The 72089-nt window shown below is 40.9% G+C and overlaps 2 protein-coding genes across 2 annotated transcripts; both read right to left on the reverse strand.

The window, feature by feature from the left end:
• Positions 1 to 6079: 6079 nt before the first annotated feature.
• On the reverse strand, positions 6080 to 32904 carry SPMIP4 (sperm microtubule inner protein 4). Its single transcript, XM_059819121.1, is given in 15 exon segments — positions 6080 to 6279; positions 6312 to 6401; positions 6404 to 6441; positions 7046 to 7283; positions 7431 to 7542; positions 9600 to 9691; positions 9906 to 10004; positions 11178 to 11270; positions 13978 to 14162; positions 15268 to 15297; positions 23709 to 23783; positions 27582 to 27705; positions 27708 to 27734; positions 30848 to 30856; positions 32763 to 32904. Coding segments are annotated over 15 exon segments (1545 nt in total). The 5' UTR covers positions 32896 to 32904.
• A 13923-nt stretch (positions 32905 to 46827) lies between these two features.
• NPVF (neuropeptide VF precursor) lies at positions 46828 to 49704 on the reverse strand. The gene is made up of 3 exons (XM_059818835.1): positions 49564 to 49704; positions 47396 to 47768; positions 46828 to 46883 (listed from the first exon to the last, which is right to left on the reverse strand). The coding sequence occupies exons 1-3, from the start codon at positions 49702 to 49704 to the stop codon at positions 46828 to 46830; spliced, it is 570 nt and encodes a 189-aa protein (XP_059674818.1).
• Between the last annotated feature and the right edge of the window lie 22385 nt (positions 49705 to 72089).

Genomic DNA, 72089 nt, shown 5'->3' on the forward strand with positions numbered 1-72089 from the left:
GAAGAGTGATTCTGGGCTGGGCTTGAAAAATTCTTGATGCTAGGGTCCTTCAAAAGTATTCTGGAGTGGCAAACATATGCTTTGAGGGTTACTTTTCAACACTGTTACAGTGCAAGTCCTGTCATTTGGTATATACTGGTGGCTTTATGTTTATTATGTCTTTTACAGGGCATTTGGATGGAAGACAGGAACCTGTTCACCCAAACAGGTGAGGAACAAAGATGGAAAACATTATAGACTGAAGAGTGAATAAAAATGCTCGATGACTGGTGTGCCTCCAGTCTTTGCTGCTTGCTGTGTTTTGTACAGTCTAAGACAGAGCGGGCAAATGTGCTACTGCTTGGAACAGCTGGAAAGGCAGAGTCTCTGAGATGCTGTAATTGCTAAGGGTCACTACATATTATGCTGCTTCTTATGACAAAGCTAAATTTGTGCATAGCATCTACTTTTATGTAACACTTGTTTGATAAAAGTCTTAGTTTTATTTTAAGCTCTGTTTATAGTAATTTCTTGTGGCAATGTATTTATGCTTTGTGCAGTTGTCTCAGACAACATTGTGATTATTATTTTTTTAAAAATGACAAGTGTTATATTGACTTGAATATCTGGATTGCATTCAATGCATATTTTCCATTATTGAAACGATAAAAGCTATTCTCAAATTAAAAAGAACTGCTGCTGTATTGTCACATGCCTATGTTATAAAGATAAAATGTTTGGGAGTGGGACATAGAAATATTTTCTGCACCCCAGGGTGCAGCATGGCAGTTGAAGGATTTGGTCTTAGCAGATGAAGGCGGGGCTTAGAGTTCTTTCCCTATCTGCTGTTCATGTGGTTTTGGAGAGTGAGTTTTGTAGGGCTGTGGATACAACTACTTGGCACTAGTGGAGATAAAGGGTATTCTACTATGAGAGGCTTCAGGTGAACAGAGAGGCTGAGAATTGCCCAGCCAGGATGTTGTTGTAGACTCCAGTTAGGCACAGGGTGAGGCAATGCTGCTCACCATTGCAGTAAGCTATCAAAAAAATGACAGGTAACACAGGCAGAGAGATCCAGCCAATCCAGCCAGTGTGCGAAGCAGAGCGGACAGCTGGAAGATTGCCAAAATATTTCATAGCTGAATCAATCACACAACCATTATAATGCCATGACTTACTGAATGATAAATTTACTGATGAGCTTAACAGGTGTGGGAATACCAAAGTACTTTGTCCGTTCTTTGATGCTGTGGATTTATGTCACAGGCATGGAGATTTATTTGGTAGCCATTTATTTTATGATGAAGTGTTCCCAAGACTGGTGTAGGTGGAACTCCCTGTCATTCCCGGCATCTGGCCTGTGGGGAGCTGGGTGGATTAAGAAGATCCAGGGTTCAGAGTCACTCTTCATCAATTTAAAATGGACACAGACCTCCAGCAGAGAACATTGACTCAATGCCTGTCTTTTCTATGTTGAGATACTGGACTGCCCTGCTCAAACATTTGTTCTAGGAGCTGCTTGTAGACTGATAGAGAGATGTCTAGTTATCTGTAGACTCACAGAAGAGTATAATGAGGCCTTGGACCTCAGTATAAGATAGAAGTCTGGGATACAACTTCTCTGTAATCAGTTCATGGTTTGAGGCAAGAAACACAACAGGGGCATCTTGTTTGGATGAGTTTAGAGGAGTAGTGAGTACATAACATAAATGCATAAAGCCAGGTAATTTGCAATGAAGCATGGAATAGCAAGAAAGGACTTCCAAATGCAATTCCAAATGTTCCCATAGTGAAAGTAGACTAAAAAGATAGATGATTCAAGACAGTAATTTAAAAAAGAACATTTTTGGACTCAAGGCCAAAGTTAGTTAAGTTAACTCACAAGGACATTAATGTTTGAAAGATTCAGGACCTAGCAATTCATCAGAAGTTCAAAGTTTCTTAAAAACATAATTTTGTTGCTTTTGGAAAAGAACTTTAAAATTAACTTCAGGGGTTCAAGAATTGAAAGACAAATAAAAAGGTATCCTTTTATTAAGTCCATTATGTTTTTAACTTTAAAGCTAGTCTCATGCTGTTGTGGAGTCTGCCACAGTTTACTGGAAAGCTTATAAAATAATAGAGGTATAATAAATGTCCATTGTCCGAGAGTGTGATTCCATCTCACAAAAAACATGCTACAAGAACAGTAACTTCTACTGGCTTTGATTTCTATTTTTAGGTGGCAAGTAATTGGTCAAAGCTACCACATTTTCAATTTTTTAAAAAATTATTTTTCTTTCTAATGAATCAAACATATGGAAGAATTTCAGCCATATCCTGTTTGGAGGGGATGACAATTGCCTACATTGATAATACATTTGCTTTGTGTATCTGTGGGAGCCAAAGATTACTGTCCTCTCATTTACATGATCAGTTGGGACATTGTCTTCTGAATAATCCAAGCTGTAGAGGAATAAGTACTTCTGCAGCACCTTAAATGAAGATATTGTTAAATTAGTCTCTAAAGCATCAACTTAGCCCTGAGAAAAGCTCCAAATTAAGACTCCTTTTGTAAGGAGATTTTTATGGTTGGGTCTCCTTTTATAATGATGATATGCTAATCTAATGTAATCTACTAAAACCTACACAGTTCTTGTGTTTAAGCTACAGGCGAGACAGGAGGACCTTTCATGAAATAAGAGCACTAGCATGGCCCCATGAGTCAGATGACAGTCTTAAAAAATAAAAGCTTTGCTTACCTTAGGATTTTCAAATGAGAAACCATTTATAACATAAGCAGAAATAAGGCCATAAACTGGCAAATTTAGCTCTATTTTCCCATAGAAATAAAAGTAGTGTGCTATGGCAGACTTAATGCTTTTAAGTGTATACCCAGTTCTCTGCAGAGCTACGAGGGCTCTGTGTATAGCAGCAGGAGGAGCTGTTGAATGTGAAGCCTGACCAAGTCATGAGACACGTGTTCATGATTCATAGATCTACAGGCCGTCTTCTTCATCGAGAGGAAATCACTGCTGCTGGTCATAGCACCCATGGGATGTTTTTGTCAGTGGAGAGGTGGGATTCCTCCCTTCAGAGATCTTATGCTAGTTTTGGTGCCTGTTGTGTCAGTTTTCAAGACTTATATAACAAGTAATCACCTGGCTGGTAGTTTTAGAATCAGATTTTAATATGCCAGCTTCATTGTCTGCTTGTTTTTACAAATGACTTTAGGAACGTGTCAAGTGTTATATCAGAGCAGATTAGTGGTTTAGCACCATTTCTGACAATGATCAAAGCTGGATGCTTTGCGGACACTAAAAAATGCCCAGGATGAGCTTATTATCCTAAAGCATGAAGTCTCAGAGCACTGAGAATACTTAATCCAAACTACTAGCACTGCAGATGTTTTTCTTATGCTCCTAGGATATGTCTCTCAGCCTTTTTTTAAAATTATATCAAGCTCTTTGCCTTCATCATATTCGAGGCAGAACACTGAACAAGTAGATTGGAGTGTACTTTGCAAGTTTCTTCTTTTGTCTGATGAATTTGACCAAACAAAAAGTCCCAGAGCTTTTTCATTCAGGGGCTTACAGATACATGGTACAAATGACTGATGAAACTTTTCTGTTATTTACTCATTGCTAAGTTGTAGCTTATGGTTTGGCTTTTTTTTTTTTTTGTTGAGTTTTTTGTTTGTTTGTTTGTCTGGAGCTTTTGGTTTGGTTTGGTTTGGATGGGTTTTTTTCCCAGAAAGAATGAGTTTAGTTTTCACATATCTTTCTTGGGGCATAACTAGTCCCCTGTTTTTAATAATTGTTGCTCTTTTCCAGACTTTTTTGCTTTTTGTTACTTAGGAAATGTGCTGAACAAAACTAAATGCAAGATACACAAGGATTATGAACTAACATAATATTCTGTCTTCTCTGCAGCTTAACATTAATCTCTCCTGAACGGTGCTAGAGGCAGAGCAAACAGTAGGAGTCTGCACTTACATTGGAATCATTCCTCCAGGAGGTAACAACTATTTAAAAACCCATTTGTGGTTGAGTTGTCTTCAACAGTTCTTTGCAGTATGTTTCTTCATACTTTTAAATTTCATCTGTTATTATGCTGCTCAGTTACTTTTGTACTAAATCCTCTAGATACTCTCCTGTACTCATGTCCTAACAAATGCATTAATCATCTCTGTTTTAAGAGCCAAAAGTCTGATTGTTTCCAAGATGTGTAAAGGTGGGATAGAAAGTGAGTATTCTCTCTTAATGGAAAGTAAGCTCTCTGACTCCTATCATGTAATTTTCGTTATATCCTCTTGGTAGCCACTGACCCCTTTGTACTCTGAATACTTTCACAGAAAGTAGTGCACTGCTGGGACACTGTGTCCTGACTGGCCTCCTGAAGATCTCATGCATGAATAAAGTAATTAGGGGGTTACGTTTCTGCCATGATTCTTTGCTAGTATCTATTCCTGTAAAGGAAAGTCCAGAGGATAATGACTAGCTGGAAGCATGGTTCTGTTTGAGCCATATGTTCAGTGTATGATCTTGGCAGTCTCCTGAACTCTGGCAATTTGCTTGAAAGGAGAGGGGAATATATCTGATCTCTTAATGGGACAGCTTAGAAGACTGCAATGAAAAAACTCTCAATGAAAAATACAAGGGCATTTTGCTCCCTCTTCAGGTCCTCTCTGGGAAACAACTGAATAATCCCTCATTTAATTAAGCAGTTAAAAAACCCAGTGAATGCCCATGTGCTGTTTCTGCTTCTTTAATTCCTACTTGGCTGCATCTCCTTAAGATATTCATTGAACCAATATTAGCTATGTTCCTGAATTTTGGGTAGCAGCAATATTAATCTGTCAGCACACAGAAAATAGCAATGTAAGCTTATTCTTTGCATTCTGTTTGCAAAGTCAGTTGCTAATCCATGAGATAGCTTTCCACTAAAGTTCCCTTTGCTGCTTTCTTATTTTCAAAAGGCTTTACAAAAATGATTTAAGATGTTTAAATATATTGCATTTGGGGACCTTTTTTGTTTGGTTGGTTTTTGTTCACACTTTTCAGGAACCCTAAACAGCTCAGTAAGCACAACACGGCAGCAGAGCTGTTCTGTCTCTGTCTCTTGCTCTTAGCTATTTTTATAACCACGAAGTTAATGCCCGCTATTAATCCTTAGCTACTATATTGACCACTTGCAGCCATCTAGGGCTAACTCCTAATAACAAAGCACATGTTTTGTGTAGCTTACCTTCTTCATTCTAAAACTCCTTCAAAGCCCTGCAGAGATTGCTAAATCCCATTCTCCCTCTACCAGTCTTCACTGCAGTTTAAGTACGGTCTCTGTGGCCTTTCCAGTTCTCTTAAACATTTCTGTCTTAGACAATGAGTAAAAAAGTAAAGGGAAGAGTCTCAAATAGGAGCCACAATAATTCTGACATAGGAATGTAGGCTTGGAGAGGCCATGGTCAACCTTAGAGCATGGAGGCTTTGGGAATGTGCTGTGCCAGACAAAGAGACTCCACAGCTCATGAGCATCATGTTTGTCCCTGTGTGTGCATGGTAGTGCTGACATTATTGGCATTTGACTCCCTGCAGAGTAGCAGGGAGTCCTTTTGACCTGGAAACTGGACAAAGGGCCTTATTGGGTCAGTAACTATGGTCCCCAGCTGTTGCTGGCAACTGTGTCATAAACTCCTTTCATAGACTGGTCAGGTCCATTCTGAAGCAGCCTGTTTTCTGATTCCCCTCCTCATCTATTGAAGAGCTATTCCTGAACCTCCCTGCTGTGACCGTTAAAAATAATCTTGTGATTCCCAGCCTAAGTTTATTCCCAGTCAGACGTAACGCTCATTTGTGAATCCATTTGGCCTGTAATGAACCAGCTCTTTCCGTAACCAGTGTTTATCCCACTAATGTGTTTCTCAAGAAAAGTCATGTTTTCACAGCCTCTAGATCAAGACAAGCTCTTCTAGTCTTCTCAAATAGGCTGCACATATCCTGGGCTACCCTAGCTGCTCTTCTCTTTACTGTTGAATTTATTGTGGTTCTGTAGGAAAGGACAGACAGTTTGTATTGAGATACTTTTTATTCGTTACTCTATTTTTAAAGGACCAAGGAATGTGTCAGTCAAAGAAACAGAAAGCATTGAAACCATAGAATTTGTGTCTCTTTCCCTCAGTAATGTTATCTCTGAGGTCTTTTGTTTCTCCTCTTATGGAATCATGAAAACATTTTTGTGCTGCTGTCTTAGAGAAGGAATGCTGCAGCTCCAGCAGTGCTGTCTGGTGCCGAGGAACCTCACAGCTAGGGATCAAGCAGTGCTGTCTGGTGCCAAGGAACCTCACAGCTAGGGATCAGGCAGTGCTGTCTCTCTTGGCCTGTCCTCTGGTCTCCATGCAGGCTGACATGCTTCTTAATGCCAAAGCTCGTGCAACAAAATTCTGCTTCCCTGTTTACATCCAGTGGTAAGCTTCGCTTACTTAGACTAACTGGGGTTTTCCCGTATCACGGAATCAAAGAATTATAGGGGTTGGAAGGGACCTCTGGAGATCATCTAGTCCAACCCCCCGCCACAGCAGGTTCACCTAGAGCAGATTGCACAGGAATGTGTCCAGACGAGTTTTGAATCTCTCCAGAGAAGGAGACTCCACAACCTCTCTGGGCAGCTTGTTCCAGTGCTCTACCACCCTCAAAGTAAAGAAGTTCCTCCTCATGTTTAGATGGAACTTCCTATGACCACGTTTGTGCCCATTACCTCTTGTCCTGTCACTGGCCCCATCCTCCTGACACCCACCCCGTAAGTATTTATAAGCATTCATAAGATCCCCCCTCAGCCTTCTCTTCTCCAGACTAAACAGACCCCAGTCCCTCAGCCTTTCCTCATAAGAAAGATGTTCCAGTCCCCTAATCGTCTTTGTAGCCCTTTGCTGTACCCTCTCCAGCAGTTCCCTGTCCTTCTTGAACAGGGGAGCCCAGAACTGGACACAGTACTCCAGATGCGGCCCCACCAGGGCAGAGTAGAGGGGGAGGATAACCTCCCTCGACCTGCTTGCCACACTCTTCTTGATGCACTCCAGCATGCCATTGGCCTTCTTGGCCACAAGGGCACATATTGATCCAAATGTCTGGGCTTGAATTCTTCGTAGGAAAGGGAACATGCAGATTTTGGAAGGGATTCAAGTTCAGGCCTTCCTGAAAATTGCCCCATGTACAATGCTTCTGTTTGCAATCTGTCAGTGATTTTCTGAAGTTTGTTTATTGGCGGCCTTGTATCCAGATAATGAACTTTCTGGTAGCATGTCTGAGACAGAATGGCCTGCTCTTGGCTCACATCCCATTTCTGGTCTGTGCTTTCTGTCACTTTATGCTGCTGACCCCGACTGGCCACTGTTTTTGTTATACTCAGCGTTGTGCCTGAGTAGCTGGCTCCAACAGTAGCAACCCTGCATACAGGCGGGGGCATCTGAGGCCTGGAGGAGTACTGTTCTTGCAGAATTGATTCATGGGGATGTTGACCTTGAAATAAAAATGCAGTGCACTCTTCAAGAGGTCTCCCTTGTGAGAGACTAGCCAGAAATGTTTCCTTCTATATGGAGGAAGTAACAGGATTTACACTGTCATCTAAGTCTCTTATTTTAGCAGGGACTGCTTATTTTAGCAGACCATTCCCTGAGACTAGTGAAGTGGCTCAGTTAGGGGTCTCCCAGGCAAAGGGAAGCATCCCAGACATTCGTTAATGCCCTGCCACATAGGGAGCTTCGAGTCAGTCTTTATGCTTTGGAAAAGAAAATATTCTGTTCCACCCCAATGCATAAGATATAAATGGGTATAGATGTCTTGTGCTCTCCTTTCTTCTGTAAGCATCTGTCTTTCCATTTGTGGTCTTGTAAGCAATATGATAGTATAAACTGTGACTTGCATTAGTGTGTTTTTAACTTCTTTTAGGTACTGTTGCAAGTGGGACTGAGGATGCTCACTGGCATGTGGCTTTTTAGCTTTCTCAACCACAGTTTGACCTACTGCTTGAATACTGTTACCCTGTATTAATCATTTGTACTGTTCAGGCTTCAGAGACTGGTGCAGAGTCAAAGCTGCATTGTATAGGAAATGTTCAAACATAAAGTACATTTGAGTCTTATAGCCAAAGAATGGACAGTTACTGTGCTGAACAGTCTGAGTGTTTGATATTTAACATATGTATGCTTTAAGTGAAATAATGTTGTTCAGATAAATCAGCATGGCCCCGGGTAGGCCTCTGCCGATCACACGTTGGAAGCCAGAGGGCAATAAAACTGCTCAGTTTTGAATTAATGTAAGCTGCTAGTTTGGATTTTCATTTCCAGAGACAAGCTGTTGAAAGTGCTCTTTAAAGTGTTCATCATCAGAAAGTGAAACATTTGTTTCTTCATCACACTGGAGAAAAAGCTAGATAACTTTTCCATTTCAGATACAAGGATTCAATTATCAGAAACTTGTAAGTGCCGTTTCGAAAGGGATTTCCTTACTTGGTTTTTTTTTTTAATCCAATAGAAAAAAAGCAGGACAATTTTGGGACTTCTTATCCAGGAACATTTTTGGACTATAAGAAAATGACAGCATCTTACTTAGTTGCCCTGCTTCTTGTATGTCTGTGCAGTTTGAACCTGGAAGTGCTGTAAAGCCAGCAGTGCTGTAGAAGGGTGAGCAGGAATCCATTCCTTCTGTTTTACCTGCAGAATTGCTTAGTCAGTTAGAATGAATTAGACCTGTGTATGTACTCTGCATGACAATGTGCAGGTTTCGCTGAATGGTTTAAGCCATTAAAGGTAATGATGCATTAGCAAAAAGCAGCCGAACTTGATTTGCTATGCTTGTATACCACGTTATGCTTCGTTTGCATGAGTAGCATTTAATACAAATAGTATCTTTTTGCTTTTATACAGGCCAAACAGAATATAAAAATTATTGAAGACAGTAAACATGGAGTTTTACAATACAGTTTTATACATTCTTTAGAGTAAATCTTTGCATTAAAATAGAACTTGATAATGTTACTGATGCACACTGAAGGAAGAAACACAAATCACTCATGTAAGTGGAGGAGGACAAATCATAGAAACTCTGCCAAACTTAAACTGGTATAGTTAGTAAGGAGGCAATAGTCTGCAGTGGTAATAGGTTACTTATCAAATACACAATGTGCAATAAAGACAGTAAGTTGATGAGTTCAGTGGGGTTGTCCTGATTAACACCAGCTGAACATCTAGCCACTATGTTTCAATCTCTGCAGCGCTGCACCATTTACATGAGAGCTGCCAACTCGTTTTATGGAGACTGTTACTCATACTTCTCAAGGCAAAAGGTTGCTTGAATTGCTGTCATGTGTTGGTGGCAACTTTAAGATAAAAAATAAGCAGATAATCACAATAACTTTCCCCCTGCAAACCCTTAACAAGTCTTTAATCCATTACAGAAATTCTGTCGACCAGCTGTGTCAGGACTGAGTTAGTACACTGAACTTTTGCCTCTATTTTAGAGCGAGCCTTGCCCTGTGCTTAAGTATTATCAAAGGGAAGGCTTAATTCTGCCAGCTGAATCTGGTAATACTCTTGCCAGTATTACTCGTGGTGGAAGCATAAGATTCTTAGTAAATGCAGTACTTACTAGTTCCATGTCTTCACCTAGTTCTCCAGTTCACCTGCCAACTGCTTTCATGTGATAGTTATCCAGGGTAAGGGGATTCATAGGACCTCTTCCTTAATGGAGACATATTTTATTATCACACATTTTTATTGGTTAGGAAAATCAGAATTAATGCACAGTCCCCCTGAAAAATCTCAGATAATTTACAGGTTTTTTGGCCTTTGTTACTAAATGACAAAAAATGAATTTCTTAGAGAAATTTAGGGGCTAACAATTTTGGTGTTTCATTGCTATCCCAAGTAAATTAACTTAACAAAAAATGCTTACCTGTGAAGTCCCAACTGTACGTTGTGATCACCAGAGCCCTTTCAGTGTTTCGTACCATATTGGTTGTTCTTGGAGAGAGGTTATGTTTTAGGTCTTTAGAAGTGGAGGTTGGGGCCACTATCTTTGGTGGATTTGGATAGTATATTTGGTCCTTTCTTCAGCGAACTTAGGAAGCTGAAGGATAAGAAGAAATAGGTAAGGTATAAACCAAATATGTGTGCTGGATGGAAAAGACTATTTTAAAGGTTTGAAATAACACATGTCGCATTGCCCTCCCCTCCCCCAATTATCTGTTTAGTAAATGCTAATAAAGTAAAAATGTGGTGGAAAAATGTCTTCAGTACAGTGTTAGTATTCAAGTGGAGGATTCAGCAGGTACATAATTCAGCTGAACTCAATTCGAGTAACTTGGAATCAAGTTCTCCATGGTAGCCATACCTAGGCAGAATATTATGTGCTATATGAGCTTTCTTTTGTGATCACAGTTATAGACTGCCTTAAAATGGACTGTCACTTATTGTTTCCCTTGCCACACCCATAAGACTGTGTGTCTACAAAGGCTGTATCTTTCTTTGTTCACTACTTTTTTTTTTTTTCCTACACTATTCATGACTTTTATCTGTCATCAAACTTCAGGCTACATCCCTTTGGGAAGAGAACTAGTGTTTAGCCAAGCTGAAGAATAGTAGAAACTTGATCATTCATGAACAAATTCACTCTTCTGTTTTATGGACCAGGCCAGTCTCCATCATTACACTGAGGAAGGCAAGGTTGGAGTCAAAGACCATCCACAAAGAGGATGTCTGTTTTCTTGAAGACATGGAAATAGAGATACCAGCCTGTCAGTATGTTGGCAGGACTTGTGGAGAGGTAAGGACGAGCAAAGTTCTACTGCTGCCCAAACCCGTTTCTTTGAAGGGCTGCAGAGCGTAATCTGGGCATCTGAATGAAGCTCCCTCTGCCCCAAATGTATGGTCAGCAGCTATTATTGCTTCTTCTTGTTCTTCTTTTATCTCCAGAGCTATTTGGCTAGGTCCTATGAGAGCTAGTTAGTACTTGAAGGACTTCAATCACAGGGCAGCCTGCTAGTTTATATATTTATATATTTATATATTGCTTTTTGCTCTTGTATGTGTGATGCCTAATTCATGGTCTGCAAGTGTTTGGAACAGTACAGGAGCTCTCTGTAAAAATGTCTCCCATGGAAGAGATGCAGAGAAGTTTAATTAAAAAAAAAAAAGGTGGCACTTTGCTCTTTTCTGTATGAACTATGTACTTGGAAGTATGTGTGCTGTCCCGGACAGTGCACAGCCTTTTTCTGGGAGTCAGAGGGAGTACTGACAACTTCATGACTACATGGGTTACCTATAGGGGAAATATTTAATATGTTCTAATGGAACACCATTGATCAGAATGACAGATGGATCTGCATTTTAAGCTGTAGACATACGTTCACTATAAAGGCAGGTATGCTGGTGGAAGAGGTTCTTTCTGTGAGCTGCTGCTAATGTCTCTTCTACCTTGGTAGACTGACCTCATGGATCTGCAGACAAAACTCATCTTCACTCTTTTGGTATGAAATCAGCAGGGTTAGATCGGGTCACCCATTTAATCAGCATAAGTTAACCCAGCTGTCTTTTTGGAAGCACTCAGTGTGATTATCTACACCACCAGATCTGTCTCAGGCAGAGAGGTGGTGACAAGAAGCTGAGGGCTGGATCTTATACCAGATAAAGCTGACTCTGCAGAGAGCCGTCTATCTATGGCCAATTGCAGGAGCTCTGGATTGATTCACACACCAGCAGGGAGGATTCTTACTGCATTTTCTGTGCATGATTTTTAAGAACAGCAACAACAAACAATAAAGCTTGATGAATTGTGAAGCTGGCTTTGTACTCCTAATGTCACCATCAGAGGAATAACTGAGTGCTACTAGATGTCTCATAAAAATGCATGCTTGGAAGAGCTTAATTTCCAACCTTGGTTCTATCACTGCTTTTTCTCTCCAGTCTTTCTGCCTCAGTTTCCCTATTTACCTCACAATGATGTTGTCAGCATTAACGACATAATAGCTACTCTGAGTTTTGTAAAGGTGAGATGTAGAAAAGGCACAAAGCTTTTAAATACAACCTTCCAGTGGTAAAAGTCACCTGAGTGTGGTCTGGGTTATCTGTACTTAACCAGAGATTTCTCCTTCAGTCGCTGAGAACTGGAGTGTCCTGATCTCAGAGGAAGTCAAACCATATGGAGGGAACAGCAAATGAAGTTAAGGTATTTTCTAAGTGGCAGTGGTAGCTGCCCCCTTAGCTAGTAATTCTGAACCTGCTAAGCTTTGCTGGAAATAGGTCTTGGCCTCCGATGATCCTCCTATTGTGCAAAAATAGGCTCTGTAAGCCCACCTCCACACATGATTAATGTTTCTTAAATTGACCAATGATCAATGAAAACTGACTAAAAATGACTACTTCTAGCATTACATATTCTGTTGAAAGATTTTGGGTTTGGATGGATGAATATGCCACTAAAAATGGCTCATGTACCCAGTTATATATGTAACTGTAAACACTGTGCCGATGACTGCGAATGGCAGCTAATTAGTACTAATTGACCTCCTACTTAACATTATCAGCTTTTACTCTGCTGAAAAGCTTCTTCTCCATGCCAGTGCATGCTTTTTCTGCTTCACACAGTTATTGCCAAACCCTTCCTGGCAAGCACTGCCATGGCACACAGAGGTGCTGGCTTTCTCCTATCCCAAATTCCCCATAACCCTGTGTGGTCAGCAGCTGCCAAGGACTCCTCATTAGTTCATGCAGGTCATCTTTAAAGTCTTCGAAAATGAAGTACCTGTCAAAATCCCAATGTAGTAGAATGCCTCCAGGGAAAAGCAGAGTAAGAACATAGATTTCATGCCCTTTTCCTCCAATATATTATGTAAAACACTCCCAGGGTAAAATGGTGCCGGCGTTAAAAACAAACACATCAGGATGGCTTACATGGTGTTCTGTAAATAATGAATGTGTAGGGCTTCATCTCAGTCTTTGTAAGGGATAAGAAGAGTTAAGTTCTACCATCTGTGTAGTGATAAAATACTTTAAATCATTCAGCTCTCATTTCTGGAGTACCTCTGTTGTCCTCAGCAAGGTATGGCAGTGTCGTGGTTTAAGCCCAGCCGGACTAATCACCACACAGCTGCTCACTCACTCCCCTTCCTCAGCTGGACAGGAGAGAGAAAGTATGAGGAAAAGGCTCGTAGGTCGAGATAAGGACATAGGGAGATCACTCACCAGTTACCTTCATGGGCAAAACAGACTTGAGTTGGGGAAATTAATTTAATTTATTACCAATCAAAATCAGAGTAGGGTAATGAGAAGTAAAACCAAGTCTTAAAAAAACCAACACCTTCCCCCCACCCCTCCCTTCTTCCCGGGCTCAACTTCACTCCCGATTTTTTCGACCTCTTCCTCCCGAGCGGCGCAGGGGGACGGGGAATGGGAGTTGCGGTCAGTTCATCACATGTTGTTTCTGCTGCTTCTTCCTCCTCACACTCTTCCCCGGCTCCAGCGTGGGGTCCCTCCCATGGGAGACAGTTCTCCACAAACTTCTCCAATGTGCGTCCTTCCCACAGGCTGCAGTTCTTCACGAACTGCTCCAGCATGGGTCCTTTCCACGGGGTGCAGTCCTTCAGGAACAGACTGCTCCAGCGTGGGTCCCCCGCGGGGTCGCAAGTCCTGCCAGCAAACCTGCTTCAGCGTGGGCTCCTCTCTCCACGGGTATACAGGTCCTGCCAGGAGCCTGCTCCAGCATGGGCTTCCCACAGGATCACAGCCTCCTTCAGGCATCCACCTGCTCCAGCGTGGGGTCCTCCACGGGCTGCAGGTGGATATCTGCTCCACTGTGGACCTCCATGGGCTGCAGGGGAACAACCTGCTTCACCATGGTCTTCACCACGGGCTGCAGGGGAATCTCTGCTCCGGCGCCTGGTAGCTTCAGTAGAGAAGAGTCATGACTTCAGTAGTGTTTCTAAGTAAGTTTCAAGAATAAATGGTAAACCAACACAGTGCGGTCTTACGTCTGGTCTTCCTCAGCACAACCACATCAAAAGCCTTTGTGGGGATATTGGGATGGAAAGGCTGATGACTGCTTGCCTCAATCTCTGTGACTCTATCCTCAGGTGAACTGAAGTTTGGGAACACGGCGTACCTAGAGATGTGTGTTTGATAGGGATGAGAGATGGGAAATGGCAGGCAAAGTGGTCTTGGATTGTTTTGAGTTGACAGGAAGAAGGACGGAAAGAAAGAAAATTTCCTTATTTTGCATTTCACAGAGTTCTAGCATTAAATATAACACTTTGCAAGAAATGGGAGAGATGTGAGAATCAGAAAGGCAATATCTTAGTTCTTTAATCCCCTCTTGCTTCCACCCTGCAAAGAATTCGCAATGATGATTCCCTTGCAGCTTTTGTACATAATCAGACATAGCAATTCGCATTCACTTTTATGTGACTTAAGGGAAGGAAAATGTGGACTTCTGATCCTTGCATAGCTCCAATTAATAGTAACTGAGTTTGTTCTTGTGAAATCAAAATTTGCCTCTAAGAAGACATTTATTTCTGTGAGGAAGGAGGATAAAGCTAAACTGGAGAGTTTTATGGGATACTGAGAAGCAGGATTTCATGGAGTACCCACATTACTGTGGCTGTTCTTTTCAGTTTTCAGTTTTTCATGATAGAATAATTAAAAAACTTACTAAAATCAGGTGAATCCTGAAATCTTCTGAGGAAAATTAAAAGCAGTGGTTTATTCCAGTGAGAGAGACTAGCTAGTCTTCTAAACTTTACCACAACTGCATACAGCAGCTTACTGAGAGCACATGCCTTTCCCCAAATGCTGTATAAAGCAAAGTCACAACCTTATACAGGAGCCAGATTAATTTCATTCCTGAGGCTGTGCATCATGACATAACAAGATGTCTTACCAAGAAGGGCTTTTCTGAGGCTTCTCTCTCATAAATCTACTTTATACATACTTTAGCTCCCTTAGCTGTGCTTGGTAGATGCTCCCAAACACTTTAATTCACATTAGGTAAAGAGGCCATGAACAACACAGCCGAGAAAACCCAATTAGTCCATAGGCAAGTCAGCAAGACCAGAATTTGTTAGGAGAGTGGGTGTGCTAGGCAAACACTGCTAACTTGCTAAACCTATCATTACGTGCTTCATTCGACAGAGTTTTTTTGCCTAGTAGCGCTGCTGCTTATCGCAGAGGAACCTGCACTGTGCAATTATGGCTGTAAGAGGAACAACTTGCCTTTTTATTTCACTAAGGAAAGATAAGATACAATATAGGTGAAATGTACTTACATAGCCAAACTGTCTGGTGGTTTACAAAGCCTATATCATGGAAGAAAAATAAGTTACCTGAAGTGACCCATGTTCATTTGCACCTCCCACATTTTATCTGAATCAGTGCAATCAATGTACATTAGGGACAAATCAATGTGTAAGCAGTGCAGACAATATTCTTACTGATACCACTCATTCCATGAGGAATGTTTCGTGTTGCCAGGTGCCAAAGACTGAAAAAGCACCAGGAACAAGTGATGTGCAGAATGTCCCTTTAAAAGAAGCGAGGGAAAAATCTGTCCGCTTACACTTTTGTGTAATAAGCTCTATATTAATTAACAATGGTATGTGCTATTAGTAAAAATAAATGCTTTTATCAGTAATGCAAAACAGAAAACATGTCCTGTTTCTACTTCCACTTATTCATTCCATGCTGATAAATTATTTATATTTTACCATGGAGACTTTTTTAATGCTTCTGTGGTAGGTTGGCCTTGGCTGGATGCCAGGTGCCTCCAAGCTGCTCTGTCACTCCCCTCCTCAGCAGGACACGGGGGGAGAAAATAAGAAAAAAAACCTCGTGGGTCAAGATAAAGGCAGTTTAATACAGCAAAAGCAAAGGCCGTGCATGGAAGCAAGGGAAAACAAAAGAACAGGGAGCTTCTGCTGGGACTCAGGGAAAAAAGGAGAGTTTATCACCTTTGGAAGAAGGGACAGGCAACTAAAGAAGAGTAGAAGGATCTTGTTAGGTCATGCAGAGAGGGAATTAGAAAGGCAAAAGCCCAGCTAGAGCTCAATCTGGCCACGGTCGTAAGAGATAACAAAAAATGTTTTTACAAATACATTAACCACAAAAAGAGAGCCAAGGAGAATCTCCATCCTTTACTGGATGCAGGAGGGGGGGAATATTGTCACCAAGGATGGGGAAAAGGCTGAGGTACTTAATGCCTTCTTTGCCTCAGTCTTTAATAGCCAGACCAGGTATCCTCAGGGTATCCAGCTCCCTGAGCTGGGAGACAAGCATGGAGAACAAAATAAAACTCCCCAGGATCCAGGAGGAAGCAGTTAACGACCTGCTACACCACCTGGACACTCGCAAGTCTATGGGGCCTGATGGCATCCACCCAAAGATACTGAGGGAGCTGGCGGAGGAGCTTGCCAAGCCACTCTCCACCATTTATCAACAGTCCTGGTTAACAGGGGAGGTCCCAGATGACTGGAGGCTTGCCAATGTGACGCCCATCTACAAGAAAGACTGGAAGGAGGATCCGGGGAAGTACAGGCCTGTCAGCCTGACCTCGGTGCTGGGGAAGATTATGGAGAGGTTCGTCTTGAGGGCGTTCACAGGGCACGTGCAGGACAACCAAGGGATCAGGCCCAGCCACCACGGGTTCATGAAAGGCAGGTCCTGCTTGACCAACCTGATCTCCTTCTATGACCAGGTGACTCGCCTAGTGGATGAGGGAAAAGCTGTGGATGTTGTCTACCTGGACTTTAGTAAAGCCTTCAACACTGTCTCCCACAGTATTCTCCTGGAGAAGCTGGCGACTCGTGGCTTAGATAGGTGTACTCTTCGCTGGGTAAAAAACTGGATGGATGGCCGAGCCCAGAGAGTTGTGGTGAATGGAGCGAAATCCAGTTGGCAGCCGGTCACAAGCAGTGTCCCCCAAGACTCAGTTTTGGGGCAGGTCTGTTTAATATCTTTATTGATTTAGATGAGGGGATTGAGTGCTCCCACAGCATTCTCCTGCAGAAACTGCTTATGGCTTGGACGGGTACGCTGTTCGCTGGGTAAAAAACTGGCTGGAAGGCCAGGCCCAAAGGGTTGTGGTGAATGGAGTTAAATCCAGTTGGCAGCTGGTCACAAGTGGAGTCCCCCAGGGCTCAGTATTGGGGCTGGTCTTGTTTAGCATCTTTATCAATGATCTGGACGAGGGGATTGAGTGCACCCTCATTAAGTTTGCAGACGACGCCAAGTTGGGTGGGTATGTTGATCTGCTTGAGGATAGGAAGGCTCTGCAGAGGGATCTGGACAGGCTGGATCGATGGGCCCAGGCCAATTGTATGTGGTTCAACAAGGCCAAGTGCCGGGTCCTGCACTTGGGTCACACCAACCCCATGCAATGCTACAGGCTTGGGGACGAGTGGCTGGAAAGCTGCCTGGCAGAAAAGGGCCTGGGGGTGTTGATTGACAGCCGGCTGAATATGAGCCAGCAGTGTGCGCAGGTGGCCAAGAAGGCCAACGGCATCCTGGCCTGTATCAGAAACAGTGTGGCCAGCAGGAGCAGGGAGGTGATCGTGCCCCTGTGATGCCACACCTCGAATCCTGTGTTCAATTTTGGGCCCCTCACTGCAAGAAAAACATTGAGTTGCCGGAGCGTGTCCAGAGAAGGGCAACGAAGCTGGTGAGGGGTCTGGAGCCCAAGTCGTATGAGGAGCGGCTGAGGGAACTGGGGTTGTTCAAGTCTGGAGATGAGGAGGCTGAGGGGAGTCCTTATCACTCTCTACAATTACCTGACAGGGGGTTGCAGAGAGGTGGATGTTGGTCTCTTCTCCCAAGTGACTAGCGAGAGGACAAGAGGAAATGGCCTCAAGTTGCGCCAGGGGGGTTTAGGCTGGATATTAGGAAAAAGTTCTTTACTGAGAGAGTGGTGAAGCACTGGAACAGGCTGCCCAGGGAGGTGGTGGAGTCACCATCACTGGAGGTGTTCAAGGAACGTGTGGACGTGGCATTGTGGGACATGTTTTAGTGGGCATGGTGGTGTTGGGTTGGTGGTTGGAATTGCTGATCTTACAGGTCTTTTCCAACCTTAATGATTCTGTGATTTTGTGATTTATTCTCTACTTCCCATCAGCAGGCGATGTCCAGCTCCTTCCCGGGAAGCAGGGCTTCGGTACACGTAACGGTTGCTCCGGAAGAGAAATGTAATAATGAATGCCCACCCCCCCACACCCCCCTCTACCCCCCCCTTTTCTTCTTCTTCTCTTAGCTTTTATTGCTGAGCAGACATCATATGGTATGGAATATCCCTTTGGTCAGTTTGGGTCAGCTGTCCTGGCTATGTCCCCTTCCAAGATCTTGCCTAGCCCCAGTCTACTGGTAAGGGGGGAATGTTGGAGAGGCAGCCTTGATGCTGTGGAGCACTGCTCAGCAGTAGCCAAAACACTGGAGTCTTATCAACACCCTTCTAGCTACCAATACAAAGCACAGCACTATGAGGGCTGCTACAAGGAAAATAAGCTCCATCTCAGCCAGACCCAATACAGCTTCAAATCTATTTTAAAAAAGCAATCAAAAGAAAGCCCTAACTTCAAAGGACAAGAATTTCATCACTGAGGCTAGCTAAGAGTCTCTTGGCAGTTGTACCAAGTCAGAAAAATGTCTAAGATTAAAAAATTAATTTATTTGCTTAATGGTTCTCTGTGGTATAATGAAAAAAATAAAAATAAAAAAGCATGAAAGACAATATTACTGGACTAATCTAAGTGGTTCACCTGGAGCTCCAAAATCTCATGCATTTCATGAGGAAAGCTTAATTACCAGGTCTTACTTGAAAGCGTTTTAACCGGATATGGGTAGGAGAGATTGATTGCTGGTAGTCTTTTTTTAAGCTTTATTATTTGTACAGCGACCACACCAAGTTTCTTGATTCTACAAGCCATATACCAGAATTTCATATTGCCCCCTCGTTTTTCTCAGTGAGGAGAGGGATGTTGCAGATTAGCTTCCAAACAGGAAATGGTGTTAACTTCTCAGGGCTCCTCCTCTTGCTCAGTTTGAGGACAGGGCCACGTGGGATGTTAATGGGCCCCATGGGAACTCCATCATTTCAGCCTTAGCAGTTCCTGTGGGAACTCTCCTCCTCACATGGCTGGTGATTACTCAGTAGCCGGGTAAATGACATAGCTGTGGCATGGGAGCTGCACCCAAGCTTTGTTCAAGTCACCTGTGACTCAAGAACTGCAACTTGGCCACTCCAGCATTGAATTAGTCTCCGTAAAAATAGGTGTTGTACAGGTACAAAGAGGAAATATGCCCCCTTGCTCAAAGAATTTAAATAGTCCTGTGCTTATTTCTTTCCATACTGGCATGGGTGTTTTGAAGATAAACTTGAAGTGCCAGATCACTTTTGTTCACATGTTCTGATACAACATGCAGAAGTCATACATTTAATTGTGAAATCTGTGCTGTGATGCCATGGGACTCAGAGCAATCAACATGAGGTGCAATATCTCAGAAGTTACCGTGACAGCATAACTCATGCTTCAACTAAGCTGAACAAAAGATCTGCTTTTAATGTGTGATGCTACAAAGATAACAGGATTTAATCAACGTGTTGGGTTCTGACAACTATTTGTATATTGTTACATTTATAATGACCTGGGACTCTGATTCAAACTTTGTGTCTGTCTTGCAAAGGGAAAGCTTTTACAGAATATCCATACTTACAGAACAGCAGTCTTTGAAAGTGTATTCCACAGATACTTCTAATTGATTTTCCATTTCTACAGTTAGAATTGGTGCTGTATGTCTACTGGTGCTGTATATTGCAATTGTAACACAGTGTGAATTGAAAATAAACACTAAGAAGTATTTTCAATTTCCATTTCCATTCACATTGTGTTACAATGTGAATTGTTACATTCTTCATTGCATTCATTGGACATATTCCTGATACAAATATGCAAAAATAAAGACAGTCAGTCTGCTTTGTGTGCTGGCATGGCAGAACTGCTGAAGTACCTTTGTAGAACACTTTTCATTATAACATCTAAAGTTAAGGCAAAAATAAAATAAGGATGAACATGCATTTTCATGACTCTACCATGATATAGAGAAGCTTTGTGAGCTCAGGTTGTAACAGCCAGCAAAGCTTTGCATTTTCAGAGGTGGACAGTTGCTTAGAGTGTTCCTTGTATTTTTAAAACTTAAACTGGGTAGTCAAGCCTGAAGCCACCCAGAATGGCAGTATAGAAAGGCAGAGCTCTGGCTGGAAAGGAAGAAAGGAATAGCAGCTTTTCCAAATTTGGCACTGAGATGCTTTCACTGGAGTTCTAGTAGACTTTTGCTAGAGTCTGCCAGTATCATACAAGAAACAGTTGCTAAGTATTATGTTATCTGCCCCTTTATGTTCAGTCCCCAGAGTATATGGAGTCTATCAATCTCTTGAAAAGAAGTCAGACTCAAGCTGGAGGGATTTATGCTTCCAGTTTGGAAAGCCCCAGAACAAATTCGGGGAGTGGTCCACATGGACACCATCCCATTTCCTTAGCAATGAGTGCACTGTGGGCACTCATCAAACACTTTTTGGTAAAATAGGCATAAACCAAGTTTCACGTGAGAGAGACTATCCTTATGGAAACACTGGCTTTGCCTGCAGTTGTTCTGTGGCTCCTCTCCCAATGTAATGCCAAGCACCACACTACCACTATTTTTCTACTCTCCAACACATGGTAGGAGCCTCTGAAGAGCTGTTTCTTCTCTCAGGTGTGGTGTTGGCCTGAGAGTGATGCAGTGTGGGGAGCCTCATGACCTTCAGCTTCTTTTCTAGATCAGGCCAGAGAACTTTTTGCTGCTCTTTCTTGTGAATTTCCCACGTACTCAGTAAATTATTAAGAGAATGGGATGTATCACTCTTGCCAGTTTTAACCGGAAGGAAATTATGACTGGAGAATAAAACATTTCACATGTGTAAATTGGCTTTCTCTGCAGCCCTTTATTCTTTCAAAGGGAGGCAATCACTTACCTCGCCTAACCTTAAAACCTGCTTGGTCAGGGAGCTGCAGGTCAGGGAGCCACCTGAGGGACAGCCAGAGGAATGGAAGTGCTGTGAGGCATGATAAACAATGAAAGCAGATTAAAACCCACGTGGAAAAAAGCCTGTTTTCATTCATTCTGTGCTGTCACTGAACCCACCGGAAACCTCATTGGTGTGACTTGTCTTTGGAAGGACAACCGCAAACATTGCAAGCACTGCAGCCTGATGTAGAGAGTGTGTGTGTAGAACTAGGATCCTTGGCAATGGCTGAAGGGTGTTTTTCAAGGCCTTTCAGGATTTTACAGTCTTGTTTGGTGTGAACTTGAGGACTCATTACACCTTTAGATGGGAGGAGGCAACTACTTTCTCCAGTACATTTGACTGGGAGGGCATATGTGTGTGACCCACTGCTAAAGCACTTACAAAAGCACATCTGCACAAAAACAGTGATTCATTCTAGTGAAAAACTGCACAAGGATATGTAGTGGGCATACTTAAGGCAAAGGCATAGTTGTCCCTTGAAAGTGTAGGAGTTATTGCAAATACCTGGTAATTCATTTCCCACAAAAGACAGTAATGGCTCAAAGGAGCCCTCACAGGCTATAAGGTAAATAAACTGAGTGTTACTATCCCCCAAGTAGGCCTGCAGAGCACCACTTGGAGGGTATTTTTCAGGAAAGGTTCATGTGGCTGTCACCACTCAATAGTCCCTGACAGCAGGAAGAGTATTTGCTCTGAAAGACCTTGGACTATGAAAGTGGAAGATTTTTGGTTTTGTGTGTGTTTCACTTTTTGTTTTAAAGGATATATTCTTTCCTCCAATTTAAAAGTCTTTCAAAGACTGAGAAAATACAACCTTATAGGAAAAGAAAACACTCAAACTAGGACAAAGAATAGACCATAAAATATTTTCAGAGACCCAGCATGTTTCAGGTTAAGATGTGAGTGCAGAATAATGGAGAATGTGTATCAATGTGCTGTTGATCAAATATTCAGAGTCCAAAGTCTTGTACTTTTCAGTATGTATGGGGGCAGAGTTTGATCTGCTCCTGTGTAAAACCTCCTTCCTCCTTATACAGCTGGCACAAGGGCATAGAGTCACAGCAGTCCCTGGTTGCTTCCTCTTAAGGAAGCAAATGCCCAGAAGGGTGCCATGATCTCTACCTCAGCCTGTGTACACGAATGATCCATTCTGGTGAGCAACTGGCATGAGGAGCACTCTTGTTATGAAGTCAATGGGTCCCAGAGCATCCTTAACCAAGAAGCATTTGAGGTTGGCCAGCCTAGGAATTACTGAAAACACGGAAGGCCTTTTACCCCATGCGAAGCACAGTTTTTAATTTTACTCCACAATTTGCCTGTGTTTCTGCTGTTTCAGGGATACCAATATAAATGTCATGTAACAGGGCACTTATTTGACTAGCAAGTCACCGTGGACCAAATTGTTCCCCAGCATCATTCCACTACAGTCAATGGAGCTTTCTTGGGGATGGATTAGGTAATGAAGCAGAACCACCTAGCTTGACTATGCAAGATGAGAGTGCCCACTTTGCATGGATGTTGGTTTTAAAACAACTTTAAAAGTGCTCCATTATCTTACAAAAGTGCATGGGCCAGTTCTTGTCACTTAGTACTTAGGAAACTTATAGGAAGAAACTTGCAGGGAAACTTGCTATTTCCTTGTAGCTTGTAATCAAATCCTGCAGAAGCAGCACAGCCAATGCTTCTAACGTATGTTGCTGGTCAAAGGCCATAGGTTGTCCCAGTAAAAAGGAGTTTTGGCTTGTACACTCTCGTAGGCTTGTGCTGCATGCTGTAATGAGGTAATAAAGAGAGAACCCTGCAAAAAGCCGTGGATTACAAAGAGCAGGGTTGCAGGTTTCCTTGTGTAGCTCTCCTGCTTTTCTAGTGTCTGAGTTTACACAAAATGAGGAGCAGGAAACTCACATGCAGAAAGGCTAAAGGGAGAGTGATGGGGTCAAACAATGTGCCTCACGGCCCTATAAAGATAACTGAGAAATCATCGCAGAATTATTCTCAGGTTTCTAATATGCTGTAGTTATCAATGCTAATATGAGAGGTGTAACTTGTTCATTTTCTGCTTTTTGAATCTAAAATCTAGGTAGTTTGATCAAATTTAAGTGTTTTGCTGTTGCCATCAAGTGGCAAAATGTTGGATTGCAGAACTCCAGCAGCATCCAAATTCACTCAATCTGATATTGCTTGAACAGAAGCAGTGAGAAAAATAACCCTTGCCAAACATCCTCCAAAAATACTCCAAAAATACATCTATCTATCTATCTATATATATACATCAGAAAAATGGACTGAAATACACATAGTGTCATGGTCACTTCAGTTACTTCAGTTTAATCTGGATTCTAACTAGTAGAACGGCTATTATTTTTGAGTATTACAAGTTGATAAGTATGGACAACCCGTAAAGCAAACTCAGAGACTCTTGTTGAAGAGATACGAGACTGAAGAGAGACAACGCCATATTCTGAATTTCATTCCCAACTGTGTTTGCTCTCCTTTGTTACTAGCTAATCCTCTTTTACAGTACATGGCCCTTCAGATTTGATACCATATCTGCACTTCGTATCATATGTGTGTAATATCACCGGAGTGGAATGAGTATTTAGTTTGCTGTTATATTCACTAAATTCACAATCTGGTTAACACACAGTTTAATCTTACAGCTCATCATTCATATGTACATCACTTTTTTTCAGCTGGGTGACATCGTAGTACTGCTCAGTGGGAAGGCCTCTGTGCAAAGAGAAAGCATAATGTAGAAAGCTACTGCTCTATTTGCTTATAAAAATCCAAATCAATTGATATGTTTTTGTCTTGATTTCTCAGACAACCCTTAATATCAAAACTCATAGATGCTACCAGTGTGGAAATCTATCCTCAGTTTCAAGATCTAAGTCATGCAGGGCTGGATTTTGGAGGTTCTGAGCACCCATGCCTGAATCCAAAGTTCCTGAGAATGCTGAGTATTTCCCTCTGGGAAGGCTTGGCCCTTACAGCTCCTCACCACGCACTCCTAACACTCACTAGGAGCTGTTAGGAAAGCCTTGAATGGGCGTAGGCTCCAACTTTTGTTCCTATAAGGAGTTAAGTTATTCCTATGTTATAGGGATCACTTTCACCTCCTTCTGATGCCAAAGGGGTCCCAGAATCCAGCCAAACTGCATGGTCCTTTTCACTGAAAAGAGTCTGAACAGACGACAGCACCATACCTTTCTTTGAGTTTAGACAATGGAAAACAAAGCAGTTAGTGTGGGACATCAGGTAAAAAAACCAAACAAACCACAACAGAATAGAGAGCAAATGGTAGTGCCAAAATGAAGGAAATGTGGTTGGAAAAATCAGCCATAACCAGTAGGATTTTCCTGGTATTAGAAATAGCCTTATATTTCTGACCTGGCCTTGCTAAAGCCGAGCTTGACCCAAAGGGTCTAATCAAGTGTCTGTTGCTAAAAGGAATGGGTGGCCTTAATTTCATGGCTGAAAAAGAGATGTTGGCTGCAAGAAAGGGAGAGAAATTATGCTGAATCATAAGAGGTTTGTTTGACTTTTATGGCTGGCTCAGTGGGCTCCCAAGGCTTGGGGTTATAGCACAGTCCAACGGGAATATGCTCATAATACTCTGGGTCTAATCACGAGTTCAGAATGGTTATTGTCTTCTCTTTCCTCTTTAAGCACTTTCCCACATTAGCATTGTGCACTGGTAATTTTAGAACCACAGAGTCTGTGACTCTGGTGCTTGCCCTGTGTACTATACTTTCACAGCCCAAAATCCTGCACTTATATAGAAAATACCAATATCAACATAATCTAATAATGTCTTATTTACTAGAAGGTTATATTTAAATCAACCCTAACTGTGGGATTTTATTTAAGTATTTTTGTATGGTTTTTGTGAAAAAGCAGTATTTGCTCCATAAAAATCAAATTATGCTTACTGTGGATATTTCCTGAAGTTTTATTTACAAGCTGTATTATAAACATATTTAGGCTTCTCATACTTCCCCCGCTGAAATTTGTGCCAGTGCTATCAGAGGCACAGCCATGAAAATACTTCATTTGCATCTGCACACTTCAGCTTTCTCCTCTATAATTGTTTGCACTAGAGTAAGTTTCTAATTAATTTCTAGCCTGTATCTCTGGTAGGTTTCATTGAGATCAGTGAAGGTGGTGCCGTTGGAGGATACTGTAGCTCTGCTACCTAACTGGAAGCTAATCTGTGTAATACTGAAAGTTAGTGTGGAGGAAAGGCTACTTTATTTTGCACTATCAGGATTGTGAGCATCTGGCTATGCTTTGAACAACTCTTCTGCAGTATCAGTTTACTGTGAGAGTTGCCCAAGACAACAAATGGATGTCATGAACACAGGTTTATAAAGTAGCTCGCAAACCTCTTCTCCATTTCTGACTGCTAAGTTGGTTTTCTGAGATGTGGCATGTAGTCGCTGTGACTCATCTACCTTCTCATTAGGTACTATGCCTGAGTTGGTCAAAACATTTGCTTGCTTGCAGTGTGAAGGTAGGAATGTAAAGACAGCTACACAGACTATATGCCACCTAGGCATTTTCCACCTTGTGGAAAAGGGAAGGCTTCTTTCTGGACCTCTTTTTCTCTTCAGAGTGGGATTCACTTGGATGGATCAGGGGCTCTACACCAGTGTACCTGAACAACAAATAATCCAAGGGATTGCATATTGAGAAAAGAAAAACACAAGAGCAATGAAAATTCTTGTTTCAAGCTCATTATACATTCTTGCACCGATCCTAACACTGTGGGATCACAGCACCTTGTCGTGCTTCTGGGATGGAAGTCCCATCAGCATCATTTAACAAGAGCAAGTGCTGGATTCTCCACCTGCAACGGGGTAATCCTGGTTATACGTACAAATTGGGGGATGAGAGGCTGGAGAGCAGCCCCGTGGAAAGACATCTGGGGGTTTGGGTTGATGGCAAGTTGAATATGAGTCAACAGTGTGCCCTGGCAGCCAAAAGGGCCAACCATGTCCTGGGGTGCATCAAGCACAGCATAGCTAGACGGTCGAGGGAGGTGATTGCTCCACTCTACGCTGCACTGGTGTAGCCCCACCTCGAGTACTGTGTGCAGTTTTGGGCGCCTCAATGTAAGAAGGATATCAAACTATTAGAGTGTGTCCAGAGGAGGGCGGACGAGATGGTGAAAGGTCTCGAGGGCAAGACTTAAGAGGAAAGGCTGAGGTCACTTGGCTTGTTCAGCTTGGAGAAGAGAGGGCTGAGGGGTGACCTACAGTCTACAACTTCCTCAAGGGGGGCAGTGGAGGGGGAGGTGCGGATCTCCTCTCTCTGGTGACCAGCGATAGGACACATGGAAATGGAATGAAGCTGTGTCAGGGAAAGTTCAGACTGGGCATTAGGAAAGGTTCTTCACTGAGAGGGTGGTCAGTCACTGGAACAGGCTCCCCGGGGAAGTGGTCACGGCACCAAGCCTGTCAGAGTTCAAGGAGCATCTGGACAACGCTGTTAGTGATATAGTTTAGTTTTAGGTAGTCCTGTGAGGAGCAGGGAGTTGGACCTGATGATCCTTATGGGTCCCTTCCAACTCAAGATATTCTATGATTCTGTGATCATTTTACAGAGAGGCTAGTTCATGATAACGCAGGGGAGAGCAAGGGCAGGAATGCATGTTTCCAGTCTTTGAGTCCTGTTTTAACCTTTGGATAGCCGTGCAGATGCCTAGTCTGCATTCTCCATTCCAGTTCTCCAGGGAAGCCTGCAGGGCTGAGTGCTATCCTTGCACTTCTCCAAGTCAGCCCTAAGCAGCAGTATGTTCTGCCTTCAAATCTTTCCTGTAAGTCAGTAACAGTGATTTGAAACGTATTTGAGTGTCTCAATAACAGAGATTTGGCATCATCATTTGCCTATCTATCTATCAGCTAGTAAGTCTATTTTTTATTTTTTTTTTTTTAACTAATGCTATCATGATGGACAAGAAGTTTTGGAACTGGTTTTAGTGGAAGTGGCACCAACCCCAATATATTCTAAAGAAGAAATCGGTTGTGGTAAGAGTCTAGGAGGCCTGACTCAGAAAGCATATCTCAGAGTTCTTCCCCTCAGCTGTTGTCTAGACAGATCTCTTCTCTTACAATAGCTTTCCGGAAAAGCTGAGCACTGACTTTTCATGTTTATGCCTACGGGATTTGTGGATGCTGTAAATTAGGCCAGTAGTGACATTTTTAAGGTCAGGAAGGGTGTTTGGGACAACAGCCAACAGTGAATAATTATCAAATGATGGGCAAAAAATAAATATGGAAATTTGGAACTTTTAAGTGTTTCAGCAAAACACTGTGTGAAGATTTGTGGGTACCAGTATATTCCCACATGGATATTTAGGGCATCGTGAAAAGAGTAGAAGCTTAAATTTCCCATTTTTGGAATGCAGATATTTGCACATCTCAGTCTACATTGCTGTCTAACCTGTTAGATGTCTGTTGCTATTCCTGTTAAAAACGCTTCACTTACTTAAACATTTTGACTGTGAGAAGTATATGTCTATCCTATCTTGGCCAAGGGTCTACACCACTACCATAAGGTTGATGTCCTTTAACAAATGTACATGGAGACTTGTCCTTTGCCCTGTGGTCTTCTGGCAGTACAGGTAGTGCAATTCCTCCATGCTACGTTTCTGCTTGCAGCAGTGAAGGGATTCCCTGAACTCTTATATCTGAAAGAAAAAAAAAACCCACAAAATGTCCTTTAATGGCAGCAACAGTGATGGTTACTTGAAGTCTTTTGAACAATGACAACTTGGCTTTATTTTCTTGGCTCTGAGTTACTCAGCCTTATTCTGGGTAATGCTATTATGGTGAACTGGCACTAGGAGAAGTAAGCACAACGGTGATTGACAATTGTTTAATGAAGGTTGAATCAAGTCTATTATGTTTTGATCAGTGAGAGGAAGAAAGAAGGTGATAGATACATGCAGGATGTAAATCTTAGAGTGTAACTCTGTCTTAGCTGCCAGCACGTAGATCCCCACACTGTCCCTTCAGTACTACATAAGTGGCATATGGACAGCGAATACATGCAATGGCACAGATGGAAGCTTTAGCATCTAATTCCCACTGATTTCAGAATTTGTTATTTCTGCCTTTGAAAACCTCCCCTCTCCATCTCTAGACAGGGGTGAGAAATGTTACTGTTTAGTAGCTGTAATTCACATTGAATGCAAACTGCGTCAGGCACTTCACATGGACGTGCTCATTGCTGAGGATATTCAGTACATTTCCATACATCTGTGTCATTTGAAATCAAGCAGTTCGATGTGTTTAGATGCATGATCACCTTGCATAGTTCTGGTTTACAGTGTTGCAAAGATGGACACCAAACTCACAGATAATTTAAAGCTTCCTTTTCTTTTGGGTGACAGCAGTTTTCCAGTCAGGAGAACACATGCCAACCATCTTATTATTAAGGAGATAAGTCCTGCGAGGAGCAAGGAGTTGGACTTAATGATCCTTATGGGTCTCTTCTGACTTGAGATATTCTGTGTTTCTATGATTCTGTAAGAGCCGAAGTGAGTTATTTAAATTTGACTTGGTTGTCCAGGATTTTCTGAAAACCTTCTCAAGGAAGTAATGAACTGCTGTGGTATGTGATGGCCACGGTCACCCTCAGGATGTTTTACTGGTGTGCTGTCTTCATTCATACGAAACTAGAGAGGGTGATGTTTAGGTGAATGAGTTAGGAACCAGCAGCCGCGTCTGCATTTGTTGTCAGCCCTTCCATCAATGAGTGGCCCTGATGCTTGCTTTGGCTAGACCTCATCTGTACTACCATCTATTTCTGATATTGGGTGTTTCTTTACTGATGAGTGAAGCAGCTGGACATGGCTGCAGACCAGTAGGAGTGCCTTTGTTGACTGTGGTGTAGCCACTGCACTCCTATCACAGCACGGGCTGTGGTGAATCATGCAGATATTCCAACGTGCTCCCAATTACCTTGAGTTTCTCTGCCCTGTGCTCCAGAGCATGGTGTTGCTCTGGATTTCTGGATGTGTGATTCCCGATGGAGCGAGGTGTATCAGCTAAAGAAATCCTTGTTTAAACAGAGATGTTTGTTAGTGATCTTTCCTAGTGTTGATCATTGCTTCGGAGATGGAGGGAGAGGGTGTTTTTTATGAAACTATACTGGGAAAAAGTGCCACTCTGCAGGTACTAGCTAGATTCAGGCTTATGGTGTTTTTCAGGTGTAAGGTTCCCCTAATTCTGACTTCGTCTTACATTCATTCAAAGGTAGAATAACATCCCTGAGCCCACATCTCCTAAAATGTGAGGGGAAGTAGGCTCATTATTATGTGGCTATGAGCATTTCAATGAACATTACAATCCTGACCTTTGTTATGAGGATAGGCTTTTATGGAAGAAAAAAGAATGGCTACAAAAACTTCTTCTCAGAGAACATTTAGACTCAAACTGTGGCAGAGTCCTAGATATCTGAACAGATCTTAGGGAAATCTATGGAAGAGATCATGATCTACAAGACACAGACAGTGCCGCTGTGTTGTGTTTTTTCTCTCTGGTTTCTTGGTAACGCAGTGCCCTCCTATCATGTAGTTCCTTCCATGTGGTTCAGCACCACTCTGCTGCTGCCTGATGCTGTTCTCTCATCCATTTTGCCAGGGTGCAAAGGGCAATGTGTTTGTATTGTACGATGAACCAAAATAAAGATCTGATATGCCACAGATTATCAGAAAGCTTTTCTGTTTTTAAGTTTCTGAAGGAACTCAAGCATCCATTTCTTAAGTTCTGTCTAAAGCCCCGTTTGCGCTTTCTGAAAGTAGGCAGGCAGATGCCAAGTCACCTGCATGGCTGTGCTGTTTGTATTCATTAAGCTGACTCTCACTGGAAACATTAATAAATCATTCCTGTTAACTGCTATCTATAGGTTACTAAGTTGCAGAACAACCACTTTATCTTAGACAGAAAAGAGAAGCATTCCACACAAAGGTCTGATCATCCATTCAGCCCAAACAGGACTTTGTTAAGCTCAAAATGTTTCCAAGTCTCCTTCTCACAAAGAAACATTTATAGCTGATATTGATCCAGTGATACTGAAGATCTCAAGGACACACTAAAGAATGTCTCTGCCCAGAGAATATCAAATGAGAGCAAGGGTGAACAAAGTTTTGAAGAGTGTATCCTCAACATTCCTTAAGAGTCTCAGCAATATTCCTTAAGAGTCTCAGTGATTTGATAGAAACTATTACCATTTCTAACTTCCAGAATTGTAGATTTATTCTGAATTCTGACAGCCAACTTCCAGCTTTCTGGCTCTTCTGTTCTGACCAAAACAAAGAAAAAAGATAACATTCTGGGATCAGAACGTTAGTTTGCTAGTGCCTCCTTTATTTCAAAAAGTTACATTTTTCCCTTCAAATTTGTTTTGTTGTGGGGAGCTCAAACCAGAGTGTATGAATACAGTGTCTTAGATTCTGAGTTTGTGAAGGGCTCCAGTAACTGATCTGATCAGTGCATGAAGCCAACACATCTGAGGGGGTGTGTTGCCAACAGCTTCCAGAAAGTCTGTGGAAAGAGAGTTCTTTTAGAGGTATAGGATTAGGACCTGCCTCTGTATGAGTTCACATAGGGTGCATTCACACTGGCATTTTAATTTGGATCAGGAATGCACTTTTGACATGAATCTCCCAATGGTCTCTATTTTGCAGTGCCTTGGTCTTGGAGTACATGAACTGGGTTCCTTCTGGATGAAATTAACTGGAAGATGTGCTCCAGGAACACACCAGGAGGGCACCACAGCCGCAAATGGACCCTCAGGCCCTGGAATCACACTAGAGGTAATACAAAGTAAAGAGCACCTGAATTGCATTTTTCTGGACCTCAGATCCTCAGCAGCAACTGTTTCACTCTACACATCTTCTCCTGTAGTCCACAATACTTGCTAACGTAGACATAGTCACTGAGCAACATACTGTTTTGGAATTCAGTGAATTTTTTGGGGGGTGGGAATTGCTGAACTTTTTGTTAATCAACTCTTGCCCAGCAAACATATAAATAACTATATGCATCATCTTAGTATATCAATGCTGAATCTGACTATCTGATCATAGGGTAAAATCCTTAGGGTACCTTCTTTGTATATATATAACCTAGCATTATATAAATACACATATGTGCCTCTGGTTATTCACAGGCACTGTTTATCAATGCAAATATTGGTAACAAATATTCTAGTCCAAGATGATAACATAATAAAATTCATGGATGAAGAATTTTTAAAAGCTGAGAACAACTGTGTTCTATTTATTTATTTTCTTGTAATTATGCAACTAGAAAAAAATGCACCATTTAAAAAACATGTATGATATTGTAAAACATGCAGCCACCTTCTTTTCAGGTATAAATTGGTAAGTTCATGTGAGTGTGTGTTTACATTAGCAGTGTGTGAGTATGTCTTTACGTTTACGTAGCTTACTGCCTGTATTATAATACAGATTTTCCTGTTCACAGAGAAGAGAAATGCTACGACCTGGACATGCTTATTTCTTGTTTGTGTTTCAGAGTTGGGTCTAACATAGATGTCATCTGAAAGATGCTTTGCTAGTGTGTTCAGATCCTGACATCGCAGCCTGTTCTGAGCTTAGTTTTTCCTTTTGCTGGGTATCCTGTGTAGCCAACATGAATCTTTCCTGTACATTCACTAAAATTGAGATCAGGCCTATAATTCAGTAAACTTTCAAGTCTGTCAATAGTTAAAACAGTTCAGATGGAAATTCACCCAAATTCCTTGCTTCAGGGAAGATACATAAGTGGGAGGCATCAAGACGCAGTTTGACAAGTGTGATAATCCAATAATATCAACACACTCTGACTGGAATTCAGATGTTGGATATGAGACATTACAAATAATGTAAGAAGTTAGCAGTAGTAGTAAACCAGAAGGCTGTCAGTAGGATGGAAACTAAGAATTGATTTTGCTAACAAAAGAGATAAAATCTCACATGAAAGAACACCAGAGGACTTGAGACTAACTCTGGAATCTATTACGTATGTAAAAAATAGAAATTTAGATTAAAAAAAATTATCGTAAGTGCTGAGCAGCATGGAGATTCAGCTTTCCAGAACTTTAAAAACTGCAGGGATTCTGCCATATCCTGCCTCCCCAGCTGGCAGTATAATTGGGCCTGTAAAATACAGTAAAAATGCATTGATTCCTGAAACTTCCTGATTACACATTGATGACTACAAAAGCAAAATGCAGACTTCCTGTAATTTTAAATTTTAATTTTAAAGTTTATCTCAGTAATTCTAGGTCAACCTGTAATCTAGGGGGGAAAAAAAAAAAAGATTCAAACCAGGAGTAAATCAAAGAATAACATGATAAATGTTGGTGATCGTTTTGTGAAATATGCTCATTTTTTCCAAATTAGAAATACAATATACATGTTGTTTTTATTCTTTATGATAGTTATTTCAGGAGATTTTGAGCCCTAAAGCCACACTATAACGTATTTTAGCAGTCCTTCTTTCAGGTGTAATCAACATATTTCCCAGGGAACTGGCAGACTATTGCACAAAGTAGAAAACATTTTGTTTCATTAAAACAAAAAGAAAAAATTGTGTCTTGCCAGAAAAACATAACCATTAGAAAATACTTTTGGTAATAGCAGATGGATATCGAATACTCTTAATGGAATTATTTACCTTTACGAGTTCTGTTCTTAACTGTCATGTGAGACAGTTGGACAAGAAGGAATTTGAAGTGGAGTTAGTACCTCATTGGACTCAGAGGTTCTTGATAGGATTTCAGTTCCCTCAATTTCTCTATGGTAGTGGGGCAGGTCATGCAGCAGCATCATGTTTTGTATTTGAGCTTCTAGGGGAAGATACAGGGATAAAATACCAAATATCAAAAGGTTTTGTTAGCGCATCTGGATGCTAAGGAGGAAACATAGGTGAGTTCTGCCTAATTCTGGCAAGCGTCAACAGGAAACAATGGTTGCTTTTACTACTGCTACTGGTTATTTGTACCAGGTTACAAAATAAAACAAAAAAAAGAGGCTGATTAAAGAGGTGTGATACTGTTGCTTTGTATTACTGATGAACAGGAGCTAGAAATAAACTTTCAAGTAATGGGAGGAGAAAGTTTGGACTTGCACTCAGGAAGTCTCACTTGTGAAAGTCTCACTTGGTGAATTTGGATACACTGTAAAGTTCCAGTCCCACTCTGAAAAGGATGATATTAAACCTATGATACTTTTCATAGAAGATTATTTTTTCCTTAATTGCCATGATTTTTGTCTTTCTACCTCTGTGCTGAGGGGAAATGCTTTAGTCCTCCTTTCGCTTCAGTGAAGTTGTATTTCAACACTGATTGATTAGCTCTTTGTGAGGAGAGGTGCTATATTAGGTCAGTATAAAATCCTCTGCTCTCTAGAACACCATGCAGGCATTTATATCTGAACAAGTTGCCTCTGTTCTGAGCTGCTCTGCTGTGCAAGAGAAAAGCACCAAGACTTGTACTTTCTGCCCAGTGAAGCTCTGGTTCTTAGCATCGAGAGTCTTCTCTCAGAAAACACCAGCAACTTCTTTGATGAAGTATATGAAGAAGCACTACTGCTTCCTCCCCCTCCACCAGGATCCAGCAGAGTATTCCCTTGTATCTCTGCCCTGCTTCTTCTGGGAGAATCCTCGGTTTTCCTGAGGAAGCCCTCAGGAGCCCGTTTGCAATATGACGAGCCCAGTAGGGGTGTGTAATAACGTTTAGCAGGTTAAGTTCACAGGTACAAAGGGAAGCACTGAATTCACTCTGCTCTCCACAAGCTGTGATGAGGTTCCTTTTGACTAAAAACCAATGGCTCATGACATGGAGAAGACTGAAAGGCCTTTGTTTTACCTCCTTAGGTTTTGAGTTATACCTTTAAGCCACTTCTGCATTGCTCTGCACTTAGCTTTTGGATATGGATCTTACAATGGCAAGAGGAGTCTGAGGAGAGTCTCAAGGAGAAAGGAACAATATACATTCATCTCACTGGTACATGTTTGCTATCCTGACTTTGGCAAAGCTTTGACAAAAAGAATATTTTGATCAAGCCCTCTTCTTCTCAGGCATATGTCAGTGAAATGCAAAAGATTTTGCTTTGCCTTCTTAAAATAGGAAACTAATCTGAAAATATTTGAAATATGTTATTCTTCCTGGATGTCTGGGGCTTTGGGCCGTATGTATTGTAAGAAAAGAAGCTGATGTAGCATGTTCAAGTGAAAAATTCAAATGAATTCTGTCATGCTGGCAGTTTCTGGAGTGTTGGTTGGTCTGCTATGGTATCTACAGGAGCACTGTGGGAATCTTATACTGATGACTTAGATTCAAGTACTACTGGCTTGTAAAGAGAAAAATGTTCAGAGTTGTTGATTTGCAATCTGCAAGTGGGCAAGAAACAGAAGCCAGACTTTCCTTCCAGCAGGACTGCTGTGGTTTTGTAATGTAATGCAGTTCTGAGTCCACACTTCAGACCCCAGCAGAATTTCCTCCCTATCCAGCTTGATTAACCTTTCTGGGAAATGTATTTCTGGCTGCCAGCATTACAGCTAGTAGCTTTTTTTGCCCCTACCTGTTGCACATGTAGGGAAGTGCCACAGTTCACAGTTTCTCTTTGCAGCTCCACAACAGCAACTGCCCACTGAGGCAGGGAACTACGCCACCAATTTTACTTCATCAATCTCCTGGCATTTCAGCCATTGTCCATAGCACCAGATCGTGATCTGATTGCATTCAGCTCCAAATCCACAATGTACATACAGACTTCCACCCATCTGCAGTCTTACCTATCATACCAACACCAGCCCCACTGATAGCAGTCCATACCCCCTTATCAAAAGGGTTCTGAACATATACGTCCCATGTCCCTGCAGCTGCCCTAGTCCAAAGCCACCACACAAATCCTAAAACCTGCCTTCAGCTCCAGAAGCGTAGTTCATTGCACAGCATTTCCAGGTGGCTGGCTTGGGAACCTCAAGTTCCCAGCCCTTGACACCTACCTTTAGCAGCAGGACCCAGACCAAGGGTCAAGGCATCCCTGTGAACAACGCTCTCTGGACACAGTCCAATGCATGAAGAAGAACACCCACTGTCTGTCCAGTTCTGTTCCCTGGAAACTGGCCCAATTCCTTGGCAGAAGAAGCCAAGGGGGTTATATAGTTCAGTGAGGCCACTCAGGCTAAAGGGCTGGCAATAGATAGGGGAGGATAATAGTAGGAGAAAGATGATGAAGTCAGGTGGAGCCAGGTACTGGCAGGACCAAAGTCCCAAGTCCCTATTGATCCAGAGGAAATCACCCACAAAGGAAATCACTAGTTTCCAGGATGATGTCTCTCCAAAGCAGGGAACATGATCATTCATATTTCAGCCTCAGAGCTTTCGGAAATCCACGGCTAAGAGAATGAATTATCTCACTATGAGCCTTTTGATGAGGAAAAGCTTCTAGTGGGGAAAGGCAGGAAGGTACAGGAAAATGATACATTTATGTCCTGAGGAATGATACCTAAGTAAAACTTAATTTCTAAATGTAACAACTTTCAAATACTGTGTTTATGAAACCCCAAAGAGATATTCCAAAGCAGGAGACAATATCTGGGAGTAGCCCCTCTCCTCCCAAGCTTTATTGTCTTGTCTGTCTGCAGAATACACAGGAAACTGTAGAGCAGATCTATGAACTAAGCTTACCTTCTCATTCAGTGCAGTGCCCGGTGAGTATGCTTTGGCCTATGTTCTGGTAATACTTGACATTGCAGTGAGAGGGTGTTGGGGATCTTTCAGGGTGACATACAGAGTGATGCAGCTGGTGATGTCAGCAGATGGTTACCTAGTGCATGAGGGGGGAGGATGTTAGAACACACTTGGGACCTGGGATCGCAAGACACAAGTAGGTGATGGGCTGTTTTACCTCTCCTGAATAAAGCAGTAAATATAGCTACAAGCCAAGCCAAAAGCCAGTTCATTACAGAAAATTCGATTGGGAAGAATTGAGTGAAGTCATGTGGGTGTCAGTTCAATTCTTGACAAACTGGCTGAGCCTAGAACATTTCAAATAAAGCAGGCAGCAAAGCAGCAGGAATTCTGTGAATTGCCACTTCTTATTCCCATTCTCAGAGATACCAATATTCTTTGCTTAGGTCTTGTGTGGGATTTTCACACCATCCTTCGAAACAGTTGGACCTGGCCACTGGTGGAGCTTGGATTGTGGTTAGTTGGCTTGCTGGATGTTTCTGCCTTCCTGTGTTTGACAGGCATGTTGATAGCTTTTGATCTGTTTTACTTTCTTCTGCTGACCTTTTCTTTTCTCGCAATGTGGTTTTTGTTTGAGTTGAATTGGCGTCAAAATAAATGGATGCATTTGAAAAGAGTGTTTTTGTTCTGTTGTTTCTTTCACCAGGCAGGGCAAAATTAGCTGGAGGTCATACTTTTCTTGGAAAAGCAGTGTGAAAAAAGCTGGAAGCAAGTCTTTTGGCAAGTGATAATACATAAATAGCTTTTCTGAATACCTATTAAATGCACTGTTGTGTTGTTATTATCCAGTGGAGCCGGTAATTGGTTTATTATGATTTTGGACCACTGTTTTGTTTTTAACATGGATGTCTTGGCCATCACATTAAAGTGAACTACACTTTAATGTTTGTGCCATGTACAAGTGATATAGCTGTATCAGTAATTCCCAGAGTTCAGAAGTTTAATATATTCTGAAAAAAAATATATTTTCAGTGTTTCTTTTTCATGCTTCATCTTAGTCTAGAGCTAAATGTATGGAAAGGCTCAGCAGAATCTTTTCCTTCATTTCATTAATTACTCAGCTGTTGAAAAACTGTTATTTCCTTCCAAAAAAATACTATGGAAGATTTAGAGTTGTGGTTTTAAGATACTATGGGAATGACCTGCCTTAGTTGTTATTATAGAGGGTGTGCACCACTGAAAAGAGCCCAGCTCCATCTTCTTTGCAGCCTCCCTTCAGATATTTGTACACATTGATGAGATCCCCTCTGAGCCTTTTTTTCTCTAGGCTGAACAGTCCCAGGTCTCTCAGCCTTTCGTCATATGAGAGATGTTCCAGACCCTTCATCATCTTCCCAGGGATGGAGGTGACACTGACCAGCCTGTAGCTTCCTTCCTGCCCTTTTTGAAGATACAAATGGCATTTGCTTTCTTACAGTACTCAGACACCTCTCCCAGTTGCCATGATTGTTCAGGGTTATCAGCCAGCTCCCTCAGCACTCATGCCATCAGGGCCCATAGACTTGTGTATGTGTGTTTTAAAGGCTTTCCAAACACTCTTGTGCTTTTGGTCCTGTCTTGTGTCATGAAGAATATAGAGAATAAGCTTTCCACAACCAGTTCTACTTCTAAAATGCTGTGGAAGTCAGAAGGCAAAAACAGAAATGAGGTGGCAGGAAGAAGCATGACCATTTAAGGATTCTTCCTGGACTATTCAGGAGACCTAAGAAAAGGTGACTTCAACCCAATCCTAAAAATGACAGTTACAAGCCTGACAACTTTACTAAGCTATCTACTCAAGAATATTAAAGACGTTCCGCAGTGAGTTGCCCATGTAGTCCTTCCATTTCTACCTCTCTATGGCTTTTCTTGAGAGCTTGCCCACAGTTTTCATTTCTTACCCCAGTGCCCTATTGACTACTTGCTCCTACAATCCCACAGTCAAGGGCTGTCAAAGGTGTCCCCACGCTATGGCAGTTATGTGGAAAGTGGAATAAAGAAAACTATCCCTTTTTCTGGGGCAAAGAGAGGAAGGAGCCTTGCAACAAGGCACCTCTTGAATTGTAAGCATAATCTGCCTTCTTAAGCAAAATACGCAGCTCCCAGGAAATATAGTCACTTGATGGCTCTGACAGAGAGCTAAAATAGTCATTTGTGTTTGGCTCTGGTAGATGTATGATCTCAGGTTAGAGCTCTTTTAACCTTCCCATTGACTAATGCAGAAATGATGAAGATTTGCAGAGGCAGTTATTAAACCAGTACCCCCTCCGTGCTGAAACTGAATGTACTTCAGGTGGTGTAATGTGACATAGCCAGTGGAAACAGAAAATAGGTAATTTCTAACTGATTAAAGCTGTGTTTCTCTTACCTACATGGTGGTGGGCTGAGAAAAGGTGAGGCCAGCTCAGCTAAACAGGGAGACAAGTAATTTCTCTAATTTGTATTTTTCCCCTAATTGTGGTGGAGAAAATAGAGGGATGTGAGTATTTCGGTGAAGAGGACTGAGATGTCGTTCTCTGGACTTCTCACAGATTTTGATAGCCACGATGCTGTGAGAACTACACATGCATTCTGATCCAAAAAGAGCCAAAGCAAGCTGTTTATTGAAGTGAGAGATGATACATATCCTTAAGTTGGTGCTAAAAGGCAAAAGTTAGAAAGCATTGATACACAGCTTAATACACACTTCAACAAATGCTCTTTTCAGGCTTTACATCAAATGTCATTGTGGTTATTTTATTTTTTTTTTAATTTAGTTGTTCTAGGAATAGTTATTTAAAAATGGAAAGTTGAATATGACCAGACTTTGCTAACATTGAAAGTTCCATGAGATAGCTTTTGTAAAGCTAACTGTGTAGTTGGCATTTTCCTAACTCCTCCAGCAGCCTTTTAGGGCAATTTACAGCCCAGGTTCTGTAAGGAAAACATGATTCTCCCCAAAATCAAGCTTTTCAAGGAGTGTTCTTTCTGCCCTCTCGTGGCCACAGGCCAGTTTTGCAGTTTTGCAACGACGGGGATTTCAAAGACTTGCATTGCATTTCAATAACCCCAAATGTCTTGCTTCTAGTTTAGAGAACGAACACAAGATTTTGTATCTCCGAGACAGTTTTTCTGTATACAATGTAGTTACGTATATCTTTCATTTGAGTACAGCATTTGACTATTTAGATTGTCAAATTAATTACATACAATTTTCTTGGTTTTACCTCATAACCTGGAATATGAAGATGTGACTTGCATGTTAGAAGAAACAGGTAAGGATCATTTCTTTTCTATCGACTAAGGTAATTTTAGTTCAAGGGCCTGTGCTTCACTTTTGGCCTGTTCACGTGAAAAATGTTGCATAATTGCATGCGGCAGCTTTTTCACGCCTTCAGTGATTCTTTAACGTATTTGTAAGTTGAATTGCACTCAGTTTCCATGTCATGTCAATCAATCAATAAATACATTTATTCCAGTGGAGTTACTTTGGATTTATCTCAGACTGAGGGTAGGATCAGACCACAATGCCAATTTATATTTTACAAAGAGCCTGTACAGTTTAAAGTTTACCATGTATCCCTTGTATGAATAACGCTATCAAATACAGGCTTATACAGGGTCGTATAGTTTCAGTTAAGGCCAAAGTGAGCTGCTGCTGCTTATGACCTTTTCTGACAATCAGGTATACAGAGACAGAATAGGTATACGTGCATGCACCGTGGCATCTCTAGTGCTTGTTAGCTGGTGAGGATCTGAACAAGAAATTTTGTAGCAGACGTGAGAGCATACAATGCAATAGTGATTTAAGAGAACAGTATTATACAAAACAAGAATAGATTACTCACTGTCAGGATAATACTAACAAGATGAGAATATTTTGCTGTTATATGTTGGAAAACGGGGGGAAAAAAGGCATTACTTTATACATTACCTGCAAACTTTCTCCTATGTGCCCCTTTTAACAGTCAGCCCAAATTACCATATCATCATCTCTGTGATTTCTGCGGTAACTAGGAAAATCACCACTGCACAGGCACAGCCTACGCTGCTGTTGTGTCAGTGTCAAACTGTGCACCATCTGTACTTAGCACAATAATAAGACTCAGAAAAAATTTATCACTAGTTATAAATTTGAGATGGGGGTGGGCTCTGCAATCCTCCAGGCCACCCCTGGGGATTCATAAAATCATATGCAGTATAAATATGTGCAAGAAAACATTTGTCAGGAAATGTCTTGAAATATGGAACTTTGAGAAGCATACAGTGGTACGCTGAGCCGAGCCGGCATGGGAAGTACCTTCCGACAACCGTCTGCTCTTTTTCCCTCTTCTGCTCTTTCCACACAAGACTCGCACTTCTAGTTCAAGAGCAATTCAGAATCACCTGCGTTCACACTTCCTTATTTCAAGACTTCCTAAGCCATATGTGATCCCAGTATAACTACATTATAGGTACCCTAGTGTACCTTCACTGGTATTTAATTTCTTCACAGGCATCTAAATTAAACTTCTGACTTTTCTTTCATAGCTGCCAAAAGAAATCAGCTGCTGAGTTAGGCTGTACCATTTCATTTGAAATGCCTCTTGAGGGAGAGGCAAACTTGCAGCTCTCAGATTGATGATGGTCTCTAAGGGCAAGTAGGTACTTAGACAAAAAGGTAACCACACTCAAAGACAAGCTCAGCACCCAACATATGCTTCTTTTTTTTTCCTTGAGCCTCTCTCTCTTCAACAGCAGGGTTAAAAGAAAGTTTGTCTCCATTCTTTTACAAAGAAAATTCTCCATATTGGTCATATAATATAGTTAATTCTAAACACTTTTATTACCCCAAGATGCAGATGTATTTGATGTACCCACAGAATTGAGCAGCTAAGAGAAGCAGCTGATTTTAAAAAGTTCCTCTCTGTTCTCCTTCACTAATTCATGCAAATGGGCCAGCTAAGCCCTGCTGGGAATGAACAGCACATGGAGCTCATCAGACCTTACTGGCTGTGTTCAGCATCTCCACAAATTATAAATCTATTTGTTTTCAGCTGAAAAATTTAGTATAAAGCTCCTCAGAGACATAAGATGACCTATTGTATGCTTTGAATCTCAGTGATGCAAAGTAATTTAATATGTTTTCTTTGATGTGAGGCAGCGTGGCTTTAGGAACTAAGGGTCAAAACCAAAGTAGAGTTTTGAGTTAGGATATGCCTAATAGTTGCTTCTGTTTTTGAACCACTGCTCATCTATCTCTTGTTACTGGTATATGCACAAATGCGGTATTTGCAAAGACAGATACGATGCCTTAATGTGCCTTACAATATATATATTGCATTGTGTAATCTGTGTGTGCATCTGTGCTACAATATGCAGTGTGTGAATTTTAGCTCCTGTTTCTAATATTTACCCATTTCTTTTGTTATGGCTTAGGTATCAAATACATGTGAGGAGAAAGGAGAATAAATGTTTTGCAATAGGTAGAATGTGAAGCTGTAATTGAAAGGATTGAAAATATTCCTTCTTTGGTTATTAGCTACCTCTAGCTGTATATGTAGGATTAACCCTTTGGGTCCATCTGAATTGCAGGAATTCTGAGAGAAGTGAAAGAGGGAAGTTTCTGGTACATGCTTTGCTTTCAACTCTGTTTGCTGAACCATAAACTGATTTCTATTTGTTTTCTGGCTTGTGCCTATAATTTTCAATGTGTTGCAAGAGACAAAGTAGCTGGATGTCATACTAAGGACAATGAACATGGTAATTGATAAGTGTGGTAGAAGTCAATTGTTATGAACATCAGAGACGAGAGAAATATATTAAGTACAAAAGCTTCAGAACCAGAACAGGTGTCCTAAATATGACAAAATAGGGGGAAAGAGCTAAGTGGTCAGCAAGTTCCAGAAGGTGGGAACAGTTAAAGTCTCTTACCTACCTGCACCATTACTGCTATTGACTAGGAAACCTTATGTTGTGTCAAGTGACTTACACTTGGTGAGGGACTTGGGGTCAAATTATAAAGGTATATAAGGAAATAGAAATAAAGATTCCTTTGTGAAGTAATGGTTTTATCTCAGCTTTCCATCTCCCAAGCTTGAAGAATTGTAGAATCACGAAAAAGTCTGGGTTGGAAGGGTCCTCTGGAGATCATCCGGTCCAATCCTCTGTTGAAAGCAGGGCCTTAAAAGAAATAATTATCTGCTGAGGTGCTGCTGTGTGAGACACTGCTGGGTGCCTCTGAAAATCTGGGATGTAGCAAAATGAGTTTTCCTGTGCAAGGTTTTTCTGATCTTTGTCTGTCTTAATCACCTGACTCCTTTTTTAAGGCTTGCAAACAATAAAAACAACCTTCTGGTTTTCCTTCTACTTTATGCGCTATCAGCAGGTTGGAAGATGGTCATAAATGGATGGAATGAACTTGAATAGCATTTAATACCTCCTAGTTTTAGAAAACTATTGAAACCATGTACTTTTCTTATAATACAAGTACAATGGTAGCCTACAAATATGTCTGAGTTTTCTGAAAGCCTGTCTACAGTACTTCTTCCACCAGTTAACTCTAGGGCTCTAAGTGGATAAGTGGGATGACATCTGTAAGAGAAACACATTTTTTGCTGGTTTTCACCAAAATTTTAATTTGATATAGTTCCAGGTGAGGCCATAAGACTGAACTTCTGGCTAATCACTTCATAGGATCCATGTGCATAGGTATGAAAAGAAGAAAAAATGTATTTTACACTGTCCGTCATTCTTTGAGATAAAACACACATAAGGATACCTTAAGCCTCTTCTTCCCTTTCTAATAGCACAGATTTTTCTCATGCATATTCTGTGCTACAAAAGATCTCAGTGGCACTAGCTGAGGCCCTTCTACACCTTATGTCATCAGGAAAGCAGCACAAGTGCAAACTGGATATCTATGGGTGTCCATGCATCTGTGCTAGATGTACTTTAGTGGGTGTCACTAATGAAAAGATTTCCAATGCCTGCTAATGGGTACTCTTCAAGAAGGGGCAATTTTTAAAATGTCTTTTTTAGTGTTTGGAAATTTCTAGTGGTCTGCGATGACCAAGGCTAGCCCAGTTGTCATCTTTTGAAGAAAATGCAAAAGGCAATTGCAAAAGCAGCTGAAGTGAATCTAGGACGGAAAGATTTCAAATGCCAGATGCCCAAATCTTTGGCTCCTTCTGAGGGTAAACCAACAGTGTCTCTTTACATTCCACTAAATCTGTCCAAATGATATATTGAAATCCACAACATCATGAGCCCTCGGAGTTATAAATTAATCAGTAGATTGTCAGCTGTCCTCTCTATAAGCTTAAGTCAGAATCTAAAATAAGCCTGGTGTTGTTTTTGCATGGAGGCTTTAATAACAGACATAAATAGTATGTGTATGGCAGGAGAGTCTGGGAGCTCCTGAACCCTGCTAAAATTCATGCCGGTAAGCCTCGATAGTCTGTCACTTGATTTACTTGAGTCCTTTCCTTGCTTTTTCCCAATTCATGAATAATATCTGTATATGGATAATAAATAATCTGGTGAGTGATAGCTATAGCAATGTATGTTGCCTGTTGTGCCCCTTCTCTTCCAGTTGCACTATCCAGTGACTGTTTTCTTGTCTCACGTGCTCTCAAACCAAACAGAAATTTTGCACAGCATAGCATAATTCCTCCTTTATGTACTTTTCACCTAGCTCTTCCTCTTCTGTGGGAAAATAAATCAACATCCATCTCCTGTATCTGTGCTCTGGAGCTTGCAATAAGAGGGCGACCTAATTGTCCTTGCTGGTGGGCCAATGTTTGAGCTTCTGCTTTCCTCCCATAGCAGCCATTATTAATGCCAATTGATGTGTACCCTTTCCCTGTTGCTAGGTGATATGTGCCTTAAAAAAAGCAGCTCCTATTGCTTGCTCAGGGATTCTCACAAATCTTGTTTGCTCTTGGTTCGCATGGTATGCAGTGAGGTTTGCAGGACCGGACCGGAACACAACTCAAAGTTCAGGGCACTTCTTTCTGCTGTTCATTTGACTGTAAATCAGTAAAAAATCCCACCGTTTTCCTGACTACAGAAAGAATAACATCCTGTTCTGGTGGCAGGCAATGGCAAGACATTGACTTCATAGGCTGGGTCCTGGACTTTCCCCCACATAGACAATTTGTTGACCAGTGTTCTTCAGCATGGACTTCGCTGCAGTACCCAAGTGTTATGCTGCAAAACTGGTGTTTCACCAGCAGTTGTTAGGTAAAGTGTTAGGTAAAGTGTTTTCAGAGAGAAGCCCAAAGATTGGTTTGGGACTCTTACTTTCAAAAGGTACAATCTCATTGTTTGTAATCTGTTTAGATGTCCCTAGCTCTTTGATATTTCAAGCCTGAGAGAGTAGAGAGACTAGATATTCTCAGGACTGTGGTCTCACTACTTTGGATTGAATTACATTCGCCAGCCACAGGTTGAATAGTGTTGTGTTTCAAGTAGCCGCATTAACTTTGTAGAGGAATGGCAACCCAGACTCTGTCCCAGCTATGAATTTATCTGATAAAAAGGATCAATTTGATCAGGATTTTTTCCAGGTTCTTCTAAAGATATGTGGAATGTAAGGATATCTGCTTACTGGTTATTCAGCATAAAATACTACGACAAGAGACAGGAGAAGTAATAAATTAAACTCTCAGATACCCAGACTGTGAGGAAGAGGAGATAACAAGACAGTAACAAAGAGCAGAACTCTTAGATCACTGATTGATGGGACCTTAAAGGAACCACTCAATGCCTTGAGGAGGTTCAGCCAGAGCTCTGTAACTGGTTATCATGGATCTCATGGGAAAGAACAAACTCACAATGGGATATTTGAGAGGGCTTGTAGGATCACATAAAACTTATTATGGGGTGTTTTAAGGGATGTGGGAAAGTGCTAAACTTATTTTGGGATGTTTAGGGGAGAGCCAAAGACAGTCAAATGGAGGGATCAAGATATATGGGGGAAGAACAAGCATGGGAAAATGGAGAAGAGGGAGGATAAAAGAGGTTGGCTGCATGCAGTCAAGCTGCTGTCAGTATTTTTTGTCAGGCTATGCCCTGTGCCTGATCATCACAGTGTGTCCTATCTTATTGTTAAACTCAATAATTGAGTGTTTTCCTATGTGAGTGTGCTCTCTATTCTGTGTGCATGTGTGTGTGTATGATCTGCTAGCAAATTTCAAGCCAGGCTAGCTAGTGAGCAGAGTGAGTGGTCTTAGTGCCAGTAACTGGAGGTAGAGACCAAGGGTCAAAGGGACCTGCAGGTCTGAGGGCTAGTAACTGGAGAGACTGATTGTCTGGATATCAGCTATTGAACAGACCGAACATCTAACAGCTGCTGATGAAGGGACCCATCTGTGTGTGTGTGTGTGATTCTAATATGAATTTAAAGCTGGGCTAACTGGTGAGCAGGAGAAGAGGTGTGTGAGCCAGCTACCAGAGAGACCATAGGTCAGGACAGTGGAGGGACCAAGGGTCTGAGAGCCAGCTGCTCAAGAGACCACCAGTCTGGAATAGCTACTGGAGGGACCTGTTTGCATGTGTTTGCGTGGGAGATAGGCTAGCAAGCTTTCAGTCTGGTTAGCCTGTGAGTGAGAAGAGGATCAGCCCATTGGTATGTTTATGTGAGTCTTTTTAGTGTGTATGTGGAGACTGTAAAGGTGCTGCTTTCTTGTCTGTTGGTAGTCAGCTGTGGCTGTATAGTGTGTGTATGCATGTGTGGTGTATTTTGGGGATGCCTAGCCCCACCATTGGCCAGATCTGGTGTCAAGGTAATGCAGCATCTGAGGGCCAGAAGAAAGAATCCTTTAGATCCTTTAGTCCACCAGATTTGGCTTCCCGGTAACAGGGAAAGCTTCAAAGCTTACTGAAAACTCAGTTTTGGAGGAAGCCTAAGCACACAATATTCCACTTAGAAGCAAATGGTTTTCATAAGAAATATGAAATGGAAATATGGCTTTATAATGGAGTAGCCCCTTCCGTGTGTGTATCTGGTAGCTGTAATGTCATTCACATTAATGGAGGAATTGGGGCACTCACAGGGCAGATCTTGTAGGGCATTATCTCAGATATAAACCCCAAGGTAATTGCATTACAATATGACTTTGGTTAGATGTTATTCCTCTGTGGGGGTCCAAGAAGCTAGAGTTTATTTGTGGTAAATTCTTGACAAGTCGTCTTTCAGATCTATATCTAACATGACTCATAAACAACAGGAAAAGTGCCTTCTCTACATTTTACTTGATTTTCTTTAGCTGCATATGACACAAAGGGTACCAGTGGTTTTGATCCTGCTTCTGTTTGTTATTCACATCATAGGCTTCTTTTTATTTGTACCATGCTTCTTTATTCATACTATGCTTCTTTTAATTTTGTTTAAAATGCTTTCAATTATACAGCCATTGTTCTGAAATTAGATTTTACAACCAACAGGACATAAGTCGCACAGAAGTAAATAGAATTTATACTACACTGCCACTGAAGTAAACTACTGCAACAATCACTACAATTATCATTGCCTCATACATCAAGGTTTTGTACAGAATAAACATAACATAAACAAACCTGTCTACACAACATGAAGACAGGTTTGCACTTCAGTTCTCATATGTTTCCTTTTCATGACCTTTAGTTTTGAAAACACATTCCAGCTTTTCCAAGTCTTTCAGTTTCTGTCTTCATTATTTCATTCCAGTATTAACGTAGCTGTTAGAATTCATATCCCTAAAAATATGAAACAAACGAAACAAAATCTGTTACAATCAGGTGAGACAGTGAGAAAGGAATGAAAGGAATCCAATTAAATAAGAATCTTGGCTTCTGGTATATCAGTTATCTTTCCTGGCCTGAACTTCGACTTCACGCATGTGTCAGATGCAAGTCAGGGGTAGCCAACTGAAACTTGGTTCCAAGACAAATGGACAGTGCAGATAAAGCAGCACATATGATAAGAAGGACTGTTATTGAAGAGCTGGTTTAAATTATTCTTAGTAATGGGTAGGAAATATTTTTCTTATCCTGAAAAAATTTCTGAGATGTCAAAAAAATTTTTTCATCTTAACTTGGAATCAAAAATCAAAATCTCAAACATTGTCTCAGTAAGACAATCTGGAAAAAAAAAAAGGTTCAGATGAGAAAAAACCCAGCATTTTCAAAATGCTGCAATTCAGCTTGGAATTGTGTCCTTTTTTTTTTTTAACTTTAATTTGTGTAAATTTAGAAAATGGAAGAGTAATTTTTAGGTAGTTTTGTTTGGTCATTTTATAGTGCTGAAATGGGATATTTTAATGATTCTGAACCTTTTTCGCCAAAGCTTTAAACTTTTCAAAATGAAACCCTATCTAAAAAAGTGTTGTCAAACCTAATCTTGTCATATGAACATTTTTGGATTCAGCTATTTGGCATCTTTTCAGTAGAAAATATTTCATAAAGAGATTCTCTAGTAGTTCTTGTGATGAGACTTCTTGATTTGATGAACTGCAAATCTTTCTTTTGGCAAATTGGACTCATATTGAAATGCTTAGGGAATATCCCTTGAGGAAGTCTGGTTGTATTTGATCATCGCTAACCTGATTTAATATGCATTTTAATATATGGCTTAAACGTTTGAGTAGTATTACCTGTTTCAGATTCCTGAGCGTTTTGAGATGGATTGATGGACAGTGACTTCCCAAATCTCTGTGGCAAATTTAGAAGTGATTGACTGGAACTTTTAACAAGTGGAGATCTTCCAAGCCTGTGTGATACTTTTGGAGCATGCCTAGGTATGTTTTCTCCAAAAGCTCTCCCAAATCTCAGAGGCAAATTAGCAATTGGTTTAATGCTTCTTTCTTCTGGATAATTTCTTCCAAACCTAAGAGGTAAATTAGCAACTGAATTTGGCATCTTGTTTACTGTAGGAGGGTTAATTTTAACAATATTTTTTGATCCCCAGTCTTTCATTTCTTCAAAATTGAGACTCCTCTGCTTTTCTTCCAAGATATTATCTGTAATCTAAAGAAAAATAATTAAAAAACCGGATGCTATCATTTTATAGGGCATTACTCCAGCTACCAATCACACAAAGCATTAATTTTCATATCTCCTTAGAAAGCTGCTGGGTAACACTTTTTTGGATATCTAATGCTTTTTAGCGGTATTTGCTAAAGTCCATTGTAGTGTGAGCTACTTCATATGGATTACTTCATATACAGATATTGCCCTGCTTACCTTTTCAGTACGCTGACCACAAGAGTGCATCTCCATATCGGTATCCACAACAGTTCAAATTCTGTCAATCGGAAATATTTCTGGGCATAGGTGTCGGTACCCGTGCCGTCAGTTAAGTGTGGACAGGAGTCATTGTCAGGTCCATATTTGCTAATGTCACCAATTGAAGCTGTCCGGAGGGGAAGATGCTGACTATATTTAGTGACTTGACACAGACCCTTCTTACTCATCTGGTCTGGATGAACAGGAGGATGGGTGAAGCTACCTGAAGGTGTAGCTCATTTCTTCCTAAGCACTGGGTGGATGCTTTTGACCCAATGTCCTCCTGGGCTAACAGCCAGGGAAATGAATGGAAAGCGTTTGGGTCAAGTCCACATCATGCCTGTTCTGGCCTTGCAGCATGGAGCTTGCCCTGAGCTTTAAGTTGCTTTAGTCCTCCACTAGTACACAAGATGCGTTGGAGCTCCTGGGCTCCTAATTTTTGTGCCCCAAATCTACTTTCTGTGTCTACGCTGGCATACAGTGAAGAACTGAGCCTAGTATATTACCTCTCTTATGATGTAAAGGGCAGCTGTCACCTGAAAAACAGCTATATCAACATGACCTTTTCCTATATAACAGTGTTTCTTCCCTGGGCATATTGAAAATCACTTATTTTTGCAACAAAAATAAGTTTCTAAGCCTTAACAGCAAATACGTACAAATATGTTTTTTAATTTCAGTTAAAGACAAAAATGCTGCTAAGCCTCATTTCTGTTCCTTATCCCCATTTGGTGACTTCCCCAGAAGCTTCTCCAGCTACTGGGAGAGAAGGGGAATGAACCATTCTGGTTCAAACTCCACGATTAAAATATAAAATAAGCTATCCCTCTGATTGCACCTGCACACTCCATCTGAAGTATATAAAAGACAGTGAGCTGAAGACCAGAGGATTTCACTAGCATAATTAAAGTTGTATTTTGATTTGAAGGATCTTTATTACACCAATGATGATGAATCAAAAAGAGAGGTTGGCTTACATTTCCCAGGGAGTATTTGCAGCGCAGACAAGACAAATAATACAGATGAACTGTGCAAATTTGATTTGACATGTATTGAGACATAATAAATGTGCAACCCTGCAAAGATATTTTTATAGTCAATTTCCAGAGTAGAATTTTAAGACTATTAAGTATATTAGATTTATAATGTTCTCTGTTTATCATTATTCTTTGAGTATTACAAGCATGCCTTTATTAATTTGGCATTAATAATGCATGTTATATTATGTGCATAAAATGCCTGACAGGAATGTTAATTGAGGCCCCACTGTGTAAGTAAGAAACATTTCAGAAAAAGTCTCAACTTGATTGCAAAGCTGTATTGCAAGAAAATTGAAACATGAATTGATTTACACAGTATGTGTGTCCGAGCAAATTAATTTCCTGAAAATTCTTTCAACAAGCCTTTTCCATACTGCTAGTGCTGTGATGCTGAATACCATGCAATGAGGTTAGGAGGGCCTTTGCCAAAAAATTCAGAGTGCTCAGGATCTGACCCACAGTTCCCCCAAATAATGTCATAGTAATACAGATCTTACCTCATAATATTTATCATCATTGTCTTCTCTGCTCTGCAGACTGGACTTCATCGGTTCATCTAGGCACATACTATTCGATGTTAGAAAGACCACTGTAGCTAAAGCAAATAAAATCATCTCCTTGGTTGAAATGACATTCATTTTTCTCAAATTAAGCTTACTTAGAGAGCTCAGAATCCGTACAGAAAAGAAAACTGCCATCATTTTATATGATCAGAAAACAAAAAGATTTTGTTCCCTATGACATCAGTCTCAAAAGCTTCAATTCTTAATATTAATTAGGAAAGTATTTTGAATATATTTGAAGAATGTTGGGAATTTCTTTTGTGAACCTTTTTAACCAACATAGCTTCTTGTTAGGGACACGCTGACTTTACAAATATTTTCTTCTGGTGAAAGATGTCTTAATTAGCTAAATTTGAGAGCCATAACAGTAGGGACTTAGAAACAGCCACAATGTTCCATCACTTCTAGACAAAACCACTTTGTTTCTTTCCTTTGTATCAGTGTCCTCAGAAGGATTCTTCTGCTTAAATGGTCCTTTTGGACTGTATAATGCTTGTTTATAGTTATGTACAACTAGGACCATTTGGCCCATTGAAATCAAGGGTTTTCTATTGAAGTGGTTGATCAGGTCATAAGAGATGTTATGCATCAATGAGATCTATTGACGTACATAGTGTCTATGCTCTAAATTGAACACGTTAATTTGTGTTCAGGCTGAATTAGGAACGTGCTTTTAAAACCCTGCCCATCAGTTAAGTTTTTAGAAATTTTGAAGATTATGTTAGATCTATATTCTTAAGGCCAAATTTCCAATAGCAATTTTTAAAAAGGCATCTGCCACTTTGCTGCACACAGTGAAAGCACTGGACTTCCTTGTGCGTGTTCTGTCCCAGAAGGGGATACAGGCTGCACACTAAATGTGCCCTTAAAGTGCACATTGAATTGGTTGCTAGATAGCCTGGTGAGCCAGACGGCCATAAAAAAGCATATTGTGTTGTTCTTCCATTTGTTATTCTTAAATTCTTGAAATGATTGCCTGCATCTCATATGTTAATACTTAAAATCAGCTGCAAGAGAAATCTGATCGCACATGGTAAATACTCATACTGGAAAATTGGACTCTAGGCAAGTTCTTTTGCAGTTCAACACCGGAGTTGCAAAATGTCCATTCCATGACAGCACTGGCAAAGTTGTCCCAAGAGAACATGTTTTATGCTGTGGGCAGCATGGATAATATGGACTGTTTATCAGTTGACAGTATGTTACTGTGTTTACTGTGCTGTGGAGCTGAAGGATTTGCAAGTAAACTCATTTTAGAATTAAGTTGGCTGTTTTTATGGGTTTAAAGTTGTGTAGCATGCATGGAGTAATTTCTGCCTTAGATTCTCTGAAACTGAGATCCTGGAGGCCTTAAGCGGCTTTGTATTAGAGCTAACAAGATACTCAAACCTTCTTTCGGACTCAGGAGAACCACAGGTCCTATGTTTGAAACTGCTCTGACATGACTGCACCTCTAACTTGACCAAGATAACAGGAAACACTAAACCTATAACCTAAATTGTTTACTAGAGCCACTGAAAGTGAAAAAAGAAGAAAAATAAATTCCGATGTAAGTGATCTCCTCAGGAGAAATAACAACTTCTTTTTCTTTCCCTCTCCTACAATTTAATCCTTATCCAATAGCAGGAGGAGCAGCAAGCCCCTGTTCTCCAAACTTGGATCATCTTTTCCCCATTCCCCATAGATACATGGTCCCTGTATCCTCCAACTCCTCTAAGTACTGAGGATCATCTAGGGTAGAAGGACAGTGTGTTGCGGGTGCCTCCTTGAAGGTGACAAGAGTAAACAGTTTTAGAGGGAATGTGAAGCCCTCTTGAGGAGAGGATGACATGAGGGGGCTGGGGAGATGTTGCACAATGCCTACTACCAGAGTCTCATACTTTCTAGTGAACCCTCTGGCAGACAGTGGACTAGATAGGCCGTGTGTATGATCTTGCCTGGTAATTCTTGTGAAATACCGCTCTTTTAGCCCGGCTTCAATGCCCGCCCATCTACCATCATTCCCCATATTCCTTCCCAGATAAATGGTGTACCTGCATCAGAGGGGTGCTGGATTTTCTCCCATGAGCTCTCTGAACTCTGGGAGATGAGTTCAGGGATCAGGAGTAATCCCATGCCTGAGATAAGGGCCACTAGACTTTTGGACACCAGCGCATTGGTTTGCCATGCCAGCTGAGCTAAAGGGGTGGGGCTGAGACTAAAGGGTCAACCAGATGAGAGTGCTGACCTGGGAGCCAGATGCAGAGGTAACATCTGGAAGCACAGCTATGTGGGGAGAGCTGGGGGGGGGTGTGTCTACCCAGGTGGCTTGCTACTGGTATCTGAGATGAACCTGCCTGGCACGGTGTGTGTGGGGAAATGCCTCCCTTCCCAGGGGAGAGGGAAATCCCATTGACAGAGCTGGAAGTGCAAAGGGAACAGTTTCTCTCAGGTGAACTTCCCCAGCTGGAGAGAGTCTGAAAGATTCTGCCCATTTTTTATGTGACAGGAGACCATTAAATTGTTAAAATAGATGAGAATGGTATTAGTAAGCTAATTAGGAGCCCCTGTGAGAAAAGAATGCATTTTAATCAGTCACTGGCTTTTGTGTGCCACTTTCCCTTGTTGTTGGAGACACTATTTACACTCATTTATTCTTTGTTTCTTTGCTGTGTGTAATCCTTGTGGCCCTGGCTGACAACAGAAAAGGTTGGGTTCAAAGATCTGGCACTTCCTTCAGAAAACTGCTGGAAAAAGTGAAGTATGATGGGAATAAGCACAGTTCTGCATAGTCTCAAGAGATAATGCTTCTCCTTTGCATTCTCTGAGACAGTTCTACAAGATGTTGTTTTAGAGTGGGATGTTGTAGATGGGGAGGGAAAAGATACTGGACCAGTAATGATTCATGAAGAGTGGTTGTATGTGCATACATAAACAAATGTATGTAGGAAGTAAGAAAGCATCATCTGTCCTTAGAGTGCCTTGGTATTAGCCCTCCTCTCAGAGTAGGTGACTTTTCTTCTTTTTGAAAATAATAAATATTCTTGGCAGGGAAATAGAGTTTTGGGGATACAAAAATTTTGGTATTTGCAAATCTGGGCCAAATTCTTTGGAAAACAGAGGGAATAAAAGGAGGATGTCAATGGAGAAGACCTCTAAAAGGAGCCCATGTCCTCTTAGTGCTCTAGCAGGTCAGGGGCAGCAGTTCTCTCTTTTCACTGAGGGCAGAGTGTGGGTTCCTAACTCTCTGGAGCCTCATGTCAGGGGGCTTCCATCTGTGGGAACAGATGGATTTTCCAAGTTCCTTTTCTTTATGGTAACAATAAAGACAATAATGAATGCAATTCATGCGCTAATATCTATCTAACATGTGGTCATTTACCATGGGGCTTTCCTTTTACCTAGCTGCTGGCTTATGAACCTCTCTTGATCAATGGTCTTTCAGTTAACTGTGTGAAGATATTTGCTTTCTAAATTAAATGGATTTGGCAAGATAGATACAAAAACTCTCCTGCATTGTTTGGCACAAATACAAGTTCTGTTTTTCCTAGGCAGAAGAGGAAAATGTATTGCTGTTGTCTAAGCTGCATCAGGCTTTCTTGACATTCAGTTTGTCTCCTATGTATGTTGTTTTTCTAATCAACATAAAGTGAAGTTTTCAGGTGTTTTGCATGCCAGGCAGTCAGAGAGTTGTATGTCCCTGTACTTTCTTATGGATCAATTTGCCTTTGATGGCTCTACAGCAGGAACTCTTTGTAAATTTCAAGTCAAGCAGTTACGACGATTGTTCATTATTTTTCCTGAGGAAGGACTTGTCAGACCCTAATGCTCAAGTACCAGAATGGATAATGGGAGCACTCCTCATCAATGTGACTGGAAATTCTGCTGTGTTTAGACTACCTTCAGTAGCAGCATAAACTGGCCCAGCTGACTTCAAACTGATGCAGCTGAGGCATCCTGGCATGATCTATTAAAATTTTTTATTTGTGGAGGGAAGACATATTTGTTGGTGGCAACAAACAGTGTTGGGGAAGAGGGCTGTCTGTTCTTGAATTGCTCCAGCTTGACCCATGAAGGGTCTGATTAAGGCATATGGAGGGGAGGGGGCTCTGAGTATTGTTGAAAACAACTTTTGAGTTCCTAGCCTCTTGTCCCACACTTGTTTTGTCTTGGTATGTTACATCACTCGTCAGTCAAGCTAACCAGAGGACTTGACCATAACTGAACTTCTATTTTGAAAATTCCCTGGTTAAACAGGAGCGAGCTCTCCCATCTACATGTGAAACAAGCCTCGCAGGCAGGGCCAATTTTAAGAGTTTTCCTGCAGGTGCGTGCTACAAACTACGACAAGGTAGCACTTGCTTCTTTTTTTCTCTTCATTGAGTGTAGGTAGGCACAGGAAAGAACAGTTATTTTGGCTTAGTGGTACAACAGTAAGGTGGATCTGATCTGTGATGAGTTACTGCAGTGACTTGATGTATATCTACTTTAAAAATCTGACATTAAAATGTAATTAGTAGTAATGGCAAGAGGAGCTCAATTTCATAAGCAACTCAATGCACAGTAAGTTATTTGATTCCAGTGAAAGAACAAGTTTTTATATTGCTCTTTCTTTATATAAGAATATACCGATAAATCCTTATCCATTATTAACAACATATTGTGTGAAATTGCATGTTATATGACTCATGCAACCAATAAGCATCTGTGCATTTCCCTAATGATATATCATTCATAAGATATTCATTTTACCATTATGTATTATATGACGTATTCTATGGCTCATTTTGAAGTAAGAAGATTTAAAAACGTATAATTTTTTTCATTGGCAAACAATTCTGTTAATTTTTCACCCATTCCTATGGCATGCAGTGGGTTGTGCTGGCTTTGCTGTGTTGTGGTTTGGTTCTAGTGCACAGTCCAAGGTATATTTGCCCAGAATATGTATGGTTCAAAGCAGATAGTCATACCTCCACAGCACTCAGTATCCTGACATTGTATACATATGTAGGCCTAGCATCTGCCTCATACTGACAGTAAATATTTCAGTGATAAGGGGAACCAGTGAAGCTTTGTTTCCCATGACTTTGTGATGAAGAGTAAATGACAGTGTATATTCTCTGAGGTCCAGTAAGGATTAAGCTTACTGTAGGATCCCTGCGTGAGCAGCCTGTCTATTCTTTCTTGCCCTGCCAGTTATCATGAAGTGGAATTTCAGCGAGACTTCTCCCTGACATGTTCAACTGAACTTGGCTTCTAGACTTGAGAGTTATCAAGGGTGACTGACAGGCACACACTTATGCACAGAGAAACAGATTTGCCTCATTTCATTAGGAAACCAATACTAAATCAGGAATGACTGTGCTGAAATACCACAGGTATAAAACCTCAACATCTGTACAATTACTGTGGGCACAGTGATAATTTCTATCTTTATTAATGAGGCATTAACTCAGCTTTTGGAATTTTGCAGAAGAATAGGGAAATTTACTTTGCTATGAAAGCCTCCTTCTTTGTGTACTATAGCTTGGTAAGGAAAAACAACCTTTGTGAAACAGCCTTCTCTGATTTGCAGAATCAGACCTTCAGTTTTAAACCAGATTTTCCTCTACATGTATCTCTGAGCTTTCCTGTTAGCTGGGTAATAGTAAACAAAGGACAAATGCATACAACTGTCAAGGTACAAATAATCTTGTTTTAAGGTTAATCCCTATGAATTGGTCTCCAGTGTTAGAAGTTATTTTCCCCCTTGATTAGCTAAATCCAGGATATGAATGTGTAACTTCACATTTTAATATTTTTTTTATCTTTTTCCTTGAGCTTTTGAAGCAGCAGAACAGCATGAGAGACAGAAAACAATGAGAGGCTTGAGTTATTATGGTAACAAGCTGAAAACGACTTTATCTTCTTGGTAAATAAGGTGTGAACAATAATTCTGGATTAGACACGTTCTTCAATTATACATTTGTGTTAGTAATAAAATAAACATGTTTTCAATAACAGTTTGGATATAAATACATTCTTCTTTTTTACTAACTACTCTGCAGAGTATAATACTGTACTTACCAATCTACTACAGTGTGTAGCAGCTCTAGCCCATTCTTGTCTATTAAAAATTAAACCCTTTTACCATACATTATTAAAAGTGCTTTGGTTGGCTGCAAATCAAGAAAGACTTTCATAAAGTCTTAGAAGAACAAGAAAACTGATTAAATCTAGTGTCCACAGGCAGCAATGGAAAGTGCATGAGAAAAAAAAATGCAACATTAAATTATGTCTTAAAAACTCTTTCAGGACTTTAAAAAATCATTAGCAGCTTTTGTTCAAGTTAACTATTAACCAAGGGACTCTTAATAGATTCATTATTCCATATTCTCCCTTCCCTTCTTCAGCTTGGAACCTGTGTTAGTTATAGATACAGATGCCTGCATTCCTTGTTCTCCGCTTTTTCAGAATGATGGTTTTTTAGAAATATTGTGCTCATTTAATAGATCCCCTGTGCCTGGTATACACTGAGGAATGTGAAGATTACACTATTTATTAGCTGATTTGTGGGTTGCAGGGGCTGATTTTCACTTTAGGAAAAAATGTAAGCAATTTAGGAGAGGAAAAAAATTGAAAGAAAACACCTATGTTTCTTGGAGGGAGCAGAGGCTGCAAGCATTTTACTAACAAAGCTGGAGAAGCAGGTCCAGCTTATTTGAAATAAAGCTTCTCTCTCTCTTTTTTTTTCTTGATGTGGCTTTTTAAAGGGAAAAAGGGAGAGAAAAATCTTCTTTTTGTCCTTGCTGTTTTATGACAGTGATGTTAGACAGTATCCTGGAATGGGAAGTAGCATTTCACTGGGAAGTACTGAACTTTGCATGTGATGGTGAAGGAGCTGACTGTGCCATCACATCCTTGAGCTGAGTGTTAGCCACGAGGCCTGTAACATCTCTTTACATTGTAGAAAAGTGACAGGGAATGTGAAGCAGCACAGCCAACACACTGGGGCCACGGTCCACAACTAGGAGTTATTTTTGTTGCTTGCATAGAAATAATAATTCACAATCCTAGCTCAAAAGGTCCTCATCCCACCACCACAAGCATAGGGAGAGGTGAGGTGGACTTCTGCCTCATTTTAGGCACGCATCTCCCTGCATCAGGGTCAGGGCTGTGCTCACCTCTGGCAAAGTGGGCCACTGAGAGGCAACCTGCTGTTCCTTGCCAGCTCCAGAGGCTTGCCAGGTCCTGCCAGCTCCCGCTGTTGTTGATCAAAAAAGCTGGAGCCAGAAAAAGGCTTGACAGACTTCTCTGCTGTCACCTCACCTGGGAGAGAAATGAGGACCTGGCAGGAGCCAGGAAGCCATTGAGCAAGCCTCCTGCCAGGGCCGCCTCCCAGGGAGAGAGTCAAGGGCTTCTCAGCTGATTGAAGGAGGGCTTGGGAAGAGAGGTACCAACTTGACCGAAAACAGGCAAAATTAACAATGCAGACAGTTATTCAATTATTGCAGATTTTGTGCAGCTTTCCTTGAAATGTGGTACTGGATATTGTCTGAGATAGCATGCTAGGCTAGCTGGACAGATTGGCTGCTTTAGCACTGGAATTTTTATGGTCTTGTGAGAAAAGGGCCACTCTTCTCCACTACTTTCTCTCCCTCTCAACTTATTTTTTTAAAAATTGTCTATGCATCCCTGTTCATCTGAATTATAGATGACAGATTCTTATGAAGATCTGATCCCTGTGGTGTGACCATGGGATCAGAAGGTTTCTAATGGGAAGACTGGGCATGGTAAGGTGCAAGTGAGTACTGGAGCCCCTGCACTGGCTGTTCTGCAGCTCCTCAGTGATATCTCAGGGCAGCTGAATGGGGAAAGCCCATGAAGAAGTGAAAAAAAAAAGCACGAGAGGACAAATCTACCACCTGAATACAGGATGGAACATGCCTTTTTCAACTGAAAGGATCTAGAGGGAAAAACCAGGATTATTCATGTTTAATTGCTGTACTGATTTGGGGCCCATGTATACTGTGTGCAACTCACAGCTGTGTGCAACCTCACTTTTGTTTTGAAAGAGAACATTTCAAAGCTGTTGCACTGTCTCCCCCTAATTTATGAGTAAAGAACATTTATTGATCCTGCTTGGAGTTACCAGTAGTGCCCAACATTTCTGGGATGGGCTGGCAATGGCCTGGAAGAGTCACTTTTTAATTCTTGATGTATTGGCTTGGGCATCAGATAAACACATACTGGAGAAACTTTTAAAACCACACTGTTCCTCAAGATCCTTATCAGACATCAAGTCAGTTTGTTTGCTACTCAGTTCCCTGAACCTTGCATAGATTTTCTTAGAGACAAAATCAAGGAATTTTAGTCCCAGTAGCAAAGGAGGTCTAGTGGCAGTTGCCGCATGGTAAGGGAAGTGCTAGGAGCAATGAGAGCTGTGTGAGGTGCCTGTGAAGGAAGAGGGTGAGGCAGAAAGAGCAGGAGGAGAAGACCAAACTTGGACAGCCTTGTGCAGGGGGTTGATCCAAAGCTCAGTTCCTTGCTCTGTAAAGTGTAAGAACTAAGTAAGTTTTGAGTTATAGGGCCATAATTCCATCTCTGGATTGTGGTGACTGTATAAGGCCACATGAGCTTTGCTCTTACAGTTTATGATATCACTACAATCCCCTAGTGGATTTACAGCCCTGTAATTTTTTTACAGTAGTGAGTTGTTTATTTTTCTATTTACAACAGTACATCACTGGAGATATTGGTAACAGTCACCAAGTTCTATCACATAGTTCCCTTGGATTCCAAGGGAAAAATCCAAGTTCCTCTTGGATTTCTTTTTGTAGAAAAAAATTAAAATCATTCTTTGGAGCAGGCTGCCAAAAGCAGCAGAGGGGGGAAGCTCCTTTTCTGCCTCTCTTTGTCTCTTTAAAGACTGTTTAATTTAGCAACTATTTGTCCAGACACAGGAGGGCATAATGACTACCAATTTCACATTGCTTTGTGACAAACAGCTGTATGACTCCCACTTTCACATATTTTCTTTTCTCTTTCTTGCCCCCTGCTGTATATTAATTTCTCAATTAAAGTTAATCTTGCCAGCCTCTCACACAGGATGTCACCGTAATAGAAAGCTGAGGGAAGGTCAGCGTGATACACCACAGACGGGTGCCAGACCTAAGCAATAGGCAGGTCTTGGGCTTGATACCGCTGTAACGCTGTGCCACAAATGTTGGTTCAGAACAGATGGACATAACCATTAATTTGATTAGTTGTGAGTGTGGCAGGGAGGTAATCACAGCAAAAGGGGATGAGCATGGTAGGTAGCTAATTTAAGTGCCATGTGCTAGGCTGCTGTAGCATCACAGCCGTATTCTGCTCCACAGGTAACTGTGCCAATTATTTAGTGCAAATCAATAAATAACTCGTGTCTAACAATCAGCTCAGTTGGGCAACCTACCCATTGTACCCCGAGCACTGAGAGCAGAGGCATCACAAACTTGGCAGCTGCACTGGGAAGCTGCTTAGGAGAGTTAAAAGCGTTTGAGTAGAGAGGTAGGGGATGCCCAGAAGCTTTTGATTTTGATGGAAGTAACTGACCTTGGCATTTAGAAAAACTCAGTGTCTCTACTAACGTCTTTCAGTACAACTTTCAGTGATTTTACGATAGGTCAAAAAGTGTGTTTGTGGCAAAGAGGAGCTGAACCCCTGACTCCACATGCAGACTAATGGGTGTATAATAGATTATGTCTGCAGTACTGCAATTTTAGGTGAACACAAATTATTGGAAAGGAGTTTCATTATGAATACTGAATTATCTCCAATTCTAATCCAGAAAATTACCATTGCAGAGTCATAGGATCAGTCACATGTGGGGATTTTTTGTTTCTTCTTGTAAACAACAAGATGCTGGGTGTGATGCATGATAATCATTCTGTCTTATTCTTCAGTCTGGGATGTGAAGAAATATGCTAAAAAATCTATCTTGATATATCTGCTTTGCCAAGACTCCTAAGGTAGGACATTTGTTTAGGAAAAAAGTCCACACACCCCCCTCCTTGACACTAAATCTACTGATTTAGATCTTAAGTTGGTATTTTCAGGGCGTAGTTTTTAATTAAACTATACCTAAAACCCTAAGATGCCAAGACATTACCAAGTGGATTTTAGCTAGTGCCCTCCTAAGCACTGGTCAATGCAATACATACTGCAATTTCATGTGAAGCATTTTTTTGTCAGATTTTTGTGCAATCTGTCCGAGGTTAGGCCATGGTAGTGCCTAAAACAGCTCAGCATTTTCTAGATTTTACTTATGTGCAGACCTTCATTATTGGTAAAATATCTAAATTAGGCTGTTAAGCAGTTTGGTTATCATTCTTCCTTTGGGCACACAATGCTGTATGCAAATAAAAAGAAACAGGAAAGCAACTCCAAAGGATTTATTCAGCAGTGTCTCAATTTAACCACATGGGGGCATGAGATATTTATTTAAGAGAGCTTTTTAGGCACATGATTGGGAAATATATGACGGTAGGAAACCTTACTGGTAAACTGGGATCAGAATTGTCACTTGCTTTTCAGCTCTTTGCTTGCAATCAAAAATACTTAGAAAACAATTATTGAAAATTACATTAACCTAAAACATAGTAACAAAAATATAGTGTGGACAGAAAAGAATATCAAAACAGATTTTAAATATCCCCATTAGTTAATCTGGCCTCTAAATATATTTTTATGATTCTATTTTGGTGCATCTGTAAACAAAATCAGAAATCTATATAACCCTGCACATCTGACTTAAATAATCTGAACATTTAAATAAAATGAGAAGAAGGCAGCTCTGAGATATAGCAACCTAGATCTGGAGTAAATCCATTTCATTAATTGCCTAGATGAAATTAATTTTTGCCATTCACTTGCAAGATGAGTAATATGCTCTATACATTTCGGCCCAGGTCCAGCAAAGCATGTAAAATCATAGTTAATGATGTTAAGTGCTTGAGTAGTTCTCCTTGAGCACGTGCCTTAAGCTGAGTACATATTAAAGTGCATTCCAGCACAGAGAAAGTGGTACAATCAAACCTTTAATTAGTTTTAAAATGGGATTCAAAATGCAATGCAATTCTTTGCACTTTACATTGAAAAAAATGCATGCTTTGAGACTCTCTTGGGACAGAGATGACTAAACCTATTTATCCACTTTGGTTTCCAAAGAGAATGAATGCTCATTGTTTTCTGCTCTTGTTCTCCCCTAAATTTATAAATTTATTTTGCTCAGTCAACTGGTTTGTTTACAGCAGATTATTTATATGAATATTTCCAAGTCTGTTATTTTATGGACATTTTTATTTATAAGATACTTCATGCATTTTATTGGTATTTAAGAGGGTAGAATATTTTTACTTCTGCTTCTGTTATTTTAAATCAAAGCAAAAACAAGCAGCAGTAACACCATATAAGCAAGTGTTCACAGTACCTGAAAGCTTGTTTCCTTTCAAAATAACCTGAAAATCAGGATTTTGTAATGCACATTTCTGATCCAACTATTTAATGCTCACACAGCTCAAAGGAACCATAAATTTAGGTCTTGTATTTCAAGCCAGTGTGTGTTTTCCACTCTGCAGTTTTTGGCATGTGCCTTTGACATACCGATCTCTATTCAAACAAGATTACTGCACACAGGTGAATTCTAAATCTAAGACGGAACACTGTCCTCCTGTTCCTCTCAGAGAGAAGAAGCTGAGAAAAGCACCTCTGAATTCAATCCATACTCCACCAAAACTTGGAGTACTTTGTTCTTTGGCTTTGGTATAAACCCATCTTTGTGGTAAACATATTTCTATAGGGAGTCTAAATGATGCCCAGAGTCATAGCAAGCAGAGGCAAAACTATTTCTGAACATACTAGTTGGTACAGCACAGCAGAATTCGTTCCTGAACTAGCAGACTACAGCTGTTGGGTACTTTTTCCTAAGCTACAAAACCTTCTTCTTTCAATGCCTAGGCTTGGATCCATTTTGTTTGCTCCAACAATATCAACTTGACATCTTGCATTTTTAAGTGCTTTATGAAAGCTTGCCTGAAAATGCTTCCCAGCAAATGCTAAAATAACTCAAGACTGTTGATCCACTTGTATAACAAAGAAATTCACGTTTCCCTTGACAGTGTTCTCACTCAGAATTAAAACACAAGCATATGCGAGGAATTATGATAAGTAAACAGAGAATGAATCCATATTGCAGCCTTACCCTGGCAAAATGCCCACTGACACTAAGTGTGCACTTTCTGTCCCCAAAACAAAGTCTGTAGTATGTTTGACTGTGTTTCTTTTATGTTCTCTAATATGTCTGTTCCTTGCTAGCAATGAAGCATTTGCGTGTATTAATCTCTAAAGCTATCAGCTCATTGGTATGCTCTCTAGAATGGATGAGGCAATGACCATGGTGTCAGATACTGTATTCCGGTAAGTTTTTCTGATCCACTAATGCGTCAAATATATTTGAATTTACTATTCACATAACTTTTTATGGAACACTATTAAGCCAATTCGGTTGATAATCTCTGTAACCTTTTTAGTAAGTTACAGCACAGTGAGGTCACTGTTCCTGGATGTGGTTTGCTGTGTCATGCACTACATGCTGATGCCATGACATCCTTGTATGAAGGAGGAGAATGCAGTTAGTTGAAGGTTTTTTGTTGTTTTTTTTTAAAGATTGCTTGTTCTTAAATGGAGAACTGATTAGAGCGAATGATTTAATGTTGCTGTGCCTCAAAAGCAATGGAATCTTGGGAAAGGATCAAACAGTCCCTCTAAGTTGGCTACCACCTTCCTGACTTCATATTGTTTTTAAATGAAACATCTGACACATTCTCCAGCTGGGATGTTATTTTGTTCTTCTTGACAAAGTAATTCAAAATGCACTGAAAAACAAGCTGAATGGAAAAGGGATTTTTTTTTTTTTTTTCCCATAGACATCTGGAGCTTTCTTTCAAAGCTGATGTGATCTTTCATCTGGACAAGAAAGGCTTTGATCCAAACTCTAAGATCCCCCTATCTCCCACTTAATTGGTGTTAGTGAGGTAGGTTTGACAGTCCCTAACTCAGTCTCTGGAATGGCTTACTCTCTTAAGACCTGTCTATTGTGGCTCAGTCAGCTCAAAGACATCAGCTTTCTATCGTTTGACTTCTGCCCCACTGGGATGGTTACAGGTTTTATTTGCTTTCATTATTTTCTCTTGTAAAACCATTGAATTCCAACAAAGAAAAACACTTTTGAAACCAAGCAAAAACAATCTTTTACAGACATTCCTGACAAGCTTTGGTTTTCACAAAAACTCACAGATAAGAGAAGGAGAAAGATTGCATTAAAAATTGAGATCTTAATTTTTTAAGATCTTGCCCACTTTTGGGGGTGATCATGTCTGTTTTCCTGTAATATATTTATTAATTGAAACAATAAAAGCAAGTATCTTTGCTCCTACCACATGTACATCAGTTATACATTGTGCATATTAAAGTATTATTCTCTGAAAAAAATGCTTATTTTAAAATCCAAATTTTAGTGTGATTAATTTAGACAAAATCTGCACCCTTCCTTCATGGTAGGACACAACAGAATAAAGGAATCCTTATCTTCTCCACTGTGTAGCAGTTGGCATTGAGGGTAATAATTTGGCAGAGATCTTACTGTGTGGGGCTTTTTCTCAAGCTCCTGTAATAATGTAGACGGTTCACAGTGAATGAACAGATCCCTCACAGCCACACTATTATCAGAATGAGAGAAGAGACAGGAAAGAAATACATAAAATTCATTTCCTTTTCTGCTTTGGGGGCACTGCAAAAACCCTTATCACCTATCCATCAGGGCGCACTGCAACTCCATGTTCCCATACCTAGACTTCAAGGAATAGTACACCTAAAAAGCAAAAACCATGTAGCACTTACAATTTCCTGAGTGAGTAGCCCAAGTTTCTACAGCTGAAAAACTTGAAGGTTTATAATCCATCCCTTTTCCAGTGGAACTAATTACTTTTTCTCTCAGACAGTCCAACAATTACAATTATCTAGTGAAACTTCATATTTAAAGAATCATGTGCCTAAAAGTGTATCAATTTTTTCCTACAACAGGGATTAGTCTCATAAAATATATTATGCTTTTGCTTAGACCCTGCCCACTTCTATACCTTTGCAACTACAACAAAGCTACAACTTCACCAGAAAATGCAATTGTTTCACTTGTGAGGTGGGGAGAGTCATCTTCTCCTGATGAAAAGACATAGGAGAAAAGGATTCTTAAGTAGGTGATTCAATCAGATATTGTCATATTCCTGAGGATCTGTAGGCAGTGACAATTTACCAGCTAGAGAACAGCTCTTCCCATTTAAGTATCATGCTGAGCTGTTGCAGTATTGCTTTGGTTGCTGGCAGACAGTTCCCAAAAGCAAAAGCTATTGACCAATTCCATTACTGAAAAGAGTCTCTGACTCTGCATTAACTCAACATTAAAAAACTACATTTTTGAAAGAGTGTAGGATCTTTGTGGTGTGTTTATTGTCTGTTAAGCTAGGGGGTAAGCTTGCTCATGGCCCTGACGTCTGATCATGAGAGCATATACGCATTTCAATATTGAAAATATTAAAGATGAAAGTAGAGATTCCTCATCCACTAGACATAAAAAACACAAAGCAAAAATCATTATTAGCTGATATGTTTGAGAAACTATGTGACAGCTATAACCCTGCAGCTGTTATTGATCTTGGCAGTTAGAGGTTTAATATTGATTTGAAACTGATATACCACTGACATGCACATATCCATTTCTCTCAGAACATATCTCATCTTTTTTCTCTAGGTTCATCTCTAGAGCAAAGATCTCAGAGTTCAATGAACTCAATAGTAGGTTCTGCATCCCACAGCTTTTCTTTAGTGCACCCTCTTCCAAAAAGTTGATGGAAAGGCGATGCCTTTGAACTACAGTGAATATATATATCTGCAGAGTATAAGGTTTGACCATAAGTAGGAAGCTCAGGTTTGGGGAAAAAAAAGAAAGAAAAATTAAACGAGGCTGTAAAAATAATTTTTCAAGGTGGAGAAAAAAACCAGCCATCATTGTAAATAATAAGAGAAGCCAGCATGTAAATGGAGACACTGACTTATGATTGCTTTTGCTAATCAGGGCCAAGACAAAAGACGGTTAAAAGAGCTAGTCCTCTGCTCAGCGCAAAAGAGATATTTAAGGATCAAACCTCTTCTCACCAAGAAGAGCCCAAGTTTAAACTATCTATGACAAATACATCAGTGGACATTGAGATTGTTCAACTGTGGGTGACTTGCAGGTTCTGAGGAGATGGGGAGAGACACATAGATCCAGTGGCTAAATGCTTGGGTGAGAAGGTCAATTAGCCCATGCTGAAGCAGCTTGGAGGGCTTGGGCTGCCCTGGTCTAATCTATTGTCCACACTGGGAGCTTCTGCCTCCGTGGAATGGAGCACCTGGTCTCTCTCTATGTGAGATCTGCAGCCTTCAAGCTGCCATTTACATGCTATTTCAAGGGCTTCCTGGCTTTTTGAAACAGCCTCAGACTCCCTTTTTTGCCAGTCACGGTTGCAGAAATGAAGGACTTGAGGATCATTACTCCAGTTCTGCAGCTGTGAGTAGCTGCTCTAGAGTCTGAAGAAGAAAACATACATAACCAAGTGCATTAAGCAGCTACTGTGTAGTGATTGCCACTTGTTTTGAACTGGGGATTTTTGTTTATTAGATTGTTTTTAAGGAGTGCAATAATTTATTTTTAGCACAGTAGTGTTTAATTTTTCCATTGGCTGACTTCTTTAGGAAAGTGTAACAAATGTAGTTATCATTCTCTGGCACCCTGAGACAAGTGCCTGGCTGTTTCTATACCACTACTGGAATCTGAGACCAATGGGAGATTTGGGCCAGTTGTTAAGTTACGTACATAAGCTCAAAATCTCCTACATGAGCTTAGGGGTTTTCACATGTTTAAGCACCTAGGGTTGATTCAAAGCAACTTTGATGGAATAACCAGGCTTTATGCATTAGACATGAAAGCCATTTGAATAAATTCCAGTTCAGTATTTAGGTCTGGCATTTTCAAGATTTACTCTTAGCTCACTTCCTTTCAAGAAAATTGGGACTCTGCTTTACCCAGCTTTTCAAGCATTTCCAGAGAAATACCTTTGGAGAAGAGAAATCTGGGTAAAGAATATACTTGCTTTCTTTACTTATTCACAGTTTCAGCAACAAACCCAGGCAGCTTTTTATTTTTAACCTCTTCGGGTCTGAATGTGTCAAAAAGTTCAGTCAGAGCCCAAGGAGTTTCATTTACTTATCTCTAACATGTTTGGCTGGCATAGATGTAATCTCATTAGGGTATCCAGGGACACTGACATGCAGAGGGAAGTAGCATCTATTGTTTACTTGTACTATATGTTGGGATAATCTGTGAAGCCCTAGTGGAGTTGTAACTCTGAACATGCTGATCGGAAGCATTAAGGAAATTAACATAAAGCTCTATTAATGGCTTAAGGGAATCTGACTAAACAAACAAGGCCACATTGAGCAATAAATGTGAGTCTCAGACTGCATGACTTTCCTCATAACTACTCTAATTAATTGCTACAAAATATTAATTTTATAATACAGCATGGATATAAAAGGGAATGGCTTAGTGATTTAAGTGTTATGTGTCTCCCTGGGAGATGCAGGTTCAGTTCTTCATACAGCTGTTGTCAGCCTTCCAAAATATAATAGCTAAAATGAATTTCTTGCATTTCACTGCTAGAGTTTCTATGGACTAAAGACCTCAGCTGTTCTTCTGCTGAAGTCAGTGGCACGGTTGCTGTTAATTTCAGTGGAAGCAGAAGTAGGTCCAGGAACATTAAAACCAAATTCTGCTTTGAAACTGTCTTTGCACTTTTTCATAAATTTAAACTCATGTCTTCACACAAAAAAATATCCTTGCCAAACCCCTGTTTTCCAGCAATGGTCCAGCTATACATGGTGACATGAGCTCCTTACAACTCCTTTACAAACCCACAAGTTGGATGTATAATTAGCTGAAATAGATTGCATTGGTTTCTGAATCAAGATGTGGCAGAACCGTGATTTGGTGTCCTTGGAAGTGCAGCAGAGCAGGATCCGAGCTAGGCTAATGAAATTTCATGTGAAATATATTAGAGGAGATGACTGTAATAGACTGCCTTTGCATGGCTTTTCTGGTCACTAGTTCAATTCTGCCCTAGTCCCGAAAAGAAAAGTGATGTGGGTTTCCCTGGAGGATTTTGAACCCAGTAAGCACTTTCTTTTTGGACTGAACCAAAAGGACTTCCTCAACACTTTTTTATATGCTGCTCTGCTGCTGCATACAAGCCTGGAGTCCAAATATAGGAAGTCCAAATTGGAACTTTCAGGTTAGAGGACAGAGCAATTGCCTGGGAGCTCAGGCACATGGGACGAGACTCATACCAGGTAACATTATTTTCTTTCAGTCTATTTGTCTGTCTGGGGTGAATAATGTGAGGTAAACTTGGCTCCCTTCATAATCAGGAGAGAAAATACACACTTTTCAGGTGCAATTCCTCTGACTTTAAGGCTTGCACTTTAGGAGAAGGTGGATGGCACCCAGACTGTCTCAGGAGTAGGTCTACTTTTGGTTATATGAATTCCAACTGCAGTCAATCTGTTGCTTTAAATAGTTGCCGGTATTTCCTTTCAATGCCACAACTGAGCTTGTGGTATCTACATGAATGGTTTTAGTGACAGCAAATATAAGACAACGTGACTTTGATTAGTCCCAGTGAAGGGGGTGAAGCCAAGTCACATAATTTTATATTTGCAAGGCCATGCACATGGGAAGTGTGCTGATAGCTCAGCTGATGTGTGATACCCTAACTGTACATCTGAGCCCAAAGGGTCATCAGCCAGGCTTGTTAATCACCTCAGTGAAGAACTGCCAAGCAGAACAATGTCCCTCTACTTGTAGATCTTGGCTGAAGCTGTTCTTATTTGAAGGCTGGCCTGATCTTTCCTCTCCAAAAACTTGTGAATGGAATCCAGTAATTATTTTTGGTTTATTTTGACAAGTGTTTCCATTGCTTCCCCCTCACTTAATATTTATCTACATGAGCCAAGTTGGAGGCTTATGTTTTAAAGAAAACGAATGGTAAAATAAGACTCTGCGCTCAGAATTAGGAACGTAACTAGGTGACCTGATTTTCAAAAATGCCAATTGCCCAGAAAAGACTTCCAGCTCTAGAGACCATTAAAAAAAATCTTAGCTTTATAACTGTTATTACAATTATTATTTATGGTATGTATTGCAGTAGTACCCCAGCAACGGACAAAGACCCATTGTGCGAGGCACTGTACAACCACAGAGACAAAAGTTACACAGATTAAACTCCAACTTCCTGTTCCATGGTGGAAACAAACTCAGAATATGCACACCGTGCACAGTCACCCCCTCTTCGGAAAATGTCTGTCAGCTATTCAGATGTCCTACTTTTAAAATGAGTCAGTCAACCAGTAGCCTTCGCAGGGCAGAAGAAGAGCCAAGAAGCTCTGTCATGTCCACCCCTTCATTTCTGAGACCCCTCTGGACACTGGTTAGGTACCCTCTCCATTGCTGTCCATCCCTGGGCATGTCACACAGTTGCTCAGTATGAGCCCAGCCAGCTTTCACCACGCAGCACTAATGGCTATGGCTGAAGTGACAGGTCCTCTTATTTGTGGCTGTTTCTGTGCCTTTCACGCCCGATCAAAAATGTTTACAAAGGTGCAGTCAGGGGATGAAGGCTGGGGGAGCAGAAGAAAAGAAATTCAATTTTGCTTGGAAACAGTTTCAGAGCTTAATTAGTAAGGAGGGGGGTGGGGAAAGGGGGCTGAACAGGTGGTGTATTATTCTGCCAGGGATCTTCAAAAGGGAGGGAGTGCATATTGTTAGTTTGCTGCAGAATGAAAAATGAGAAGTTCGACAGTACCTGGATGCTGAAGAGCAGGTGAGCTGCCGAAGTAAGGTCAGAATTATACACACATACACACTCAAAAAATCTGCATAGGAAAAAAATAAATTTTCCTTTTTGCCCACAAGGGGACTGATCCCAGCTCTGCATCGGAGATTTACATGGATTCATATTCATTACATTAGCAGTAGCCACATTTAGCAGTGATTCCCAAAGGAGCAGGAAAATGATGGCCTCGAAGAAAGCTGCCACATTTCAAACTCTCCAGCTGTGCCTTGCCACCATTGCTGCATTCCACTGCCAAATGCAGTAATTTATGAATTTGTCTTTTTTATCTGCAAAAAATGATAATTTACAGAATAAAGAGAAGAATAGGAAAGGACTAACATGCTTAGAAAAGGAATGTTGGCATTTTCTTTTAACTGCTTTATAACTATTTCTCTGATGCTGTAAATGTTATTTGTGTTCACAAGATCGTTATTATTTTGCATTAGATGCTTAAAAGAAAGCAGAGGTGCCAGCAGATAGAGCGTCCCAGCTTACAAAGGAGTCATTCTAAAAAGATGATAGCCCAGCAAGACTGCTACAGAGTTTGAATAAATAGAGAATGAATTATGAATGGTAATGATTTTTTTTTTTTTATTTAAGTACTGAGCATGTGCCATAAAAGAACGATAGATATTGCAGTTGTTTCAAAAAAAGCTATTTTATGTTGCATTGGATGGAACTGTGTACATATATATCTGTTCTGGCAGGGCAGACAGGACCCACACATTTTTTTTGTGAAATTACTAGAGTAAAGGAAAGTCCTTATAAGTTCTCTGACACCAAAAGGAAAAAAAGATTATTCCTAATTGAATATTTTTCCCTCCCTCAGCATTGTTGCTGAAAGCATCATGCAGAGCTATCTATGGGACCACTGAAAGAGTTTACTTTTGCAGGCTGAAAAACATGTGCATAATAGTCTTACTTGTGGTTTGATTGTCTTTCTCAGTGTTTCTATTTTCAGTCTAAGGGAAACGAATTGCACTGCATACATTTTTGGATTTTATGGAATTTCTTAAGGCAGGAGATTATAAGCACAGCTTCCTGTGAAAGTTTCTGTACCTTGCGAGGGACCAGCTTGGTAGAGTCCAAAAGCAGCTCTGCCAAGGCTTTCTTATGTTACAGTTTAGTAAGTAAGTTCAGCACTATCACTGAAATGCAGAATAAGCACTTTCCAATTCAAAGAGGTTTGCTACTATGGTGTTGAAAGGAATGAAGAACCTGCTCAAGTTAGAGTACTTCACATCCAGCAATATATGCCAGCAGATCAGCAGGTAGAGCTGTATTAAAACCTTTATGTGCTCCTTTGTGAAACCAGGCATTTATAATGTTGACTAATTCTGGTATCTTCCCCCTGGTGCTCAATGATTCCTAATTTTATGGGCTACTTAATGAAGCAAAATTCTCCATTAGTTTTTAAAATGTCTCTACCTTTTAATGCCAGGGGCTGTCTTTTCAAAATGATGCCTGCCTGGACCAAAGGCTCTTGCTCTGTTGACAAAATGAAGGCAAGGCACTCACAGAAGGAAATAATCAGCTCAAGTCTCCAGGAAGAAAAGGTACATTTTGTACCTTGCTCATGGAAAGCAAACTGTATGGGGTGAAAAAATAGCTTTTTGTGGAGGCTCTGCCCATCTTGTTCTGCACAAAGGCAATGCAGATTAATAGTCTGAGAGGAAACAGGATCCCTCCTGTGGTCTCTGTCCTGACACCCTTGGCACCATAGGTGAGAGGAGCCAGCATGCTGTCCTTGCTGCATGCTGCCTGTGGCTTAGCAACCAGGTGGCATCTATGAGCAAGGACCTCAAGTGCCCCTGTGGGCAGGCAGAAGGTATTTTGTTGTGAGTGAAGGGGAAGGCTGGCGTTGTGGCCTGTCTCACAGCGCTTATTCAACACTGAATTCTCTAAGTATCTCATAGGTTCTCTGGTCAATAGTGAAGGGAACGCAACAAACATGGTTTCGTGTCCTCCCTCAGCAGGTAATTCCAATATGTCATTGATCCTTCTTGTTGAACATGTTTCCCTTTATTTCACTTTTTCTTCTGTTCACTGTGTGCTATTCCTTTTCCTTGCTCCCATACTGAAAATTACAATCTGCTGGCCTTCCAAGTTTGTTCACTGCTAGTATTTAGGGACTGTGAACCAGTCTACTTTTACTTACAAGCCTTTCATAATGCCCCTGATTTTGGTCAAGGTATGTAGGATTTACACCAGGGTAAATGAAGTCAGTACATGACCCATGACAGGGGCTCTTTAGCAGTCTTTACTCTAGGCTGTGTAAATTAATTTTTCTTGAGTCTCCTCTCAGGATAGTGTAAATTATGAGGCAAAAGCCTGTAATTCACTGCTAGGCAAGCAGCAGTAACTCCCCTTCTACCACTTTTCTGCCAAAATTATGGGAGAATAGCTGGTGATCTCAGCTCATATTTGCATGGCATGAACAAGAACAAGACAGAAAAATGATACCTCAGGTGCCACTGCCTTGCTTCCAAGGTGGGGAAATGCATTGGAGAGCAAAGAGGCTCTGGCTGTGCCTTACTGTTTCTTGGTCCCTTTTAATATACAAAGCGAAGAATATTAATGTCACATAGAAATTGTGTGCTGATGAATGCACTAAATATTGTGCTGGGTGTTCCTGGTTGCTGAAATTACATCATCAAGGCTTCTTTTTTTCCTTCCTCTTCTTTGATTCAAGAGCTCTCAGTGTAAATATTAACTATAGCTATCAAGAGGCGGAGGAGAGTTTCAAGAGACCTGGCCATCAGATGTCAACCCTTTAAATCATGATAATATTTCTTCTTGCACTGTGTTCTAAAGGTTATGCCTGTGCTTGCCCCACACAGAGAGTGCTGCCTGATGGAAGCCTAAAAAAATGCAAGGCTCGTCTTTCCTTTTGGTCCGAGGACTACATCTGCAGATACTGAGACTGCCTGTGACTCCCTCTGGCTGCTCACCAGCCATGCATCAGCCACCCCTTCAGAAGAGTTGGAGTGGCTCAGGTGTCAAAGAGCAGAGCTTGAGAGACAAGAAGCCCTGCAAACCCACTCCCCGTTTCACAGCAGCAATGTCACTGCATAGGCTGCTGAATCAGATGCTAAAAGCAAAGGAGCTGGCAGATGACTGTGTTGGCTGACACACTGCCTGTTGTGTTGAAGTCTGACCAACCCAGCTGGCTGAAGATGCTCCTGGCTTCTAGCACAAATCCAGTAATTCCTTGCATTATGTAGGTGGAGATTACAGCAGCCTGGTTTTTCCAGTTGTTTCGGCAACTGCTTAGTTCCGTTTCTATTTGCTAAGGTATCATCATGCTTTTGAAATACATTTAGCCTTCTTTATTGGCTTCCCAAAGTAAAAGTATTATTATAAGCCCCCTCATATTTGGCAACAACTGAAGGTTTTCGTGTTGAGATTCAGCCCTTACTCTCTGCTGAACTGTGAGAGTGAGTTACTACCTTGTAAGTGACTCACAGGTATTTATTATCC

This window comes from Gavia stellata, chromosome 6 (assembly GCF_030936135.1).
Source record: "Gavia stellata isolate bGavSte3 chromosome 6, bGavSte3.hap2, whole genome shotgun sequence".
NCBI lineage: Eukaryota > Metazoa > Chordata > Aves > Gaviiformes > Gaviidae > Gavia > Gavia stellata.

Bases quoted from the DNA above. Each gene is read 5' to 3' on its own strand.
- NPVF (XM_059818835.1), bottom strand. From the start codon at position 49,704: ATGAATGTCATTTCAACCAAGGAGATGATTTTATTTGCTTTAGCTACA. The intron at 47,769-49,563 runs GTAAGATCTGTA...ATTTTTCTTTAG, and splicing joins ATGATGATAAATATTATGAG to ATTACAGATAATATCTTGGA. The intron at 46,884-47,395 runs GTAATACTACTC...TTTTTTTTCCAG, and splicing joins CGCTCAGGAATCTGAAACAG to ATTGTCTTACTGAGACAATG.